Below are 72,089 nucleotides of genomic sequence, written 5' to 3'. Positions count from 1 at the left end.
AGGAGTGAAGTTGCTTGGGTCATGCGAATAGAAATCTTCTTCAATGATTTTCCAAAGATTAGTATTCACATGATTTAAATGACGCTTAAAGCGATAAACCCAAGAATCAAAGTCCTCATTTTTCACAATCTTAGGGGAGGACCGGCATGATTCAAATGAGTGGAAGGAATCGGTCCACCATAAACAAGTGGTGGTTCCACATGGGCAAAGATGCCGGTGCCATTTTTACCACTAGAAAAAGGAGCATTTTCACTACTAGCTTCCCCCTTGTCGGAGTTAGCATCCGTCACCTTGTTGATGGGATCACCCACTTTCAACGGTGCGGTGGATAGTTTAAGCCCTTCAATGAATTTAGTAAACATGCTTTCAACCTCGGTCGTAATGGAGGTTTTCAATGTCTCCAAGGCCACATTGAATTCCTCACGAGAGAACGAGGTTCCCCCATCGCCCGTAGACGAGATCAGATTCACACCGGAGTATTCCTCCACACCGTCTACGGTATCAACCATACTCTTCGGACGGTAAAGTCCTTAGTAAAGAGAGGAGGCTCTGATACCAATTGAAAGGATCGATATGGTTGACTAGAGGGGGGCGGTGAATAGGCAACTAACAACTTTTAGCTTTTCTTTACCAAATTAAACTTTGCATCAAATTAGGTTGTCTAGATGTGCAACTAGGTGAGCAACCAATATGATGCAACAACAACGAACACACAAGCAAGCAAGAGAAGTAACGCTAATAAGCTTGCACAAGTAAAGGTGAGAGATAACCAAGAGTGGACCCGGTGAAGATGAGGATGTGTTACCAAAGTTCCTTCCTTTCGAGGGGAAGTACGTCTCCGTTAGAGCGGTGTGGAGGCACAATGCTCCCCAAAAAGCCACTAGGACCACCATATTCTCCTCACGCCCTCACACAATGCGAGATGCCGTGATTCCACTATTGGTGCCCTTGGAGGCGGCGACCGGACCTTTACAAACAAGGTTGGGGCTATCTCCACAACTTAATCGGAGGCTCCCAACAACACCATGAAGCTTCACCACAATGGACTATGGCTCCGTGGTGACCTCAACCGTCTAGGTTGCTCAAACACCCAAGAGTAACAAGATCCGCTAGGGATTGGTGGGGGATTCAAATTTCTCTTGGTGGAAGTGTAGATCGGGGCCTTCTCAACTAATCCCGAGAAAATCAACAAGTTTGATTGGCTAGGGAGAGATATCGGGCAAAAATGGACCTTAGAGCATTAATGGAGCTTAGAGGTGGAAGAGGTAATCAACTAGAGGAAGAAGACACCCCTTATATAGTATAAGAACAAATCCAACCGTTATCCACCAACTCAGCCTGCGCAGTGCGGTACTACCATACCGGAGGCGCAGTACTACCGCAGGGGCACGCGGAACTACCACAGGGCCCCGCGGTACTACCGCCCATGCAGCAGAGACCAGACCAGCCCAAAATGCACTACGGCAGAGGGTGGCAGTACTGCTGGCGCGGTACTACCGCGCCCCCTTGCGGTACTACTGCAAGGCAGGAACTGTCTAGATATGGGAAGGCACAGATATAATAAATTACATCCGTGGCTACTTCTGCTGAGTTGGAGTCGATGCAAAAACCCGAAACGGTAGTACCATAAGTCAGCAGCGGTACTATCGCGCTAGGCGCGGATGAAAAAAATTTCATCCGCCCCTTAGTGCCGCATACTTGCGGAACTAAGCCAGATACCACGGTACTACCGTGCCCAGTTCGCGGTACTACCATGATGGGTGTCACCCACTAGGGAGAGGGTGACAATTCCTGGACTCCGGCCACAGTACTACCGCTTGCCAGGAAGCGGTACTACCGTGGGCACTTGCGATACTACCGCACCGGTGGATAGTACTACCGCAAGGGCCTGCGGTACTACCTCTCAAAGGAGCAGTACTACCACACGCCCTAGTTCAGCAAGCACGAGCAATATTTGCAAAGACAAGGAAAACATTGGAAGCTCCAAAGGCTAGAAGAAAAGGAGGTACAAAGGAAGATGTGTACGTGATGAATCCACCCACCCTTTCCAACGCGGACCCCCTCTTAATAGTACATCTTCCCTACGACTCAATATCACCGAAAAGAAACAAAGAGAAACGCCGTCTTCCATAGCCTTCGAGGGGAACCAAATCATCTTGTGCCTTAGTCAATATATATCTGAAATATTCGATGCACATAATTAGTCCGCGAAAGTATTGTCATCAATCACCAAAACCAACTATGGGATAAAATGCCCTTACAGGTATCTAAGAGTACCTGAAGGTTATAGTGATGCAAATTGGATATCTGATGCTGATGAGCTTAAAGCGACAAGTGGTTATGTGTTTACACTTGGTGGTGTTGCTGTTTCCTAGAAGTCTTGCAAACAATCCATCTTAACAAGGTGAGCAATGGAAGCAGAACTCCCAGCATTAGACACAACAACAATTGAAGAGAATGGCTTCAATAACTTCTGATGGACTTCCCGATGGTTGAAAAACCAATACCAGCTATTCTAATGAACTATGATAATCAAAATGTGATCGTCAAGGTAAACAGTTCTAAGGATAATAAGATGTCATCAAGACATGCTAGAAGGAGACTGAAATTTGTCAGGTTCATGAGAAACTCCGGAGTTATAGTGTTGGACTATATAAACACACCAAAGAATCTGGCGGATCCCTTCACAGAGGGTTTATCACAAAATGTGATAGACAATGCATCGAAGGAAATGGGATTGAGACCCACTATATAAGTTGTTCATGGTGGTCCCATTCTTTGTGATCGGAGATCCCATGAATTAGAATTGGCGAGACAAGCTTTTGGATAACTAAGAGGAGAATATTAATTTTATAAAGATCTACTCCATTATGACGCAATTCTCTCCTAATATGTATGCTAGGCTGATATTTATCTTAATGTGTTTTGAATGGCTTGGGTAGGCAAATATGTTGTCCTACAGAACATCTAGAAAGAACACACCTATATGAGTTAGGTTATTAAACATCACAGTCTTTGAGAGTTGGGTGCCACTTGTGCGCGTCAGTCCTAAACAAACGGTTTTAACCCCTTTCCGCGACGGCATTTGGAACCGTCGCCAAGTGAGTGTGTGCGATAGGGTGTCCTTCCCACACAACCCAGAAATAGTCGGGGATAGGCCCTCTTGGGACCCTGTCGGCGTTCTGGGAACGGGGGTCCCCAGACTTGCCTGCCTGCGGCCCGCGGCGTGGCTCCGTCAGCGGCCCTGTACGGCCCATCTTCACCAACAAACACTCAAGACCCTCGCGAGGGGCCATGCCTCGTGAGGCGGACGATGCAAGACCTCCTCAGGGGCGGCCTCACCAGGCTGGCTCGCGAGGAGCAGAGAGGTCAAGGCAAGGGATACCTCGCGAGGTTTGTGTGACGCAAGCCATGACGACTGGAGCCAGGCGGGTGCCAGCGTGCGCAATGCCCTTGTTTCCTCTTTGGCTCTAAAGGGGGAAGCACATGCGAGGAGTCCCGAGGCATCAGGCATGTAACATCCCAAATTTGCAATTTGGAATGTTATACACTAGATCATCATGCATATCATATTTTCTTGCATTTTGGTTGATCCTAGAAATTTCACGCAACTCAAGGACCTTCGGAGAGAGTTGGAGATTTCGTTATTTTCATATTTGAGAGTTTTCTCGAATTTGAAAAGAGGATCATTTGATTTAATTATTTCATCTTCAATAATTTTTCCGTTATCAAAAATATAAGAGAGGGAATAATATGACTTTCCCAAAATTGAGGAAAAATGAAGATTAAATAAATAGATCAATTTTTGTTTGCCGGAGTTTTGGTTGCATTTTATTTGGATAGGGAAAAATGCGCGTTTTTGAAAATTGCATTTTAGGCCCGGATAAAAGTTCATTTTGTTCGACACATTTTTAGGAGTCGGGGAAAATTTACTTTTAGAATTTTGGAGTCCGTTTAGTTTAGTTTTCTTTTGTTTTTTTTCTGCGCGCGAAATCAGTTAAAAAAAACTGGGCCAAGGCCCAGGCCAGGCCGCTGCGCCCCAGCCTCGCGCGCGCCAGGAGCCAGCGAAGGGAGCCGCCGCCGCCTCTTGCTCCTGTACCGAATCCTAAAAGGATTCTAGGGCGCCCCTTGCCCCTTTTTCCTTATTTCGTTATTCCTATTCCTAGTCTAATTCTTGTCCCCTACCCCAAGTAAACCCCCCCTCCCCAATATAAATACCCCAACACCCCCCCTCTAAATCATCAAATCAAACCCCAAACCCCAAGCCCCAAGCACCACCCCGCGCCCTACACCCGCGCCGCCGCCGCCCTTTAGCCGCACCTAGCCGCCGCCGCCCTACGCCGCCGCCGGAGCCCCGTTCGCCGAGGTTTCCCCGCGTCACTTTTTCTTCGGATCGTTTTCTTCTAATCGTTCCGATTCTTTTCTTCTCTTCCGATTCTTTTCTAGATCGGTTTTTCGTTTCGGTTTTCTTCTTCGAAACCCTAGATCGGATTCGTTTTCTTTTCTGGTTTAGTTGCCTTGGACCGTTCGCCGGACCATTCGTCCTAATGAACGTGATCACCGAATTCTTCTAGGTTAACGAACGTCCGTTCGTTTAACCGTTCTTCCTTTTTCTTCTCGTCGGATTTATTCCGCGATCGTGATCTCAGATCCGATCTTCGTTCTAGTTTATCTTCTCGCTCGTTTATCGGAATCAGGTGATTCAAGCGCCTGGAGTTTCGTTTAGAAACCGCCGTTCCGTCTAATTAACTTAAACAAGTTTTTGCCCCGGTAAAATTTGACCTAGTTTCAACTTGCTAGAACCGAATTGTTTTCTTCCGCCGTTTGTTTTCCGTTTCTTTGTTCGGTTCGTTCTTTCTTTGCAATCGGAGTTCTTAATTTGAACTACCTGGTTCGTTCTTTTGTTCGAGTTTTACCTGTGCATTAGATGAGTACTTATTGTGTGCTTGTTGTTTGTCTGCGATAGATCACCCGGATTGCGCCGCCTGTTACTTCAAAACCCTAGGTCTCGCGGATCATCAGCAAGGCAAGTAACCCTTTGATCATACCTTTTCTATGACCCATGTTTTATTGCATTAGATCAATCCTCTCACACTGCATGATTAGGATCTAATTAAATTGTGGGATGGGAAGTAGATGAGGTAGTACCTATTACCTGTATTATTATGAAACCTTTGGGAGTTACTTCTACGTTTGCTTATTATGCCATGCTATGCTAGTAGACGTGGATTGGGTGAGTGATATCCATGACAGATGTGAGTTGATAATTTTTTAATGGTTTATCTAAGGTGGCAACTTAAACACACATCTGGGTGGATTGAGGCACCTGATGTCTATCAGGACTTGCCTGTTTTTTTGGACCACCACCCAGGCTCAAAGGGATCATAAGATCTTTCATGCTAGAAACTTCCGTGTGCAGCCACAAGCCATTATGGGCTCTGGCATAGTTGACTAAGTCGTGCGAACTCTTATAGGGGTAGACTAGCAGATGTAGGGGTTGTAGGTGGTACGATCTACTCCATCGTAAGGTGCTAGCGGTTCTGAAAGACTATGTCTCGGTCATCCGTCTTCTCAAACACCATGTAGTGCGAGAAACCAAACGGAGGCGATCGAGTCTTGTGGAGAAAAGTGCGCAAACCTCTGCAGAGTGTACAAACTAATCATGATTAGCCGTGTCCCCGGTTATGGACAACTTGAGTATCTAGTACTTGAATATCATGTGAATCTCAACATGTTACTTCTAATTAATGTTGTTGGGTTTTAATTATTTTTAATTGGGATTGAGAATGCTGTCAACCATTCTCAATGTTTCACAACCACCATGATAGTTAAATAAATTTATTCCTTTGCAGTAGGGAAAAACTGGCTTTACGCAAAAATGTAACCATAGAGCTTTCCACCAGCCAAATATGCATATAGTATAGTTGCTGCATTCCATTACTCTCTATGTGTTACCTTGCCAGCATATTCCATGTGCTGACCCATTTTTGGGCTGCAACTTCTCATGTTGCAGACTTTTCAGACGACGATTGAGGTGTTTTAGGTCGTGGTTCTATACTCAGTGATGCCGCTGGAGTTGATGGACCCATTTATCTTCCAAGTCTTCCGCTGTTATCGACCTTAGATGACCTTAAGCCATTTTTATTGTAATAAGTTCTCTTCGGAGACAACGCTGTAATAAGTGTGTGCTTGCCACTCTGCTATAAATCCTTCGATGTACTATGTGGTGTCAGCATTACTGATCCAGGGATGACACCTGAGCATAGAGCGCTTGATCCATTCGGGTCGGGTTGCCACAGAGAATGGTATCAGAGCACACGCTGACTGTAGGACACGACCACTAAGTTAAAGCCATAGATCACTATTCTCTTCTCACTTTCTAACTCCTCATCTTTTCCACTCTTTTAGGATGACGAACGCGAAGATTAAGTACGCTCAACCGGATGAAGGCACACCATTTGGATTTCACTTGAAGGCAGTCACCAAGTACCTGAACATTGGATTACCAAGCTTCACGGGAACCTTCAACGCCACTCTGCCTGAAGAGGAGCGCTGGAAGATTCAAGCTCACGTTCCGGGAAGGACATTCGCGCCAATCACGAAGCCTATAGATAGTGTTTTCAATGCACCAACCCGGAGTCTGGGAAAGAGCATGGCAGCTCATATCACCATAGGACGCATTGGAGAAGTTTATCAAGAAGACCTCAAGGACACTATCTACCAGATTTGCGGACGCCGAGATGAACAATGGGAGTTTGTCAGCACCAAGAAGGATAGATCCATTGCATCTTTCATCCAGGAGTTAAACCAGCACATTCGACGCCACGAGAACCAGATGTGCAATGATATGATAGAGTTGAAGAATGCAAAGGCAAGGATCATCGAGCTAGAAGGAGAACTGAAGTCTACACGCAAGGACTACATAGACGAGATCGTAGCTCTAGCAAGACACAATTGCGATCTTAAGCAGGAGATTGAAGAACTCAAGGGGAAGTTAGCATCCCAGGAGAACGACGAGTACGTCGCATGTCCGGACAACTACATCATCATCGACGACACCGATTCGGATCCAAGTGAACCCAACTTTGAAGACGAAGCTGGAGCAGATATCATGGAGTCTTCCATCGGTTCAAATTTCTAGATGACCACCAGATAGTAGTAGTATTCCCCCATGTAAACATTATAGTCGAGCACTTTTGCGATAGTTAGACCGTTTGTAAGCCCTTGTTTGATTGATTGAAGTGATTTTGTGTGCATTTGCTCATGTGCATTGGGGTAGTGTTTTCCCTTTAGACCTCACTCTATTCTCAATTCTCGTCTTTTCTAAAACCCTCAGATGCCTCCGAGAGGTGACAATGGATTTCCACCGGAGCTCACTCAGTTGATCCAGCAGCAGAATCAATTGATGCAGATGTTAGTCCAGAACCAGCAGAACAACAACAACAACCCACCGCCACCACCACCACCTGTTGACCACTTAGCCCGTTTTCTTAGGCTGAATCCGCCGGTGTTTTCTAGTAGCACCGAGCCGATAGTAGCAGACGATTGGCTCCGCAAGATAGGAAGGGAGTTGACCACTACAGGATGCACGGATGGTGAGAAAGTGAAGTTTGCCGCACATCAGCTTGATGGACCCGCGGCAGCATGGTGGGAGAATTTCACAGCCACTTACCCAGTTGATACTGTCACATGGGATCAGTTTCAGCAAGCTTTCCGCACTGCCCATGTTTCAGCAGGAGCTATGGCCATAAAGAAGCGTGAGTTTCGCAACTTACGCCAAGGAGGAAGGACAGTTGGCCAGTACGTTGACGATTTTAGCAAGTTAGCACGTTATGCCCCAGATGACGTTGCTACGGATGCAGCTAAGCAGGAGAAGTTTCTGGAAGGATTGAATGATGAGCTAAGCATGCAGTTGATGGTAGCAAGTTTCAACAACTACCAGGAGTTGGTAGATCGTGCCATCATGATTGAAGGGAAGCAACAGCAGATTGAGAACCGTAAGAGGAAGTATGGACAGGGGAAGTATAACTCTGGAGCCCAGCAGAAGCCCCGTTTTGCCCCTAAACCGGGATTTCAGTTTCAGCATACCCATGGAGGAGGTAGCTCGCACAACCATAATGGCCACAAAAATGGTAATGGGAATGGAGGAAGCAACGGCCAGAACCGGACCACCCCATCCACCCCAGCCAAGAAGGATTTGAGCCACGTCACTTGTTATAAGTGTTCCAAGACCGGACATTATGCCAATGAATGTCCCGAAGGCCAGAATGGAAATGGCAATGGAAGCTCTGGGAAGAAGCCGAACCTTTTCAATAGGGGACAGGTGAACCACATTAATGTGGAGGAGGTTGAAGATCAGCTCGATGCAGTAATCGGTAAGTTTTTGGTTAAGTCATTTACTGCACTCGTTCTTTTCGACACTGGTGCATCGCATTCATACATATCAAGGGGATTTGTGGATAAATATAACTTGCCAACCCAAGCCCTTAGGTCACCCATGTTAGTAAGCTCACCAGGAGCAGAGTTTATGGCTAGACGATGGTGTGATCGGTTACCATTAAGGATTGGTAACTATGTTTTTCCCTCAGACCTAATAGTATTGGAATCTCAAGGATTGGATGTGATATTAGGCATGGATTGGTTATCAAAGTATGAAGGGAATATTGAGTGTGCTAGTAAGTCAATTTTGCTTACCACACCAGAAGGAAGAAGGATCAAGTATGTATCCCGGCATGTGCCAAACAGGACACAAGTAAATTCCTTATCAGGAGTTGTGCAGGAGGAAGTACCAGTGGTAAAGGATTTTCCTGATGTATTTCCTGAGGAATTGCCAGGCATGCCACCAGATAGAGACATTGAGTTTTTGATTGAGTTATTGCCAGGCACTGGGCCAATATCGAACCGACCGTACCGGATGCCAGCAAAGGATTTGGTGGAAATTAAGAATCAGATTAAGGAGTTATTGGAGAAAGGTTACATTTGCCCAAGTTCTTCACCTTGGGGATCACCCGTACTTCTAGTGGAAAAGAAGGATGGATCATTAAGGATGGTTGTAGATTATCGGGGATTGAATGAAGTAACCATCAAGAACAAGTACCCACTGCCAATAATCAACGATCTGTTTGATCGGTTGCAAGGAGCTAAAGTGTTTTCCAAGATCGATTTGCGATCAGGGTACCATCAATTGAAGATTCGAGAGCAGGACATACCTAAGACAGCATTCACCACGAGATATGGACTGTATGAGTATACCGTTATGTCATTTGGATTGACTAACGCACCTGCCTATTTTATGAACCTGATGAACAAAGTGTTTATGGAGTTTTTGGATAAGTTCGTCGTAGTGTTCATTGATGACATCCTGGTTTATTCAAAGAATGAAGAGGAGCATAAGGAACATTTGCGTTTGGTTTTGGAGAAACTAAGGGAACATCAGTTATATGCCAAATTCAGCAAATGTGAGTTTTGGTTGAAGGAAGTTGGATTCCTCGGACACGTTATATCCGAAGAAGGTATAGCAGTTGACCCCACTAAGGTTGAGACCGTAACCGAATGGGAAGCACCAACGACTGTTGGAGAGATCCGGAGTTTTCTGGGACTCGCAGGATACTACCGAAGATTCATTGAGAACTTTTCAAAGATTGCAAAGCCCATGACTGAATTGTTGAAGAAGGATACTAAGTTCAAATGGACTAAGGAGTGTGAGGCTAGTTTCCAGGAATTGAAGAAACGCTTGGTTACCTCACCAGTATTGATTTTGCCAGATCAGACCAAGGATTATGAGGTGTATTGCGACGCTTCACGTCAAGGACTTGGAGCAGTGCTTATGCAGGAAGGAAGAGTAGTTTCATATGCCTCACGACAACTGAAGCCTCATGAGTTGAATTATGCCACGCATGATTTGGAGTTAGCAGCCGTAGTGCATGCATTGAAAACATGGAGACATTTCCTCATTGGAAATCATTGTGAGGTGTACACGGATCACAAGAGTTTGAAGTACATTTTCACGCAGAAGGAGTTGAACCTCAGACAGAGGAGATGGTTGGAGCTCATCAAGGATTATGACATGAGATTGCATTACCATCCCGGAAAAGCTAATGTAGTAGCTGACACATTGAGCCGTAAGAGCCATGTCAACACCCTAATGACGGGAGAAGTACCCAAGGAGTTAGCAGAAAACCTTCGTGAGCTATGTTTGGAAATAGTTCCGAGAGGCTATGTAGCAGCATTGGAGATTCAGTCGACATTGATGGATAAGATCAGAGAAGCTCAGAAATCTGACAAGGAGATTGCTGCTATAAAAGAGAAACTGAGCGAAGGAAAAGCAAAGGGATTTCGTGAGGATGAACACGATACCCTATGGTTTGAGGACCGTGTTTATGTGCCAAATGACCCGGAGATCAGGAAGTTGATTTTGCAGGAGGCACATGATTCACCGTATTCGATTCACCCAGGGAATACCAAGATGTATTTGGATTTGAAGGAAACATTCTGGTGGACCGGAATGAAGAAGGATATTGTAGCATATGTAGCAGTTTGTGACGTATGTCAGAGAGTAAAGGCAGAACATCAGAAGCCAGCAGGATTTTTACAACATTGCCGATACCCGAGTGGAAGTGTGATAAGATAGGCATGGATTTTATCACAGGACTACCCAGGACAAAATCAGGTTATGACTCGATATGGGTAGTAGTTGATCGTTTGACGAAGGTAGCACATTTCATTCCAGTTAAGACCACTTACACCAGTGCTAAGTTGGAGAAGATATACATGACTAGGATCATTTGTTTGCATGGAGTTCCGAGGAGTATCGTATCAGATAGAGGAACCCAGTTTACCTCAAAGTTTTGGAATCAATTACATGAAACTTTAGGAACCAGACTAGAGTTCAGCACAGCTTTTCACCCGCAGACAGATGGACAGACCGAGAGAGTCAATCAGATTTTGGAAGATATGCTGAGAGCTTGTGCACTAGACTATGGATCTAGTTGGGACGATAACCTGCCGTATGCGGAGTTTTCCTACAACAATAGCTATCAAACCAGTTTGAAGATGGCACCTTTCGAAGCTTTATACGGAAGGAGGTGCAGGACACCATTGTCATGGGACGAAGTTGGAGACCGTCAATTCTTTGGACCAGATTTTATTAAGGAGTCTGAACGGAAAGTTAAGTTGATTCGCGATAGGCTCAAGGTAGCCCAGTCCAGGCAGAAGAGCTACGCAGATTCTAAACGCAAGGAGACAGTTTACGAAATCGGAGACAGAGTTTACCTCCGAGTATCCCCACTTCGAGGAGTTAAGCGCTTTGGAGTTAAGGGAAAGTTAGCACCGCGTTTTGTTGGACCATATAAGATCTTGCAACGTATGGGAGAAGTCACTTATAAGTTGGAATTACCAGAGGGACTGTCAGGAGTTCATGATGTATTCCATGTGTCTCAGCTGAAGAAATGTCATGCCGAGATGGCGGAGGTACCACTAAGAGATACCGTGCCACTCGAAGCGATTCAGTTAAAGGATGACCTAACATATGAGGAGAAGCCAGTCAAGATTCTCGAGTTTGCTAGCATAGTTACTCGCAGCAAGGTTATCAAGTTTTGCAAAGTTCAGTGGAACCACCATTCAGAGGATGAAGCCACCTGGGAGAGAGAAGAAGATTTGCTCAAGGACCACCCTCACCTATTTTCTAGCCAACCCGAATCTCGAGGGCGAGATTCATCTTAAGGGGGGTAGGTTTGTAACATCCCAAATTTGCAATTTGGAATGTTATACACTAGTTCATCATGCATATCATATTTTCTTGCATTTTGGTTGATCCTAGAAATTTCACGCAACTCAAGGACCTTCAGAGAGAGTTGGAGATTTCGTTATTTTCATATTTGAGAGTTTTCTCGAATTTGAAAAGAGGATCATTTGATTTAATTATTTCATCTTCAATAATTTTTCCGTTATCAAAAATATAAGAGAGTGAATAATATGACTTTCCCAAAATTGAGGAAAAATGAAGATTAAATAAATAGATCAATTTTTGTTTGCCGGAGTTTTGGTTGCATTTTATTTGGATAGGGAAAAATGCGCGTTTTCGAAAATTGCATTTTAGGCCCGGATAAAAGTTCATTTTGTTCGGCTCATTTTTAGGAGTCGGGGAAAATTTACTTTTAGAATTTTGGAGTCCGTTTAGTTTAGTTTTCTTTTGTTTTTTTTCTGCGCACGAAATCAGTTAAAAAAACAACTGGGCCAAGGCCCAGGCCAGGCCGCTGTGCCCCAGCCTCGCGCGTGCCAGGAGCCAGCGAAGGGAGCCGCCGCCGCCTCTTGCTCCTGTACCGAATCCTAAAAGGATTCTAGGGCGCCCCTTGCCCCCTTTTCCTTATTTCGTTATTCCTATTCCTAGTCTAATTCTTGTCCCCTACCCCAAGTAAACCCCCCTCCCCAATATAAATACCCCAACACCCCCCCTCTAAATCATCAAATCAAACCCCAAACCCCAAGCCCCAAGCACCACCCCGCGCCCTACACCCACGCCGCCCCCGCCGCCGCCCTTTAGCCGCACCTAGCCGCCGCCGCCCTACGCCGCCGCCGGAGCCCCGTTCGCCGAGGTTGCCCCGCGTCACTTTTTCTTCGGATCGTTTTCTTCTAATCGTTCCGATTCTTTTCTTCTCTTCCGATTCTTTTCTAGATCGGTTTTTCGTTTCGGTTTTCTTCTCCAAAACCCTAGATCGGATTCGTTTTCTTTTCCGGTTTAGTTGCCTTGGACCATTCGCCGGACCATTCGTCCTAATGAACGTGATCACCAGATTCTTGTAGGTTAACGAACGTACGTTCGTTTAACCGTTCTTCCTTTTTCTTCTCGTCGGATTTATTCCGCGATCGTGATCTCAGATCCGATCTTCTTTCTAGTTTATCTTCTTGCTCGTTTATCGGAATCAGGTGATTCAAGCGCCTGGAGTTTCGTTTCGAAACTGCCGTTCCGTGTAATTAACTTAAACAAGTTTTTTCCCCGGTAAAATTTGACCTAGTTTCAACTTGCTAGAACCGAGTGTTTTCTTCCGCCGTTTGTTTTCCGTTTCTTTGTTCGGTTCGTTCTTTCTTTGCAACCGGAGTTCTTAATTTGAACTACCTGGTTCGTTCTTTTTTTTGAGTTTTACCTGTGCATTAGATGAGTACTTATTGTGTGCTTGTTGTTTGTCTGCGATAGATCACTCGGATTGCGCCGCATGTTACTTCGAAACCCTAGGTCTCGCGGATCATCAACAAGGCAAGTAACACTTTGATCATACCTTTTCTACGACCCATGTTTTATTGCATTAGATCAATCCTCTCACACTGCATGATTAGGATCTAATTAAATTGTGGGATGGGAAGTAGATGAGGTAGTACCTATTACCTGTATTATTATGAAACCTTTGGGAGTTACTTCTACGTTTGCTTATTATGCCATGCTATGCTAGTAGACGTGGATTGGGTGAGTGATATCCATGACAGATGTGAGTTGATAATTTTTTTAATGGTTTATCTAAGGTGGCAACTTAAACACACATCTGGGTGGATTGAGGCACCTGATGTCTATCAGGACTTGCCTGTTTTTTTTCGGACCGCCACCCAGGCTCAAAGGGATCATAAGATCTTTCATGCTAGAAACTTCCATGTGCAGCCACAAGCCATTATGGGCTCTGGCATAGTTGACTAAGTCGTGAGAACTCTTATAGGGGTAGACTAGCAGATGTAGGGGTTGTAGGTGGTACGGTCTACTCCATCGTAGGGTGCTAGCGCTTCTGAAAGACTATGTCTCGGTCATCCGTCTTCTCAAACACCATGTAGTGCGAGAAACCAAACGGAGGCGATCGAGTCTTGTGGGGAAAAGTGCGCAAACCTCTGCAGAGTGTACAAACTAATCATGATTAGCCGTGTCCCCGGTTATGGACAACTTGAGTATCTAGTACTTGAATATCATGTGAATCTCAACATGTTACTTCTAATTAATGTTGTTGGGTTTTAATTATTTTTAATTGGGATTGAGAATGCTGTCAACCATTCTCAATGTTTCACAACCACCATGATAGTTAAATAAATTTATTCCTTTGCAGTAGGGAAAAATTGGCTTTACGCAAAACTGTAACCATAGAGCTTTCCACCAGCCAAATATGCATATAGTATAGTTGCTGCATTCCATTACTCTCTATGTGTTACCTTGCCAGCATATTCCATGTGCTGACCCGTTTTCGGGCTGCAACTTCTCATGTTGCAGACTTTTCAGACAACGATTGAGGTGTTTTAGGTCGTGGTTCTATACTCAGTGATGCCGCTGGAGTTGATGGACCCATTTATCTTCCAAGTCTTCCGCTGTTATCGACCTTAGATGGCCTTAAGCCATTTTTATTGTAATAAGTTCTCTTCGGAGACAACGCTGTAATAAGTGTGTGATTGCCACTCTGCTATAAATCCTTCAGTGTACTGTGTGGTGTCAGCATTACTGATCCAGGGATGACACCTGAGCACAGAGCGCTTGATCCATTCGGGTCGGGTCGCCACAAGGCAAAGATTTCCATATCGGTGCAACAAGACCAAGACCAGCAGGACAGCAAGACGGAGGTCACCGTGTAGCCCAAGGCGGCGTCACCGCCAGAGCCTTTGGCAGGCGAAGACTACTTTTCTCAGGATAGCTTGTACTAGCTGTCCCTGAGGGAGTCCTGGATTAGGGGGTCTCCGGACAGCCGGACTGTTGGACTATGAAGATACAAGATTGAAGACTTCGTCCCGTGCCCGGATGGGACTCTATTTGGCGTGGAAGGCAAGCTAGGCAATATGGATATGTATATCTCCTCCTTTGTAACCGACCTTGTGTAACCCTAGCCCCTCCGGTGTCTATATAAACCAGAGGGTTTTAGTCCGTAGGACAACATACAATCATACCATAGGCTAGCTTCTAGGGTTTAGCCTCTCCGATCTCGTGGTAGATCAACTCTTGTACTACTCATATTATCAAGAATAATCAAGCAGGACGTAGGGTTTTACCTCCATCAAGAGGGCCCGAACCTGGGTAAAACATCGTGTCCCCAGCCTCCTGTTACCATCCGCCTTAGACGCACAGTTCGGGACCCCCTACCCGAGATCCGCCGGTTTTGACACCGACATTGGTGCTTTCATTGAGAGTTCCTCTGTGTCGTCGCCGTTAGGCTTGATGGCTCCTTCGATCATTGATAGCGATGCAGTCCAGGGTGAGACTTTTCTCCCCGGACAGATCTTTATATTCGGCGGCTTCGCACTGCAGGCCAACTCGCTTGGCCATCTAGAGCAGATCGAGAGTTACGCCCCTGGCCATCAGGTCAGGTTTGGAAGCTTAAACTACACGGTCGATATCCGCGGAGACTTGATCTTCGACGGATTCGAGCCCCTGCCTAGTGCACCACACGGCCACGATGAGCATGATCTAGCTCTGCCATCGGACAATGTTCAGGAGATCGCGCCGGCAATCGCTCCGACCCTCAATTCGGAGCCAGCTTTGCCTTCCATGGGCAGGTGGATAGACCCCGCCACGGAGGCCGCACTCTCATCGGCGATCGAGCCGAGTATTGACCTTACCCTTCATGAGAGCCGTGACGCCGAACTACCAGATTCCTCACCGGCCACGGACTCCCAACCGCCTGCACCCATCGAATCCGATTGGGCGCCGATCATGGAGTTTACCTCCGTGGATATCTTTCAGCACTCGCCCTTCGGCGACATACTGAACTCATTAAGGTCTCTCTCCTTGTAAGGAGAGTCCTGTCTGAACTATGTCCGGCAGGAATGGGATGCGGATGACGAAGAAATTCGCCGCCCACCCACAACCCACTTAGTAGCCACTGTCGACGACTTAACCGACATGCTCGACTTCGACTCCGAAGACATCGATGGCATGGACGACGATGCGGGAGGCAAAGAGGAACCACTGCCCACCGGGCACTGGACAGCCACCTCATCATATGATATATACATGGTGGACACACCCAAAGAAGGCAATGACGATGAGACAGTGGAGGATGACCCCTCCAAAAAGCAACCCAAGCGCCGGCGTCAGCGGTGCCGCTCTAAGTCTCGCCAAAGCAAAAGTGGTGACCCCAGGACAGGAGATAATAGCACTCCAGACAGTGCCGAAGACAACAACAATCCCCTCCAACAAGATTTAGGGCAGGAGGATGGAGAAGCCAGCCCTCTAGAGAGAGCGGCAGATGGAGAGGCGAAGGATGATAATTACATGCCTCCCTCCGAACACGAGGCAAGCCTCGACGATGACGAATTCGTCGTGCCTGAGGATCCCGTCGAACAAGAGCGCTTCAAGCGCCGTCTTATAGCCACGACAAATAGCCTTAAGAAAAAGCAACAACAGCTTCAAGCTGATCAAGATTTTCTAGCTGACAGATGGACTGAAGTTCTTGCGGCCGAGGAATATAAACTCGAACGCCCCTCCAAGAGTTACCCAAAGCGTAGGTTGCTACCCCGACTAGAGGAGGAAGCACTCAGACCTACATCTCCAGCATATGATGCGGCTGACCGGCCACCTCGTGGCTGCAATAGAGAGGCATTTCAGCCAAAAACCCAGCCCGCACCCCGACGCCACTTAAATAAAAATGACAAGACACGGGGAAACATGCTAGATCTACGAGACATATTGGAGGACAAAGCAAAACATGCAAGATCGATCTACGGATCATGAGGGCGCACCACTATGCGAAACGATAACTTTCACGCGGATACAGTAAAAGTAAATCCGGCTGGGCCGAACACAGCGGGCAAGACTCATTTGAGATGCGTCGCGATATAGCCCAGTACAGAGGCGCCGCACACCCCCTATGCTTCACAGACGAAGTAATGGATCACCAAATCCCAGAGGGTTTCAAACCCGTAAATATCGAATCATATGACGGCACAACAGATCCTGCGGTATGGATCGAGGATTTCCTCCTGCACATCCACATGGCCCGCGGTGATGATCTACACGCCATCAAATACCTCCCACTCAAGCTCAAAGGACCAGCTCGGCATTGGCTCAACAGCTTGCCAGAGAGTCCAGTGGCTGTTGGGAAGATCTGGAAGCCGCATTCCTCGACAACTTCTAGGGCACTTAAGTGCGACCGCCGAATGCCGATGACTTGAGCCACATAATTCAGCAGCCAGAGGAGTCGGCCAGGCAATTCTAGACACGGTTCCTAACAAAGAAGAATCAAATCGTCGACTGTCCGGAGGCAGAAGCCCTAGCAGCTTTTAAACATAACATCCGCGACGAGTGGCTCGCCCGGCACCTTGGCCAGGAAAAGCCGAAATCTATGGCAGCCCTCACGACACTCATGACCCGCTTTTGTGCAGGAGAAGACAGCTAGCTGGCTCGCAGCAATAACATATCAAAGAACCATGGTACTTCGGATACCAAGGATGGCAATGGCAGGTCACGTCGCAACAAACATAAGAGCTGCATTAACAATGACAATACCGAGGATACGACAGTCAATGCCGGATTCAAAGGCTCTAAAACCGGTCAGCGGAAAAAGCCATTCAAAAGAAGCACTCCGGGTCCATCCAGTTTGGACCATATACTCGACCTCTCGTGTCAAATACACGGCAATCCCGACAAGCCAGCCAACCACACCAATAGGGATTGTTGGGTGTTCAAGCAGGCCGGCAAGTTAAATGCCAAAACAGAAGATAAGGGGTCACATGGCGATGATGATGAGGAGCCCCGGCAGCCGAACACCGGAGGACAGAAGAGGTTCCCCCCACAAGTGCGGACGGTGAACATGATATACACAACCCACATCCCCAAGAGGGAGCGGAAGCATGCACTAAGGGATGTATATGCGTTGGAGCCAGTCGCCCCAAAGTTCAACCCATAGTCCTCTTGTCTGATCACCTTTGATCGCAGGGACCACCCCACTAGTATCCATCATGGCGGATTCGCCGCACTGGTCCTAGACCCAATCATTGACGGATTTCACCTCACTCGAGTCCTTATGGATGGCGGCAGCAGCTTGAACCTGCTTTACCAGGACAAAGTGCGCAAAATGGGTATAGACCCCTCAAGGATCAAACCCACAAAAACGACCTTCAAAGGCGTCATACCAGGTGTAGAGGCCCATTGCACAGGCTCAGTCACACTGGAAGTGGTCTTCAGATCCTCGGAAAACTTCTGAAGCGAAGAGTTAATCTTCGATATAGTCCCGTTCCACAGTGGCTATCATGCACTTCTCGGGCGAACCGCATTTGCGAGATTCAATGCGGTACCACATTGTGCATACCTCAAGCTCAAGATGCCAGGACCTCGGGGGGTCTTCACAGTTAATGGAAACACAAAGCGCTCTCTCTGCATGGAGGATCACACTGCGGCCCTCGCAGCAGAAGTGCAAAGCAGCCTCTTAAGGCAATCCACTAGTTCGGCGATTAAGGACCCGGACACCTTCAAGCGCGCCCGGAGTAATCGGCAACAAGACCGCCTGCCACGTTCCGAGCTCGCATAGCAATGCGGCCCCCACCCGGTCCCAGCCAAACGGTGAAATCCATGCCACGCATACATAATTACGCATTAAAAATACCATGGGCATAGGTGGGGAGGGGGGCACGACTACGGCACCCCCCAATACGTGGCTCAACCGCTCTAGGGGCTTCCCGCTCTGTTATTTTTCTCTTTCAAGACTTTAATCTCTGGAAATCCTGTCCAGCAGTATGATTGCCGGACACATGATGCAGCAACCAAGGAGGCAGAAAGCTACGTCGCACCGTGGAACTCCCAGGTGGATTACGATAACGAGTGAAATACTTGCTTTAATACCATTCCTCAGCTTGCCCTTGGAAGGGACATGTCAAATAGTCCTACTTTTTGCTTATCGCACTACTTGTATCATTCAGCTTTAACGCACCTTTTTGAATAAACAATGCATAGCACTAAGACTATTATTGAATTCTTCTTCTTCTTCTTATATATATATATATGTTCATTCATGACATCCAGCACCCGTACACTCTGGTACGGCCAATACACCAGGGGCTTAATCATACCCCATAATACGGCGTGAGAAGTCCGAACACTTTCGATAGTGCGGCACCCCGAACTTATAGCACTATATGCATCAGCTCTGAATCATGTCTTGGGTCAATAGTTGGGTTTGCCCGGCTCCCATGTTTTGGTACCTTACGTTCCGCTATATCGGCTAAGGTAGCACTGGGAGAACTACTGCGATTGTGCCCCGGTTCTGCTGGGCTAACCACCTCAGTAGAGAAAGCTAAAACTGACTGTCATGATAAGGCGAGAGACTGGTCGCTGTTCGAGAGGTTTCGAGTCCCTAAAGACTTATGCTTCTTAGAGTGAGGAGTCGGCTTTGTCCGGCTTAAGGTGTGTATAGCGCCCTGAATTCGGCCTTCTGAATACTAGGGGCTTCGCCAAAATTTAAAATTATAGAATTCTATGGCTAAGTGAGAGTGATAAAGCATTATAGTCCGGTTGCCTTGTTCGTTGTGCTGAGCACCTTCCTCGAAGGACCCAAAAATGGGAGCAAGAGTGCTCGGGTTTATCCCGAACACCCCAGCACTCGTGGCATGGGGGCAGAAGCCGACGACTAGCCATCTCTCAGATTTGATAAATAGTCGAACAGAAGGTAATATTTTAAATTCAAACAAGCGTTGCATAGCGCATATGAACAAGTTTTCATAATACAGGATCACACAAGCAAGTTCATTCAAATATTACATCTTTTGCACACTCGTCCGCTACAAGACGGGCACCCTTTAGGACACCCTCATAATACATCTCGGGGTGGCGATGCTCCTTGCCCTGCGGCGGCACCTCCTTCACCAGCTTCACGGCATCCATCTTGGCCCAATGCACCTTCGCACGGGCGAAAGCCCGGCGTGCACCTTCGATGCAGACGGACCGCTTGATGACTTCAAGCCATGGGCACGCATCCACAAGCCGCCTCACCATGCCGAAGTAGCTGTTGGGAAGGGCGTCGCCAGGCCACATCTGGACTATAAATCCCTTCATGGCCTATTCGACCGCCTTGTGCAGCTCGACCAGTTGCTTCAGCTAGTCGCTCATAGGCATCCTGTGTTCGATTCCAGTATACTGAGACCAGAACAGCTTCTTCGTCGAGCATCCCTCCTCGGCCTGGTAAAACTTTGCGGCATCCGATATGCTGCGGGGCAAATCTGCGAATGCTCCTGGAGAGCTCCGGACTCGGGTAAGTAACAAGTAATTTACTTTCACATGCTTGCTTTGCATATTGAATGCCTTACCCACCGCTATCTTCCTCATCGCCTCAATCTCCTGGAGGGCCTTGTGGGCTTCAGCCTTGGCATTCTTTGCGCTCTCAAGGGCCGCGGCAAGCTCAGACTCTCGCGTCTTCGAGTCAAGCTCCAATGCCTCGTGCTTCGTCACGAGAGCTTGGAGCTCTTGCTGCACCTCGCCCATCTGTGCCTCTTGCTTTTCCCGCTCGGTGCGCTCCTGGGACGCTTTGTTTTCGGCCTCGGACAGCGCTTGCTTCAGGGTCGCCACTTTGGTCGTGGCCCCTGGCAAATTCATGATGATCCTGTCATTTTGCAATCGCATCTTTTTATATATATATCTATAGACTAGGTATTACTTACCTTTGTTCTCCTCGAGCTGCCTCTTAGCAAGGTCGAGCTCTTTCTCGGACCCCTCGAGGTCCTGCTTCAGAGCGGCGACCTCCGCAGTGAGTGCGGTAGAGGTCAGCAGCGAAGCCTGCATATGCATATAGACATACTTATGTTAGACTCCTGCAGATATTATTTGATCCTCTATTCGGCTTTTCTTTGTGAACACCAAATAGAGCATCAGGGGCTACTGTCTATGCGGTAATATTTTTCCTATATTTTAAAATACTTACCTCAAAGCCTGTTAGAAGGCTGGCACAGGCTTCAGTCAGTCTGCTCTTGGCGGGCTGAACCTTCTTGATCACCGCACTCATAATAGTGCGGTGCTCTTCATCTATGGAAGCGCCGCGAAGCGCTCCCAGCAGGTTGTCCGGTGCCTCTGGATGGATAGAGGTCACCGGCACGAGCGTCTTACCCCTTCTAGAAGGGGGTCGCCAGCCCGATTCCGGAACCATTGGAGGTTCCGGCGCGGTGTTCGGCTGAGAGCCGAGCTTGGAGCCCCCGGGAGCCTTGCTCCCTTTGCTCTTGGAGTCCGGAAGGTCGCCTTGAGGCACCTCCGGGACTGTCTCCCCCCGGCTCGGTGGCCCTTGAGACAACACCTCGGCATTGTCCATAGGGAAATGGGAGGAGGCGGTCGAAAGTGGATCGCTATCCATATCCGACGAATCCAAGGAGCCGTCCGACGAGGATACGTCGATACGGGCTTGGGCGGTCTGCATAATCATATTCGACATTAGGAGAAGCAGTGCGACAAAGGAATGCTATGAGTTACTCTGGTATCCAAATACTTACGACTTCGCTAGGGGCTTGGCCCTGAGCAGCCACTCGTCTTCGCCTTTGGCGGCGGTGGTGGAGCAGTCCGGAAGGAGAGTCCTTCCTTTCTTGGCCCCTTCGGCCTCCCCGGTTGGGGCGGCCTTCCTTTTCTTGTCTCCCCCGGCTGGAGGGGGAGCATCTTCATCTTCCTCCTCCTCATCTTCATGGGAGGAGTGCGTCGTGGAGTTATCGGACGATGAGTCCGATACCACATGGCGCCGGGAACTCTTTCGGGTTGCCTTGGCCTTCTTCTTGGTCTTCTTCGGCACCTTATAAGCAGTCGGAGTCAGCATCTCCGTCAGGAGAGCGCCCGCAGTGTCTTCGGGCAGAGGGGCTGGACAGTCGATCTGCTCCGATGCCTCCACCCAGTCCTGTTAAAGGCATGAGAGATCAGACCCCGCACAGGGTTAAGCTATGGGAAATAAATATCATGCCAAATGTATAGAACTTACCGGATTCGCAGGGTGCTTCGCGCTTAGCCCGCGGTCCTCGGTGAGAGAGGGAGGGACCTTGGCGCCCTTGAACAGCACCCTCCAGATGTCTTTGTGCGTCGTGTCGAAGAGCTCGCTTAGAGTATGGTGCCGGGCCGGGTCAAACTCCCATAAGTTGAAATCCCGTTGCTGACACGGGAGGATCCGGCGGAAGAGCATGACTTGGACTATGTTGACAAGCTTAAGTTTCTTGCTTGTCATGTTCTGAATACATTTCTGGAGTCCGTCCAGCTCCACCGATGAACCCTAGGACAGGCCCTTCACCTTCCAGGAAGTGAGCCGCGTGGGGATTCCGGATCGAAACTTGGGGGCCGCCGCCCAGTTGGTGTCACGCGGCTCGGTGATGTAGAACCACCCTGACTGCCACCCCTTTATGGTCTCCACGAAGGAGCCCTCGAGCCATGTAACGTTGGGCATCTTGCCCACCATGGCTTCGCTGCATTCCGCCTGTTGGCCACCCATCACCTTCGGCTTGATATTGAAGGTCTTCAGCCATAGGCCGAAGTGGGGCCGGATGCGGAGGAAGGCCTCGCACACGACGATGAACGCCGAGATGTTGAGGATGAAGTTCGGGGCCAGATCATGAAAGTCCAGCCCATAGTAGAACATGAGGCCGCGGACAAATGGATGGAGGGGAAACCCCAGTCCGCGGACGAAGTGGTGGAGGAAGACCACCCTCTCGTGGGGTTCTGGGGTAGGGATGACCTGCCCTGCGGCTGGAAGCCGGTGCGCGATATCCGCGGCTAAGTATCCGGCTCCGCGTAACTTTTTGATGTGCCCCTCTGTGACGGAGGAGGCCATCCACTTGCCTCCCGCTCGGGACATGTTTGGAGAGAGTTGAGGAGGAGGATGCGGACTTGGGCGCTGGAGCTCGAGTGCGCGAGAATGGATGAGCAAGGAGGAAGAAGGCGTGGGTAGAAAAAGGTGAGATCTTATCCCTTTATAAGGGCGGACTAAACTATGCGCCTCCACTAGCCTGGTAAAACTCGCTTGTCCACCAAGCGCCGTAATTGATGGTGCCGTTGGGTTACCCACGTCTGTATTGATGAGAATCCCGTAATAAGGGGAACACGATCTCCGCTTTGACAAGACGTGTCAAGAAACCGCCTCGCGTTATGTGCGGGGCTGGTTAAAGAAAACCGGTTCAAATAATTACCAGGCCGTGGCGTGATGTCATGCTGCCAAAACGTGTCAGCAGATTAGATTTGTGGAAATATTATTCTCTCTACGGTGGTATGTGGAACTTATTTTGCAGGGTCGGACACTATCCTTGTATTCAAACTCTTCTGTGGTGTATTCGGAGGAGGAACCCGCCTTGCAATGCCGAAGACAACACTGTGCGCCGGACTCATCGTCATTGAAGCCTGGTTCAGGGGCTACTGAGGGAGTCCTGGATTAGGGGGTCTCCGAACAGCCGGACTATATCCTTTGGACAGACTGTTGGACTATGAAGATACAAGATTGAAGACTTCGTCCCGTGTCCGGATGGGACTCTACTTGGCGTGGAAGGCAAGCTAGGCAATACAGATATGTATATCTCCTCCTTTGTAACCGACCTTGTGTAAACCTAGCCCCCTCCAGTGTCTATATAAACCAGAGGGTTTTAGTCCGTAGGACAACATACAATCATACCATAGGCTAGCTTCTAGGATTTAGCCTCTCCGATCTCGTGGTAGATCAACTCTTGTACTACTCATATTATCAAGAATAATCAAGCATCATGTAGGGTTTTACCTCCATTAAGAGGGCCCGAACCTGGTAAAACATCGTTCCCAGCCTCCTGTTACCATCCGCCTTAGACGCATAGTTCGGGACCCCCTACCCAAGATCCGCCGGTTTTGACACCGATAGTCCCCCTTCAAATTGGCCGTTGTGGGATCCCTTCCCGCCTAATATTTGGGAAGAGGACCCAGGCCTCTATAAATAGGACTAGCCACCACCGTAGGGAGGTAGATTCTGATATGATCCTGGACCGCATCAACTCGCCAAGCACAAGAACACCTTCCCTCAGGAGGCTGTTCTCCCCTTGTAAATGTTCATCCTCAGCCCGAGAGGCAATCCACCACACCACACTTGAGTAGGGTATTACACCACATCGGTGGCCCGAACCAGTATAAACTTTTGTGTCTCGTGTTCTTTGGGTTCGTCGAGCTGGGCCGTGAGATCATGATGTGTGCGAGCTAGAGAGGGGGAGATCTTTGTGCGCACCCCAGTGTTTGAACCTCAAGGGTTTTGCCGGAACACAAAATTCGACATTTGGCACGCCAGGTAGGGGTGCGCTTAAGCTTTCCCCTTTGTCAATCCGCGCTTCGCCACTCCACCAAGTGAAGGAAATATGCCCTAGAGGCAATAATAAAGTTATTATTTATTTCGTTATATCATGATAAATGTTTATTATTCATGCTAGAATTGTATTAACCGGAAACATAATACATGTGTGAATACATAGACAAACAGAGTGTCACTAGTATGCCTCTACTTGACTAGCTCGTTGATCAAAGATGGTTAAGTTTCCTAGCCATTGACATGAGTTGTCATTTGATTAACGGGATCACATCGTTAGGAGAATGATTTGATTGACCTGACCCATTCCGTTAGCTTAGCACCCGATCGTTTAGTATGTTGCTATTGCTTTCTTCATGACTTATACATGTTCCTATAACTATGAGGTTATGCAACTCCCGTTTACCGGAGGAACACTTTGTGTGCTACCAAACGTCACAATGTAACTGGGTGATTATAAAGGTGCTGTACAGGTGTCTCCGAAGGTAATTGTTGGGTTGGCGTATTTCGAGATTAGGATTTGTCACTCCAATTGTCGGAGAGGTATCTCTGGGCCCTCTCGGTTATGCACATCACTTAAGCCTTGCAAGCATTGCAACTAATGAGTTATTTGCGGGATGATGTATTACGGAACGAGATTGAACTAGGTATTGAGGTACTTACGGTCGAATCTCGGGCTAGTAACATACCGATGACAAAGGGAACAACGTATGTAGTTATGCGTCTGACCGATAAAGATCTTCGTAGAATATGTGGGAGCCAATATGAGCATCCAGGTTCCGCTATTGGTTATTAACCGGAGACGTGTCTCGGTCATGTCTACATAGTTCTCGAACCCGTAGGGTCCGCATGCTTAATGTTTCGATGGCAGTTATATTATGAGTTTATATGTTTTGATGTATCGAAGGTTGTTCGGAGTCCCGGATGTGGTCACGGACATGATGAGGAGTCTCGAAATGGTCGAGACATGAAGATTGATATATTGGAATCCTATGTTTGGATATCAGAAGTGTTCCGGGTGAAATCGGGATTTTACCGGAGTACCGGGAGGTTACCGGAACCCCCCAGGAGGTTAATGGGCCTTAGTGGGCCTTTACGGAGAAGAGGAGAGGTGGCCAGGGCTGGGCCGCGCGCCTCTCCCCCTAGTCCGAATAGGACAAGGACAGGGGGCGGCGCCCCCCTTCCTTCCTCTCTCCCTCCTCTTTCCCCCTCCCAAGTCCTAATCCAACTAGGAAAGGGGGGGAGTCCTACTCCCGATGGGAGTAGGACTCCTCCTGGCGCGCCCTCTCTCCTGGTCGGCCACACCCCACTTGCTCCTTTCATACGAGGGCAGGGGGCACCCTAGAGACACAACAATTGATCAGTTGATCTTTTAGCCGTGTGTGGTGCCCCCCTCCACCATAGTCCACCTCGATAATACTGTAGCGGTGCTTAGGCGAAGCCCTGCGTCGGTATAACATCATCATTGTCACCACGCCGTCGTGCTGACGAAACTCTCCCTCAACACTCGGCTGGATCGGAGTTCGAGGGACGTCATCGGGCTGAATGTGTGCTGAACTCGGAGGTGTCGTGCGTTCGGTACTTGATCGGTCAGATTGTGAAGACATACGACTACATCAACCGCGTTGTGCTAATGCTTCCCCTTTCGGTCTATGAGGGTATGTGGAAAACACTCTCCCCTTTCATTGCTATGCATCACCATGATCTTGCATGTGCGTAGGAATTTTTTTGAAATTACTACGTTCCCCAAACAGTGGTATCAGAGTCAGGTTTTATGCGTAGATGTCATATGCACGAGTAGAACACAAGTGATTTGTGGGTGATATAAGTCATACTGCTTACCAACATGTCATACTTTGGTTCGGTGGTATTGTTGGATGAAGCGGTCTGGACCGACATTACACGTACGCTTACGCGAGACTGGTTCTACCGACGTGCTTTGCACACAAGTGGCTGGCGGGCGTCAGTTTCTCCAACTTTAGTTGAACCGAGTGTGGCTACGCCCGTTCCTTGTGAAGGTTAAAACAGCACCAACTTGACAAACTATCATTGTGGTTTTGATGCGTAGGTAAGAACGGTTCTTGCTAAGCCAGTGGAAGCCACGTAAAATTTGCAACAACAAAGTAGAGGACGTCTAACTTGTTTTTGCAGGGCATGTTGTGATGTGATATGGTCAAGACATGATGCTAAATTTTATTGTATGAGATGATCATGTTTTGTAACCGAGTTATCGGCAACTGGCAGGAGCCATATGGTTGTCGCTTTATTGCATGCAATGCAATCGCCCTGTAAATGCTTTAGTTTATCACTAAGCGGTAGCGATAGTCGTAGAAGCATAAGATTGGCGAAACGACAATGATACTACAATGGAGATCAAGGTGTCGCGCCGGTGACGATGGTGATCATGACAGGTGCTTCGGAGATGGAGATCACAAGCACAAGATGATGATGGCCATATCATATCACTTATATTGATTGCATGTGATGTTTATCTTTTATGCATCTTATCTTGCTTTGATTGACGGTAGCATTATAAGATGATCCCTCACTAAATTATCAAAGTATACGTGTTCTCCCTGGGTATGCACCGTTGCGAAAGTTCTTCGTGCTGAGACACCACGTGATGATCGGGTGTGATAGGCTCCACGTTCAAATACAACGGGTGCAAAACAGTTGCACACGCGGAATATTCAGGTTAAACTTGACGAGCCTAGCATATAACAGATATGGCCTCGGAACACGGAGACCAAAAGGTCGAGCGTGAATCATATAGTAGATATGATCAACATAGTGATGTTCACCGTTGAAACTACTCCATCTAACGTGATGATCGAACATGGTTTAGTTGATATGGATCACGTGATCACTTAGAGGATTAGAGGGATGTCTATCTAAGTGGGAGTTGTTAAGTAATATGATTAATTAAACTTAAATTTATCATGAACTTAGTACCTGATAGTATCTTGCTTGTCTATGTTGATTGTAGATAGATGGCCCGTGCTGTTGGTCCGTTGAATTTTAATGCGTTCCTTGAGAAAGCAAAGTTGAAAGATGATGGTAGCAATTACATGGACTGGGTCCATAACTTGAGGATTATCCTCAGTACTGCACAGAAAAATTACGTCCTGGAAGCATCGCTAGGTATACCACCTGCACCAGCAACTGCAGACATTGTGAATGCCTGGCAGTCACGTGTTGATGACTACTCGATAGTTCAGTGTGCCATGCTTTCCGGCTTAGAACCAGGACTTCAACGATGTTTTGAACGCCATGGAGCATATGAGATGTTCTAGGAGTTGAAGTTGACATTTCAAAAGAATGCCCGGATTGAGAAATATGAAGTCTCCAATAAGTTCTACAACTATAAGATGGAGGAGAATAGTTCTGTCAGTGAGCATATACTCAAGATGTCTGGGTACTGCAATCACTTCATTCAACTGGTAGTTAATCTTCCGGATGATAGCGTCATTGACAAAATTCTCCAATCACTGCCACCAAGCTACAAGAGCTTCGTGATGAACTCTAATATGCAAGGGATGGATAAGACAATTCCTGAGCTCTTCGCAATGTGAAAGGCTACGGAGGTAGAAATCAAGAAGGAGCATCAAGTGTTGATGGTCAATAAGACGACTAGTTTCAAGAAAAAGGGCAAAGGGAAGAAGAAGGGGAACTTCAAGAAGAACAACAAGCAAGTTGCTGCTCAGGAGAACAAACCCAAGTCTAGACCTAAGCCTAAAACTGAGTGCTTCTACTGCAAGCAGACTGGCCACTGGAAGCGGAACTGCCCCAAGTATTTGGCGGATAAGAAGGATGGCAAGGTGAACAAAGGTATATGTGATATACATGTTATTGATGTGTACCTTACTAATGCTTGCAGTAGCACCTGGGTATTTGATACTGGTTCTGTTGCTAATATTTGCAACTCGAAACAGGGGCCACAGATTAAGCGAAGATTGGCTAAGGACGAGGTAACGATGCGCGTGGGAAATGGTTCCAAAGTCAATGTAATCGCAGTCGGCACACTACCTCTACATCTACCTTCGGGATTAATATTAGACCTAAATAATTGTTATTTGGTGCCAGCGTTGAGCATGAACATTATATCTGGATCTTGTTTGATGCGAGACGGTTATTCATTGAAATCAGAGAATAATGGTTGTTCTATTTATATGAGTAATATCTTTTAAGGTCATGCACCCTTTACGAGGGGTCTATTTTTGTTGAATCTCGATAGTAGTGATACACATATTCATAATATTGAGGCCAAAAGATGCAGAGTTGATAATGATAGTGCAACTTATTTGTGGCACTGCCATTTAGGTCATATCGGTGTAAACCGCATGAAGAAACTCCATACTGATGGACTTTTGGAACCACTTGATTATGAATCACTTGGTACTTGCGAACCGTGCCTCATGGGCAAGATGACTAAAACGCCGTTCTCCGGTACTATGGAGAGAGCAACAGATTTGTTGGAGATCATACATACAGATGTATGTGGTCCGATGAATGTTGAGGCTCGTGGCGGATATCGTTATTTTCTCACCTTCATATATAATTTAAGTAGATATGGGTATATCTACTTAATGAAACATAAGTCTGAAACGTTTGAAAAGTTCAAAGAATTTCAAAGTGAAGTTGAAAATCATCGTAACAAGAAAAATAAAGTTTCTACGATCTGATCATGGAGGAGAATATTTGAGTTATAAGTTTGGTCTTCATTTGAAACAATGCGGAATAGTTTCGCAACTCACGCCACCCGGAACACCACAGTGTAATGGTGTGTCCGAACGTCGTAATCGTACTTTACTAGATATGGTGCGATCTATGATGTCTCTTACTGATTTACCACTATCATTTTGTGGTTATTCTTTAGAGACGGCCGCATTCACGTTAAATAGGGCACCATCGAAATCCGTTGAGACAACACCTTATGAACTATGGTTTGGCAAGAAACCAAAGTTGTCGTTTCTGAAAGTTTGGGGCTGCGATGCTTATGTGAAAAAAACTTCAACCTGATAAGCTCGAACCCAAATTGGAGAAATGTGTCTTCATAGGATACCCAAAGGAGATTGCTGGGTACACCTTCTATCACAGATCCGAAGGCAAGACTTCTGTTGCTAAATTCGGAGATTTTCTAGAGAAGGAGTTTCTCTCGAAAGAAGTGAGTGGGAGGAAAGTAGAACTTGATGAGGTAATTGTACCTTCTCCCTTATTGGAAAGTAGTTCATCACAGAAACCGGTTTCTGCGACACCTACACCAATTAGTGAGGAATTTAATGATGATGATCATGAAACTTCAGATCAAGTTTTTGCTAAACCTCGTAGGTCAACCAGAGTTAGATCCGCACTAGAGTGGTACGGTAATCCTGTTCTGGAAGTTATGTTACTAGACCATGACGAACCTACGAACTATGAAGAAGCGATGGTGAGCCCAGATTCCGCGAAATGGCTTGAGGCCATGAAATCTGAGATGGGATCCATGTATGAGAACAAAGTGTGGACTTTGGTTGACTTGCCCGTTGATCGGCAAGCAATTGAGAATAAATGGATCTTCAAGAAGAAGACTGATGCTGACGGTAATGTTACTGTCTATAAAGATTGACTTGTTGCGAAAGGTTTTCGACAAGTTCAAGGGATTGACCACGATGAGACCTTCTCACCCGTAGCGATGCTTAAGTCTGTCCGAATCATGTTAGCAATTGCCGCATTTTATGATTATGAAATTTGGCAAATGGATGTCAAAACTGCATTCCTGAATGGATTTCTGGAAGAAGAGTTGTATATGATGTATGATGCAACCGGAAGGTTTTGTCGATCCAAAGGGAGCTAGTAAAGTGTGCAAGCTCTGGCGATCCATTTATGGACTGGTGCAAGCCTCTTGGAGTTGGAATAAACGCTTTGATAGTGTGATCAAAGCATTTGGTTTTGTACAGACTTTTGGAGAAGCCTGTATTTACAAGAAAGTGAGTGCGAGCTCTGTAGCATTTCTAATATTATATGTGGATGACATATTGTTGATTGGAAATGATATAGAATTTCTGGATAGCATAAAGGGATACTTGAATAAGAGTTTTTCAATGAAAGACCTCGGTGAAGCTGCTTATATATTGGGCATCAAGATCGCTAGAGATAGATCAAGACGCTTAATTGGACTTTCACAAAGCACATACCTTGACAAAGTTTTGAAGAAGTTCAAAATGGATCAAGCAAAGAAAGGGTTCTTGCCTGTGTTACAAGGTGTGAAGTTGAGTAAGACTCAATGCCCGACCACTACAGAAGATAGAGAGAAAATGAAAGATGTTCCCTATGCTTCAGCCATAGGCTCTATCATGTATGCAATGCTGTGTACCAGACCTGATGTGTGCCTTGCTATAAGTCTAGCAGGGAGGTACCAAAGTAATCCAGGAGTGGATCACTGGACAGTGGTCAAGAACATCCTGAAATACCTGAAAAGGACTAAGGATATGTTTCTCGTTTATGGAGGTGACAAAGAGCTCATCGTAAATGGTTACGTTGATGCAAGCTTTGACACTGATCCGAACGATTCTAAATCGCAAACCGGATACGTGTTTACATTGAACGGTGGAGCTATCAGTTGGTGCAGTTCTAAACAAAGCGTCGTGGCGGGATCTACGTGTGAAGAAGAGTACATAGCTGCTTTAGAAGTAGCAAATGAAGGAGTCTGGATGAAGGAGTTCATATCCGATCTAGGTGTCATACCTAGTGCATCGGGTTCAATGAAAATCTTTTGTGACAATACTGGTGCAATTGCTTTGGCGAAGGAATCCAGATTTCACAAGAGAACCAAGCACATCAAGAGACGCTTCAATTCCATCCGGGATTTAGTCCAGGTGGGAGACATAGAAATTTGCAAGATACATACGGATCTGAATGTTGCAGACCCATTGACTAAGCCTCTTCCACGAGCAAAACATGATCAGCACCAAGGCTCCATGGGTGTTAGAATCATTACTGTGTAATCTAGATTATTGACTCTAGTGCAAGTGGGAGACTGAAGGAAATATTCCCTAGAGGCAATAATGAAATTATTATTTATTTCCTTATATCATGATAAATGTTTATTATTCATGCTAGAATTGTATTAACCGGAAACATAATACATGTGTGAATACATAGACAAACAGAGTGTCACTTGTATGCCTCTACTTGACTAGCTCGTTGATCAAAGATGGTTAAGTTTCCTTGCCATTGACATGAGTTATCATTTGATTAACGGGATCACATCATTAGGAGAATGATGTGATTGACCTGACCCATTCCGTTAGCTTAGCAGCCGATCGTTTAGTATGTTGCTATTGCTTTCTTCATGACTTATACATGTTCCTATGACTATGAGATTATGCAACTCCCGTTTACCGAAGGAACACTTTGTGTGCTACCAAATGTCACAACGTAACTGGGTGATTATAAAGGTGCTCTATAGGTGTCTCCGAAGGTACTTGTTGGGTTGGCGTATTTCGAGATTAGGATTTGTCACTCCGATTGTTGGAGAGGTATCTCTGGGCCCTCTCGGTAATGCACAACACTTAAGCCTTGCAAGCATTGCAACTAATGAGTTAGTTGCGGGATGATGTATTACAGAATGAGTAAAGAGACTTGCCGGTAACGAGATTGAACTATGTATTGAGATACCGACGATCGAATCTCAGGCAAGTAACATACCGATGACAAAGGGAACAACGTATGTAGTTATGCGGTCTGACCGATAAAGATCTTCGTAGAATATGTGGGAGCCAATATGAGCATCCAGGTTCCGCTATTGGTTATTGACCAGGGACTTGTCTCGGTCATGTCTACATAGTTCGCAAACCCGTAGGGTCCGCAAGCTTAATGTTTCGATGACAGTTATATTATGAGTTTATATGTTTTGATGTATTGAAGGTTGTTCGGAGTCCCGGATGTGATCACGGACATGACGAGGAGTCTCGAAATGGTCGAGACATGAAGATTGATATATTGGAAGCCTATGTTTGGATATCAGAAGTGTTCTGGGTGAAATCGGGATTTTACCGGAGTACCGGGAGGTTACCGGAACCCCCCGGGAGGTTAATGGGCCTTAGTGGGCCTTTACGGAGAAGAGGAGAGGCGGCCAGGTCTGGGCCGCGCACCCCTCCCCCCTAGCCTGAATAGGACAAGGAGAGGGGGGCGGCGCCCCCCTTCCTTCCTCTCTCCCTCCTCTTTCCCCCTCCCAAGTCCTAATCCAACTAGGAAAGGAGGGGAGTTCTACTCCCGGTGGGCGTAGGACTCCTCCTGGGGCGCCCTCTCTCCTGGCCGGCCGCACCCCTCTTGATCCTTTATATACGGGGGCAGGGGGCGCCCTAGAGACACAACAATTGATCAGTTGATCCTTTAGCCGTGTGCGGTGCCCCCTCCACCATAGTCCACCTCGATAATACTGTAGCGGTGCTTAGGCGAAGCCCTGCGTCGGTAGAACATCATCATCGTCACCACGCCGTTGTGCTGACGAAACTCTCCCTCAACACTCGGCTGGATCGGAGTTCGAGGGACGTTATCGGGCTGAACATGTGCTGAACTCGGAGGTGCCGTGCATTCGGTACTTGATCGGCCGGATCGTGAAGACGTACGACTACATCAACCGCTTTGTGCTAAAGCTTCCGCTTTCGGTCTACGAGGGTACGTGGACAACACTCTCCCCTCTCGTTGCTATGCATCACCATGATCTTGCATGTGCGTAGGAATTTTTTTGAAATTACTACGTTCCCCAAACACCAAGCTCATGGCCGACGCTCGTCGGGCCCGCGTTGAGCGACGGGCCGCTCTCGCCACCCGCGTCGCTCAGACAGCCCCTGTCGGTGGACCTCCCCATCGTTCTCCGTCACCCGCCGCCAACGCCGCCACCGGCCCGGTGGCAAACGAGTAGCAAGCTTCCTCACTGCACCCCTCTGTGCGGCGAGACGGCCGCACCACCACCCCATCGCTGACTCTGACCGACTCATCATCTCACGCTCGCCGCGCACCCACAGACGGGTAGGCCGTGCTGCTCATGGCACGTGAGATACTGTGCTACCGTCTGGTCGACAACCTCAATGAGGACTGGTTGGACTGCATGGCCGAGCTCGTTAGCACCGCGGGGGGCTCTCCTGCACCATCCCTCTCGCTGCCTCGCCCGCCCCCGGCTGCGGGCGATGTGGCTCACGGAGCGCCTCCGCCCCCTCCACACCAAGATGGCGCCCTTGCGCCGAGACGTACGACTCATGGAGCGCCTCCGCCTCATCCGCGTCAAGACGACATCCTCGCTCCAAGAAGTGCAGTCCCGCGGCGTGATCCACCGCGCCGTGTGCTCGCGCACGAAGAAAGAAGTTGCCAAGAGATCCCCTGTCTGCAAGAAAACGCTCCACCGCTCCCAGCACCGCCACGTCAGAATCGCTTGCCGCGGCAGGGCCATGCGCCATTTGCCGTGGCAGCGCAGGGACACCAAGATCAAGCTCCACCTCCCCGACGGGTCCCGGTGGCCACGGCAGGCTGCCGCGCCTTCACTCCTGAGCTGCGTAGCGTCGTCTGGCCGAGCAAGTTCAAGCCGGATCTGCCTCCTCGCTATGATGGCACGCCCGACCCTGCGCAGTTCTTGTAGCTCTACAAGCTGAGCATCGAGGCAGACAACGACGACGAAAAGGTCATGGAGAACTGGTTTCCCATGGCTCTCAAGGACGGTGCCCGCTCATGGCTCCTGAACCTGCCCCAGGCTCGATCTCCTCCTGGGATCAGATGCGCGATAGCTTCATCGCCAACTTCCAGGGCACTCGCGACCGCCCCCGGCCGCGGGTGACCTGCGCTGCATCAAGCAACAGCCGGGAGAGACCCTCCAGAAGTACATCCAACGCTTCAACAACATGCGCCTCAAGATCCCCAAGGTGACGGACGAGGCCATCATCTCAGCGTTTTCCGATGGCGTCCGCGACATCAAGATGAAGGAGGAGCTCGCCATCCATGAGGATCTGTGCATGACTTTGGAGCTGTTCAACATAGCAACCAAAGTGTGCAAGGGCTGAGGAGGGGCGTCTCTCCCTCCTCGTGCTCCCTGCTGCAGACCCAGAGGAGAAGAAGGCTAAGGTCAAGGACGTGAAGCGCAAAGGGGTGACCGTACTCGTGGCAGAGCCAGATACCAAGCGCGCCCGAGACCTCCCCGAGTCGTCCAAGGGCAGCCGTATGTTCTGCGCCTTCCACAACGTGCGCAGCCACAACACCAACGATTGTCAGGAGCTCAGGGCCATTCAAGATGGACGCTTTGGTCGACGCCCCGAGCGCAACGACCGGGGCTATGGCCGAGGAGGTGGACAAGGTGGAGGACGTTGGGATGACCACAGCCCTCGCCAGGAGTGGCGCGACCAGCCTCGCGAGGACCACTGGCAGGACCAGCCTCGTGAGGGCGCCTGGAGGGACCAGCCTCGCGAGGATCGTCCTCAGGGCACCCCTGGTCTCCCTCCACTGCCGCCACCACCAAGGAGGAATGACGACCACCAGCAGGACAAAGGGGTTGGGGGCATCCAGGAGCCGCGAGCCATCGCCTGCATCTTGGGTGGCGCTCAGGCACCAGCTTCCTAGCGTATCTTCAAGCAGTTCTCTCGCGAGGTGAATGCAGCCCTCCCTAAGCTCGAGGCTACGCGCCCGCTCAGATGGTCCAAGTACGCCATCACCTTTAGCTCGGCGGACCAGCTCAAATGCGCGGCAACCACCGGCGTCCTCCGGATGCTCTGTTCGCCCATCATCAGCAATGTTCAAGTCACCAAGACCCTCATCGATGGTGGCGCAGGGCTCAGTGTCCTGTCCGCCGAGACGTTCGACAGCCTTCAAGTGCCATACGATCAGCTCCAGCCCACCAAGCCTTTCTCAGGAGTGACTGACGGCTCCACCACCCCGATAGGGCAAGTTCGTCTCGCTGTCACCTTTGGCACACACGACAACTACCGCACTGAGCTCATCGACGTCGACGTTGCCGACATCCGCCTGCCGTATAATGCCATCCTCGGGTTGTTGGCGAACATAGTAAATTCAAAAAAATTCCTACGCACACGCAGGATCATGGTGATGCATAGCAACAAGAGGGGAGAGTGTTGTCCACGAACCCTCGTAGACCGTTAAGCGAAGCGTTATGACAATGCGGTTGATGTAGTCGTACGTCTTCACGATCGACCGATCCTCAGTACCGAACGTACGGCACCTCCGCATTCAGCACATGTTCAGCTCGGTGACATCCCACGAACTCACGATCCAGTAGAGCTCGGGGAAGAGTTTCGTCAGCATGATGGCTTGATGACGAAGTTGATGAAGCTACCATGACAGGGCTTCGCCTAAGCACCGCAACAGTATGATCGAGGTGGATTATGGTGGAGGGGGCACCGCACACGGCTGGGAGAGATCTTTGTGATCAACCTGTGTGTCTAGAGGTGCCCCCCTGGCCCTGTATATAAAGGAGCAAGGGGGAGGCCGGCCGGCCCTTGTTGGTGCGCCAGGAGGAGGAATCCTCCTCCTAGTAGGAGTAGGATTCCCCTCTTTCCTACTCCTACTAGGAGGGGGAAAGGAAGGGAGAGAAAGAGAAGGAAAGGGGGGCGTCTCCCCCTCTCCTAGTCCAATTCGGAAAGAGGGGAGGAGGCGCGCTGCCTGCCCTAGGTCGGCCCCTCTCTCTTTCCCTTAAGGCCCAACAATGCCCATTAGCCCTCGGGGGGTTCCGGTAACCCCTCCGGTACTCTGGTAAAATCCCAATTTTACCCGAAACTCTTCCGATGTCCAAATGTAGGCTTCCAATATATCAATCTTCATGTCTCGACCATTTCGAGACTCCTCGTCATGTCCGTGATCATTGATACGTCCCTTTTGCATCATGATTTTATATCGATATTTATTGCATTATGGGTTGTTATTACACATTATGTCACAATACTTATGCCTATTCTCTCGTATTTTACAAGGTTTAATTAAAGAGGGAGAATGCCGGCAGCTGGGATTCTGGGACCTATTCTGCACAACTCCAAAAGTCCTGAAACTTCACGGAAGACGTTTTCAGAATATATAAAAAATACTGAGCGCAAGAAGTTCACCAGGGGGGCCACACCCTGCCCACGAGGGTGGGGGCGCGCCCTACCCCCCTGGGCACACCCCCTACCTCGTGGGCCCCCTGGTGGCCCTTCGATGGCCATCTTCTGCTATATGGAGTCTTTTGATGAGGAAAAAAAATCATAAGCCATCTCCTCGGACGAAACTCCGCCGCCACGGGGAAGAATCTTGGCGGATCCAATCTAGGGCTCCGGCAGAGCTGTTCTGCCGGGGAAATCATCGCCATCGTCATCACCAACGCTCCTCTCATCGGGAGAGGGTAATCTCCATCAACATCTTCACCAGCACCATCTCCTCTCAAAACCCTACTTCATCTATTGTATCCAGTTCTTGTCTCCAAGTCCGGGATTGGTACTAGTAGGTTGCTAGTAGTGTTAATTACTCCTTGTAGTTGATGCTAGTTGGTTTATTTGGTGGAAGATCATATGTTCAGATCCTATATGCATATTAATACCCCTCTGATTATGAACATGAATATGCTTTGTGAGTAGTTACATTTGTTCCTGAGGACATGGGAGAAGTCTTTCTATTAGTAGTCATGTGAATTTGGTATTCGTTCGATATTTTGATGAGATGTATGTTGTCTCTCCTCTAGTGGTGTTATGTGAACGTCGACTACATGACACTTCACCATTATTTGGGCCTAGAGGAAGGCATTGGGAAGTAATAAGTAGATGATGGGTTGCTAGAGTGACAGAAGCTTAAACCCTAGTTTATGCGTTGCTTCGTAAGGGGCTGATTTGGATCCATATGTTTCATGATATGGTTAGGTTTACCTTAATACTTTTGTTGTAGTTGCGGATGCTTGCAATAGAGGTTAATCATAAGTGGGATGCTTGTCCAAGTAAGGACAGTACCCAAGCACCGGTCCACCCACATACCAAATTATCAAAGTACCGAACGCGAATCATATGAACGTGATGAAAACTAGCTTGACGATATTACCATGTGTCCTCGGGAGCGCTTTTCTTTATATAAGAGTTTTTCCAGGCTTGTACTTTGCTACAAAAAGGATTGGGCCACCTTGCTGCACTTTATTTACTTTTGTTACTTGTTGCTCGTTACAAATTATCCTATCACCAAACTATCTGTTACCACTTATTTCAGTACTTGCAGAGAATACCTTGCTGTAAACCGCTTATCATTTCCTTCTGCTCCTCGTTGGGTTCGATACTCTTACTTATCGAAAGGACTACGATAGATCCCCTATACTTGTGGGTCATCAAGACTCTTTTCTGGTGCCGTTGTCGGGGAGTGAAGCGCCTCTGGTAGGTGGAATTTGGTAAGGAAAAATTTATATAGTGTGCTGAAATTTACTGTCACTTGGTACTATGGAAAGTAATCCTCTGAGGGGCTTGTTCAGGGTATCTTCACCCCGACCAGTAGAGCAAAGAGTTTCTCCTCAACCTACTGAAAAAGAAAATGTCTACTTTGAAATTCTTCGGGTATGATAGAAAAACTGTTAGCTAATCCTTTTGTAGGAGATGGAACATTACATCCTGATGAGCACCTAATATATGTGGATGAAGCTTGTGGATTATTTAAGTTTGCAGGTGTACCCAGAGATGTTGTTAAGAAGAAGGTCTTCCCTTTATCTTTGAAGGAAGATGCATTGACATGGTATAGGCTATGTGATGATACGGGGTCATGGAACTACAAATGATTGAAATTGGAATTTCATCAGAAGTTTTATCCTATGCATCTTGTTCATCGTGATCACAATTATATATATAATTTCTAGTCTCGCAAAGGAGAAAGCATCGCTCAAAATTGGGGAGGCTTAAACCAATGTTATATTCATGCCCCAATCACTAGCTCTCAAGAGAAATGATTATTCAAAAATTTTATGCTCGGCTTTCTGATAGCAATCGCACCATGCTCGATACTTCTTGCGTTGGCTCTTTTATGATGAAGACTATTGAATTCAGATGGGATTTATTGGAAAGAATTAAACACAACTCTGAAGATTGGGACCTCGACGAAGGCAAGGAGTCAGGTATGACACCTAAGTTTGATTGTGTTAAATCTTTTATGGATATCGATGTTTTCCGTAAATTTAGCACTAAATATGGACTTGACTCTGAAATAGTAGCTTCTTTCTATGAATCTTTTGCTACTCATGTTGATCTCCCTAGGGAGAAGTGGTTTAAATATCATCCTCCCATAGAAGTAAAAGTAGCTGCACCAATTAAAGTTGAAGAAAAGACTGTCACTTATAATGATCCTATTGTTCCTACCGCTTATGTTGAGAAACCACCTTTTCCGGTTAGGATAAAGGATCATGCTAAAGCTTCATCTGTGGTTCGTAAAAGCAATATTAAAATTTATACACCTCCTAAGAAAATTAAAGTTGAACCTAATATTGCTATTGTTAAAGATCTCTTGTCTGATAATATTGATGGGCATGTTATTCATTTCCTTGATGAGACTGCTAGAATTGCTAAACCTTGTGCAAAAGATAAAAACAGACCTATGGTAGGCATGCCTGTTATTTCTATTAAAATAGGAGATCATTGTTATCATGACTTATGTGATATGGGTGCTAGTGCTAGTGCAATACCTTATGACTTATACAAAGAAATTATGCATGATATTGCACCTGCTGAGATAGAAGATATTGATGTCACAATTAAACTTGCCAATAGAGATACTATTTCATCAATGGGAATTGTTAGAGATGTTGAAGTCTTGTGTGGGAAAACTAAATATCATGCTGATTTTCTTGTTCTTGGTTCCCCACAAGATAGCTTTTGTCCCATTATATTTGGCAAACCATTCTTAAACACGGTTAATGCTAGGATAGATTGCAAAAAGGATGTTGTTACTATCGTTTAGATGATATGTCTCATGAATTTTATTTCTCTAAATTTAGTAGACAACACCGTGAAGAAGAATTACCTAGTAAGGATGAAATTATTGGTCTTGCTTCTATTGCCGTCCCTCCTAGTGATACTTTAGAACAATATTTGCTAGACCATGAAAATGATATGTTTATGAATGAAAGAAGGGAAATAGAGAAGTATTCTTTAAACATGAACCTATTCTGAAACACAATTTGCCTGTTGAAATCCTAGGGGATCCTCCTCCACCCAAGGGTGATCCCGTGTTTGAGCTTAAACTGTTGCCTGATAGTCTTAAATATGCTTATGTTGATGAGAAAAAAGATATATCCTGTTATTATTAGTGCTAACCTTTCAGAGCATGGGGAAGAGAGATTATTGAAAACTCTGAAGAAGCACCGTGCCGCTATTGGGTATACTCTTGATGATCTTAAGGGCATTAGTCCCACTCTATGTCAACATAAAATAAATTTGGAAGAAGATGCTAAACCAGTTCGTGATCATCAACGACGGCTGAATCCTAAAATGAAAGAAGTGGTAAGAAAGGAAATACTAAAGCTCCTAGAGGCAGGTATAATCTATCCCATTGCTGATAGTCAGTGGGTAAGTCCTGTCCATTGTGTCCCTAAGAAGGGAGGTATTACTATCGTTCCTAATGATAAAGATGAATTGATTCCTCAAAGAATTATTACAGGTTATAGGATGGTAATTGATTTCCACAAATTAAATAAGGCCACTAAAAAGGATCATTACCCCTCACCTTTTATTGATCAAATGCTAGAAAGATTATCCAAACATACACATTTTTGCTTTCTAGATGGTTATTCTGGTTTCTCTCAAATACCTGTGTCAGCCAAGGATCAATCAAAGACTACTTTTACTTGCCCTTTTGGTACTTTTGCTTATAGACGTATGCCTTTTGGTTTATGTAATGCACCAGCTACCTTTCAAACATGCATGATGGCTATATTCTCTGACTTTTGTGAAAAGATTTGTGAGGTTTTCATGGATGATTTCTCCGTCTATGGATCTTCTTTTGATGATTGCTTGAGCAACCTTGATCGAGTTTTGCAGAGATGTGAAGAAAATAATCTTGTCTTGAATTGGGAAAAGTGCCACTTTATGGTTAATGAAGGTATTGTCTTGGGGCATAAAGTTTTTGAAAGAGGTATTGAAGTTGATAAAGCCAAGGTTGATGCTATTGAAAAGATGCCATGCCCCAAGGGCATCAAAGGTATAAGAAGTTTCCTTGGTCACATTGGATTTTATAGGAGGTTCATTAAGGACTTCTCAAAAATTTCTCGGCCTCTGACTAATTTATTACAAAAAGATATACCATTTGTCTTTGATGATGATTGTGTAGAAGCATTTGAAATACTTAAGAAAGCATTGATCTCTGCACCTATTGTTCAACCACCTGATTGGAATTTACCCTTTGAAATTATGTGTGATGCTAGTGATTATGCTGTAGGTGCTGTTCTAGGGCAAAGAGTTGATAAGAAATTAAACGTTATTCAATATGCTAGTAAAACCCTAGACAATGCTCAAAGAAATTATGCTACTACTAAAAAAGAATTCTTAGCAGTTGTATTTTCTTGTGATAAGTTCAGACCTTATATTGTTGATTCTAAAGTAACTATTCACAATGATCATGCTGCTATTAAATATATTATGTAAAAGAAAGATGCTAAACCTAGACTTATTAGATGGGTTCTCTTGCTACAAGAATTTGACTTACATATTGTTGATAGAAAGGGAGCTGAGAACCCCATTGCAGACAACTTGTCTAGGTTAGAAAATGTGCTTGACGACCCACTACCTATTGATGATAGCTTTCCTGATGAGCAATTAAATGTCATAAATGCTTCTCATAATGCTCCATGGTATGCTGATTATGCTAATTACATTGTTGCCAAATTCATACCACCTAGTTTCACATACCAGCAAAAGAAAAAGTTCTTCTATGATTTGAGGCATTACTTTTGGGATGACCCACATCTTTATAAAGGAGTAGATGGTGTTATTAGATGTTGTGTACCTGAGCATGAACAGGAACAGATCCTACACAAGTGTCACACCGAAGCTTATGGAGGACACCATGCTGGAGCTAGAACTGCACATAATGTATTGCAATCTGGTTTTTATTGGCCTACTCTCTTCAAGGATGCCCATAAGTTTGTCTTATCTTGTGATGAATGCCAAAGAATTGGTAATATTAGTAGACATCAAGAAATGCCTATGAACTATTCACTCGTTATTGAACCATTTGATGTTTGGGGCTTTGACTATATGGGACCTTTTCCTGCCTCTAATGGATATACACATATTTTAGTTGTTATTGATTACGTTACTAAGTGGGTAGAAGCTATTCCAACTAGTAGTGCTGATCATAACACTTCTATTAAAATGCTTAAATAAGTTATTTTTCCAAGATTTGGAGTCCCTAGATATTTGATGACTGATGGTGGTTCACATTTTATTCATGGTGCTTTCCGTAAAATGCTTGCTAAGTATGATGTTAATCATAGAATTGCATCCCCTTATCACCCCCAGTCTAGTGGTCAAGTAGAATTGAGTAATAGAGAGCTCAAATTAATTTTGCAAAAGACTGTCAATAGGTCTAGAAAGAATTGGTCCAAGAAACTTGATGATGCATTATGGGCCTATAGAACTGCATATAAAAATCCTATGGGTATGTCTCCGTATAAAATGGTTTATGAAAAAGCATGTCACTTACCTCTCGAACTAGAACACAAAGAATATTGGGCTATTAAAGAGCTTAATTATGATTTTATACTTGCCGGTGAGAAGAGGTTATTTGATATTAGCTCACTCGATGAATGGAGAACCCAAGCCTATGAAAATGCCAAGTTGTTCAAAGAAAAGGTTAAAAGATGGCATGATAAAAGGATACAAAAGCGTGAGTTTAATGTAGGTGATTATGGTGGAGGGGGGCGCCGCACACAGCTGGGAGAGATCTTTGTGATCAACTTGTGTGTCTAGAGGTGCCCCCTGCCCCTGTATATAAAGGAGCAAGGGGGAGGCTGGCCGGCCCTTGTTGGTGTGCCAGGAGGAGGAATCCTCCTCCTAGTAGGAGTAGGATTCCCCTCTTTCCTACTCCTACTAGGAGGGGAAAGGAAGGGAGGGAAAGAGAAGGAAAGAGGGGTGCCACCCACTCTCCTAGTCCAATTTGTACAGAGGGGAGGAGGCGCGCTGCCTGCCCTAGGCCGGCCCCTCTCTCTTTCCCTTATGGCCCAACAAGGCCCATTAGCCCCTGGGGGGTTCCGGTGACCCCTCCGGTACTCCGGTAAAATCCTGATTTTACCCGGAACTCTTCTGATGTTCAAATGTAGGCTTCCAATATATCAATCTTCATGTCTTGACCATTTCGAGACTCCTCGTCATGTCCGTGATCATATGCGGGACTCCGAACTACCTTCGGTACATCAAAACATATAAACTCATAAAACCGATCATCACAGAACTTTAAGCGTGCAGACCCTATGGGTTCGAGAACTATGTAGACATGACCGAGACATGTCTCCGGTCAATAACCAATAGCGGAACCTGGATGATCATATTGGTTCCTACATATTCTACGAAGATCTTTATTGGTCAAACCGCATAACACTATACGTTGTTCTCTTTGTCATCGGTATGTTACTTGCCCGAGATTCGATCATTGGTATCCCAATACCTAGTTCAATATTGTTACCGGCAAGTCTCTTTACTCATTTCGTAATGCACTATCTCGCAACTAACTCATTAGTTGCATTGCTTGCAAGGCTTATAGTGATGTGCATTACCGAGAGGGCCCAGATATACCTCTCCGATAATAGGAGTGACAAATCCTAATCTTGATCTATGCCAACTCAACAAGTACCATCGGAGACACCTGTAGAGCACCTTTATATTCACCCAGTTATGTTTTGATGTTTGGTAGCACACAAAGTGTTCCTCCGGTATTCGGAAGTTGCATAATCTCAGACTCATAAGAACATGTATAAGTCATGAAGAAAGCAATAGCAGTAAACAAAAACGATCAAGTGCTAAGCTAACTGAATGGGTCAAGTCAATCGCATCATTCTCCTAATGATGTGATCCCATTGATAAAATAACAAATCATGTCTATGATTTGGAAACTTAACCATCTTTTATCAATGAGCTAGTCAAGTAGAGGCATACTAGTGACATTATGTTTGTCTATGTATTCACACATGTATTATGTTTCCGGTTAATACAATTCTAGCATGAATAATAAACATTTATCATGAAATAAGGAAATAAATAACAACTTTATTATTGCCTCTAGGGCATATTTCCTTCACGGGTACCCAGTGCTAGCCAAATTCATCGCAGTCAACCACCATGGCTACAATGTCCTCAAGATGTTGGGAAGCGGCGGAATCATCACAGTCCGCTATGAAGAAAGAGACACGGTGTGCTCCCTCGAGCGCGCCTTCTAAGCTGCAGCAGTCGAAGACCCTGTCAGCGCATATATGCAGCACCCTCCTGAGGCCAGCCCCAAGAAGAAGAAGAAGCAGCTACTCCGCACTGGGCCTTAGGGGAGCGGCGCCTCCAGTGGCGCCGCCTCAGGATCAGTGCCCGCGCCTGGCGCGCCTCCCTCCCTTGCATAGGGAGGCACGCCCGGCGCCCTCCTCCGGCAGGGCTCGGGGGGTCTCTTCTGGAGGGCCTCAGACCTGGCAAACATCATGAGGGAGGCGCTCGGGCACCACGTGGAGGCGTGCTTCGCGGCACGTCTCCCTCAGGAGGACACCAGGCGAGGAGCGCCCGGCCCTCAAGATTTCATCACCAAGACCACTTAGGAGCTTCAGGAAGCAAGAGCAATATGCGGTGTCCGCCGCCCACTTGGCGTTGCTCCCCATCCAGGCGAGGGTGGTTAGCTGCATGTCTGCATCGACATCCCAGGGCTCAACAGGGCCGCGTCTCAGGAGCCCTTCTGGCCTTCGCGTGCTGGACGGTGTGAGGGTCCACCTCACAGCTACAGTCACATGACGTTTGGCCTTCCAAGCGTGGGAGCTGCCTTCCAGCGCAACCTGCGGAGCATCCTGGCAGGTCAGGAGGCCAAGCATCACGCAGTCCTAGCGGAAATGGAGACGGTCCTCAGGAGGCCACCTAAGCCTCCAAAGCCTCCCGAGGCTCTGGGTCTCGATGGCTCGTGAGGAGGGACTTCTTCGACACGTGTCTTTAGCTACCCCAACACTCCTCCAACAACCAAACCAGGTGACATTTTCAAAGTTTATTTAGCTGGGAGCGCCCCTGGGCTGCATCATTCTCAGGCCACGTGGGTCTGTTCCTGCGGCATGTATCTACTTGCATCTTTAGTTCACCCTGCCGGGGGCGCCCCTCAAGCTGCATCATCCCCAGGTCGCTCAGGTCCGACCCAGTGGCATGTATCGTTCTTGCATTTACCTAAGCTAGTTCGCTTTTCATGCATAATCTATCTATGGTTATCACCTGCTTGATTGTCACCCACCATGGGAGCCACGCGCCGATCGTCTTTCTTTAGGATCCTTCGCATAAAAAGGCTAGGCACAACGTCTATGCTCGGGCCCGTACCTACAGCGTCGATAAATCCAATGGCTGAGCACTGTCTGGCGGGCCGGCCCCGTTCATGTCACCTCCTAGGGTCGTTGGTGCTCGGCCTTCTCGTGCGATAACCTCAGGAAATCTGTTCGGCGCAGGTTGTCCAACCATCTCGCAGGAATGCCACAGCCATGAAGAACCAAGACTAGGCGCAGCCCGCCTTGAGGTAGGGCCTCGCGAGTCCCGCTCTGGCTCACGAGTGCCCAGACACACCTCGTCTGTCCCTACCATGCAAGCCACGTGTCAGGGCGGGGCTGTACACGCCCCGGGGGCTCTCCGCAGTAGGGAGTCCCCTCCCACATGCTAGTGGAAGTACCATGCTCCGCGCTAGTAGTCGACACTGCTGAGGAGCGGCTATGCCCGTGCAAGTGCGGAAGCACCATGCTGAGGATGGCTTCACTGAGAGATTCAAGTTTGACTCCACACCTCCTCGAAGAGCTGTGCTGCTGGGGACTCCATCTCTTGAAGACTCTGAGTTTTCTTCCTCTGCTGCCACAGTCACTGCCAGAATCATTGAGGAAGAAGACGATGCTACCTCACCGCCACCTGCTTCAGCACCTCCAAGCTCTTCTGCACCGCCGAACAACGCCAACAACCCTGCTACTTCATCTACTCCTCATAGGAACGAGTAGAGACTCTATGTCTTCAAACCTTTTTGGTCATTACTGACAAAAGGGGGAGAAGCATATGAGATTGATAGTCTTCAAGCGGGTTCATATGGGCGGGTGCCTTATATTTTGCTTCGTGCTTACAACTCTCGTTTTTGCTACATTTGGTTCTTATGAGTTGTAACACTTAAACCAGATGGTCGTCTGCTACTTGTTTGCCACCCTGCTTTGCGAAGATAAATTCCGCATGTGCCACGATAAATTCCACACTTATCTCATTCTGCAGACGTCCATTTTTCATTATGCATGACATTATCTTCATATACTTTCACATGCATAGTGGATTGTCATCATAAGCTGAAGTGGATCTCCACAAGTACAACCTTCCATGTGCATTTGCATTCCAAAAGCAAATTAACTTATATGCACATCTTCAGGGGGAGCCCTTGCAACTTATGAAGACAATTCCTTATCCTTTACAATTTCACAGACTATATTCCCCGTTGAAAACTTCAACTAGTTTGTCATCAATCACCAAAAAGGGGGAGATTGTAAGTGCATCTAGTGCCACCCCTAGTTGGTTTTGGAGTATTGACGACAAACCTAGTTGAGGGACTAATGTGTTTGTGAGAATTTCAGGATAACACAGGTAGAAGTCCCTCATTGATTCGGTTTTACTACCAGAGATGACCCCTAAACATGTATGAAGACATTGAAGTCAAAGGTGGTATATGAAGATATTCACATTGAAGACTATGACAAAAGAAGACACGTTATGAAGCCTATGGAGCTCGAAGACTTAGATCTTTCGTAGTTCTTTTGTGTTGAGTCATAGGAACCACCGTACTGTTAAGTGGGGTCCAGGAGAACCAGTCAGAATGACTGAAGTGATGCCTAAACCAAAAACCTATGTCTTCGAGTGAAGACAATGAGAGCGAATCTTGTCTAGAGCAGGACAAGTCAGCTTTGCTTGTAGCCCAAGTAAAGTTGCCATGAGAGTTTGAAATCTGACCGTTGAGACACGTGTCAGTTCCTTAGTGAACCAAGGTCATTTCGGACAAATCAGGTCGGGTTGCCAAGTGGCTATAAATATCCCACCCCCTACAACCATAAACGGTTGGCTGCTCAGATTTCAGTGCACGGCTTTTGTCGTTTGAGAGCAACCCACCTCGAAGCCTTTGAGAGAGAGAATTCCTTGCGAGGATAAAGCCCTAACCACCCAGAGCCAGAGAACATTGGGCATCACTTAAGTCTTCTTGTCTGTGTGATCTGAAGACTTATTACACTTGAGGACTGTGCATCCCCAGACGGTTAGGCGTCGCGTTCAGAGCATCCAAGAGACATTGTGGATTGCCAGTGAACGAAGTCTGTGAAGGTTTGGGAGTCTACCTTGAAGACTTACCAGAGTGATTCGGCGAGGACTATGTGACCTTAGCTCAAGGAGAATACGGTGAGGACATGGTGTCCTGAGCTGCGTGTTCAGGACTAGGTGTCCGGGACTGTGTGTCCTAAGGTTTAAATACCTAGCCGCTCCAACCAGACGTACAGTTGTCACAGCAACTGGAACTGGTCCAACACATCATTGTCTTCAACGAGTCACTGGTTTCATCTTCACTTCCTTTTACTTACTGATCACTCATTGTGAAGTAATTGCGTGTCTGTTCTATCTTTTGTCTTCACAACGCGAGTGTATGATCTGTTTGGCTTCATAGTATCTTCCTACCAGATCCTAATTACACTACAGCTATTTGCCACTATGCTTTCACTCTGTTGATACTTGACCATGGCTTGCCTAGTGTAGTCTAACTTCCGCTGCATAGTAATAGGCATATCTCTACTGTTTGTCTTCATAACTTCCACGTTTTGAAGACTTCAATAAAAATCGCCTATTCACCCCCCTCTAGTCGATATAACGCACTTTCAGGCCCTGCCGACGTAGAACACTAGGCCTACTCCCAGATCTCCTTTCTATAGGCTGTTTGCGCGTCAAGGGGGACTCCTGAGCATCGCGACTCAGGAGCCTAACTGATGACGTAGCCCCTCACTCCTTGGTCCGTCCTGGTGATCCGGACGGCCCAACGGAGGCTGAGGTATGTGCGGGGTCAGGCTCTGCTGACTGATACGTCTCCAACGTATCTATAAGTTTTGATTGCTCCATGCTATATTATCTACTGTTTTGGACTATATTGGGCTTTATTTTCCACTTTTATATTATTTTTGGGACTAACCTATTAACTGGAGGCCCAGCCCAGAATTGCTATTTTTTGCCTATTTCAGTGTTTCGAAGAAACGGAATATCAAACGGAGTCCAAACGAAATGAAACCTTCGGGAACATGATTTTCTCACCGAACGTGATCCAGGAGACTAGGACCCTATGCCAAGGCATCAGAGAGGCGGTCACGAGGGTGGGGGGCGCCCCCCCTAGGGCGCGCCCCCTGCCTCGTGGGCCTCTTGGAGCTCCACCGACATACTTCTTCCTCCTATATATGCCTACGTACCCCCAAACGAACAGGGACGGAGCCAAAAACCTAATTCCACCGCCGCAACTTTCTGTATCCATGAGATCCCATCTTGGGGCCTGTTCCGGAGCTCCGCCGGAGAGGGCCGTCATCACGGAGGGCTTCTACATCATCATAGCCTCTCCGATGAAGTGTGAGTAGTTTACCTCAGACCTTCGGGTCCATATTTAGTAGCTAGATGGCTTCTTCTCTCTTTTTGGATCTCAATACAAAGTTCTCCCCCTCTCTTGTGGAGATCTATTCAATGTAATCTTCTTTTTGCGGTGTGTTTGTTGAGACCGATGAATTGTGGGTTTATGATCAAGTCTATCTATGAATAATATTTGAATCTTCTCTGAATTCTTTTATGTATGATTGGTTATCTTTGCAAGTCTCTTCGAATTATCCGTTTGGTTTGGCCAACTAGATTGGTAGTTCTTGCCATGGGAGAAGTGCTTAGCTTTGGGTTCGATCTTGCGGTGTCCTTTCCCAGTGACAGAAGGGGCAGCAAGGCACGTATTGCATCATTGCCATCGAGGATAACAACATGGGGTTTATTTCATATTGCATGAATTTATCTCTCTACATCATGTCATCTTGCTTAAAGCGTAACTCTGTTTTAACTTAATACTCTAGATGCATGCTGGATAGCGGTCGATGAGTGGAGTAATAGTAGTAGATGCAGAATCGTTTCGGTCTACTTGTCACGGGCGTGATGCCTATATGCATGATCATGCCTAGATATTCTCATAACTATGTTCAATTCTGTCAATTGCTCAACAGTAATTTGTTCACCCACCGTAGAATACTTATGCTCTTGAGAGAAGCCACTAGTGAAACCTATGGCCCCCGGGTCTATTCTCATCATATCAATCTCCATCACTTTAATCTTGTTTTGCTTTTACTTTACTTTTTACTTTTTACTTTGCATCTTTATACCAAAAATACCAAAAATATTATATCTATCAGATCTCACTCTCGTAAGTGACCGTGAAGGGATTGACAACCCCTAATCGCGTTGGTTGTGAGTAGCTATCGTTTTGTGCAGGTACGAGGGACTTGAGCGTGGCCTCCTACTGGATTGATACCTTGCTTCTCAAAAACTGAGGGAAATACTTACGCTACTCTGCTGCATCATCCCTTCCTCTTCGGGGAAATCCAACGCAAGCTCAAGAGCTAGCAAGAAGAATTTCTGACGCCGTTGCCGGGGAGTCTACGCAACATACCAAGTACCCATCACAATCCCTATCTCTCGCATTACATTATTTGCCATTTGCCTCTCGTTTTCCTCTCCCGCACTTCACCCTTGCCGTTTTATTCGCCCTCTCGTTTCTCCTTCACATAAATCAACGAAGCTATTCAGATGAGTTGCGGCATCTTCACTAGGAAGGCCGGCGAATTGATCTTTCATAACAAGATTCAACAAAGCAGTATTGATTTCACAAGATTCAGTATTAGCAAGAGGAGCAATCGGAGTGCTAAGGAAATCATTATTATTTGTATTGGTGAAGTCACACAATTTGGTAGTATCTTGTGCCATCGCGACAAACAAGCAATCCAACACACGGGCAAACAAAAAGTTCGTGAGCAAGCAAGTTGGATGCACACCCACTTAGTTTCTTTTGTTGAGCTTTCATACATTTATAGCTCTAGTGCATCCGTTGCATGGCAATCCCTACTCCTTGCATTAACATCAATCGATGGGCATCTCCATAGCCCATTGATTAGCCTCGTTGATGTGAGACTTTCTCATTTTTGTCTTCTCCACATAACCCCCATCACTATATTCTATTCCACCCATAGTGCTATATCCATGGCTCACGCTCATGTATTGCGTGAAAGTTTATGAGTTTGAAATTATTAAGGTATGAAACAATTGCTTGGCTTGTCATCGGGGTTGTGCATGATGAGAGCATTCTTGTGTGACGAAAATGGAGCATGACTAAACTATATGATTTTGTAGGGACGAACTTTCTTTGGCCATGTTACTTTAAGAAAACATAATTGCTTTGTTGGTTTGCTTGAAGTATTATTATTCTCTATGTCAATATGAACTTTTGTCTTGAATCTTCCTAATCTGAATATTCATACCACAATTAAGAAGATTTGCATTGAAATTATACCAAGTAGCACTCCGCATCAAAAAATTCTCTTTTTTATCATTTACCTACTCGAGGACGAGCAGCAATTAAGCTTGGGGATGCCTGATACGTCTCCAACGTATCTATAATTTTTGATTGCTCCATGCTATATTATCTACTATTTTGGACTATATTGGGCTTTATTTTCCACTTCTATATTATTTTTGGGACTAACCTATTAACCGGGGGCCCAGCCCAGAATTGCTGTTTTTTTGCCTATTTCAGTGTTTCGAAGAAACGGAATATCAAACGGAGTGCAAACAGAATGAAACCTTCGGGAACGTGATTTTCTCACCGAACGTGATCCAGAAACTTGGACCCTACGCCAAGGCATCAAAGAGGCGTTCACGAGGGTGGGGGCCGCGCCCCCCCTAGGGCGTGCCCCCTTGCCTCCGTGGGCCTCTCGGAGCTCCACCGACATACTTCTTCCTCCTATATATACCTACGTACCCCCAAACGAACAGGGACAGAACCAAAAACCTAATTCCACCGCCGCAACTTTCTGTATCCATGAGATCCCATCTTGGGGCCTGTTCCGGAGCTCCGCCGGAGAGGGCCGTCATCACGGAGGGCTTCTACATCATCATAGCCTCTCCGATGAAGTGTGAGTAGTTTACCTCAGACCTTCGGGTCCATAGTTAGTAGCTAGATGGCTTCTTCTCTCTTTTTGGATCTCAATACAAAGTTCTCCCCCTCTCTTGTGGAGATCTATTCGATGTAATCTTCTTTTTGCGGTGTGTTTGTTGAGACCGATGAATTGTGGGTTTATGATCAAGTCTATCTATGAATAATATTTGAATCTTCTCTGAATTCTTTTATGTATGATTGGTTATCTTTGCAAGTCTCTTCGAATTATCCGTTTGGTTTGGCCAACTAGATTGGTAGTTCTTGCCATGGGAGAAGTGCTTAGCTTTGGGTTCGATCTTGCGGTGTCCTTTCCCAGTGACAGAAGGGGCAGCAAGGCACGTATTGCATCGTTGCCATTGAGGATAACAAGATGGGGTTTATTTCATATTGCATGAATTTATCTCTCTACATCATGTCATCTTGCTTAAGCGTTACTCTATTTTTAACTTAATACTCTAGATGCATGCTGGATAGCGGTCGATGAGTGGAGTAATAGTAGTAGATGCATAATTGTTTCAGTCTACTTGTCATGGACGTGATGCCTATATACATGATCATGCTTAGATATTCTCATAACTATGCTCAATTCTGTCAATTGCTCAACAGTAATTTGTTCACCCACCGTAGAATACTTATGCTCTTGAGAGAAGCCACTAGTGAAACCTATGGCCCCCGGGTCTATTCTCATCATATCAATCTCCATCACTTTAATCTTGTTTTGCTTTTACTTTGCTTTTTACTTTTTACTTTGCATCTTTATACCAAAAATACCAAAAATATTATATCTATCAGATCTCAATCTCGTAAGTGACCGTGAAGGGATTCACAACCCCTAATCGCGTTGGTTGCGAGTAGTTATCGTTTTGTGCAGGTACGAGGGACTTGAGCGTGGCCTCCTACTTGATTGATACCTTGGTTCTCAAAAACTGAGGGAAATACTTACGCTACTCTGCTGCATCATCCCTTCCTCTTCGGGGAAATCCAATGCAAGCACAAGTGGTAGCACCGACGTATAACGTAAAGCAAATGGAAAGGAAATTGTAGAATTTCAAAGCAAATAGTACAAGACATATTGTTCTCCTAAAACCGAACACGAGTTTAACGCGTCCACAAGGCATGGTGCATATTGCAGAAACTAAAACAGGAAAGAGCCGCCAGCAAGTTGTCCCGTCATCCCTGGACACCGCTGTGAGGGATGCTTCTTCTTCAACCGTGTCGCCTTCACCTGTACCACCAGCCGGAGTTGCAGGATCAGTAGCATCGCCGGCTGGGGACATGGGAGAAAAGGCACGGAACCTCTGCAGCAGGGCCTCCACCTGAACCTTCGCAGCTGCAGCAGCGGCCTCGCAATGCTCATCTTGCACAGGCTCCAATAGCTCATCAAGGTGGGCGGCAGGATCATGGAGATGGAGGTGTTTGAAGACGAGCATCAGCGCGGCTGAGAAAAGAACGCGGGCTTCTTCCTCCGCCATGGGGCCGATGCCGCTCACAACGTCCTCCAGCGCACCGACCAGATAAGGAAGCAGCTGGGTGGGGCCCTCGTCTTCGGCGGCCAGCGGCTCCTCCAAGCCCTTCTCGTAGAGTGACTGCAGCGCCGTCCGAGACCTCTCCTCAAGGAGCTTGAAGGCCGCGCGGTCCTCAGCCAGGACCTTTACCTTGGCATCAAGCTCGGCCTTCTCCGCCTTCAGCTTCTGCTCCAGCTCCTCCAGCCCGCTGCGCTCCGCGGCCTGTGCCTTCGCCAACTGCTCCAGTTCGGCGTCGTGATCCTTGACGGTGTCCTCTCAGGCCTTCATCCTCTCCTCCTCCACCCTGCGGCCTCGGGCTTCTTTCGCGCGCTCCCTCCGCATGGTCTCTAGCTCGACCTCCAGCGACCGGAAGTGGTCCTGGGTGGCCCCCGCATCCTTCAGCGCCACTTCACGAGCAGCCGCACCTTGGGCAACGACCTCCCCGTCCTTCTCGGAGTCGGCAGCAGCCCAGCTCAGCGTCGCCTGGACGGACACATCGGAGTGAAGCCATCCAGAGACCAGCTCCAGGCGCCCGACAACCAGGAGACGGTCGGGGCCTTGAAGATCTTCTCGCAACAGGGTCATCGCAGAAAGAGCGCACTCTAGGACATCAGGAGAGGCAGAAGAACCTGGAGACAGCAATGCGGCAGGAGGAGGAGGAGGCGTCATCGTCACCATGGCCCGGGAGGCCAGAGGCTCCTGAGCCTCAAGGACCCCAGCGCCCGAACCGGACGTTGGCACCTCCGGAGCCAGCGGGGCCACGGGGGCTGACTCCTCACAAGGATTCTCCACCCAGCCTTGCAAGGATGATCGGGCTGGAGAAGCATGAGTGCCGTCACTACCCTTATCCATGGAGAGGGGTGCGGCCGCAGGAGGCGATCTGGGATCAAGCTGTACCACCTCGTCCCCCTTCCTCTTCTTCGCCGCGCGCGTCAGCCTAGTTGCACAACGGAGAAGAGTCAAGGACGAGCAGCAGAAGCAAGAACAAGGCAGTACAAGAACACTTACTGGTCCACCGCGGCGTAGTCCCTCCACTTCGTAAGATTGAAGCTGGAGAGCTTCACAGCCCGAGGCGCAGGCGCGCGGGCTCCAGGAGCATAAGGAGGGGCATCAGATGGACCGGAAGCAGCTCCAGGCGGTGTCGAGGCAGGAGCGTCGTCCCGGGAGATCTGCGCCGACCTGCCCTTCGTCGGAACCACGGGCGGCTCCTCCCTCTCCGGGAGGACGTCGACTTCGTCGTCGTCATCAGGCAAGGTGCGGAGGATGTAGGCCTTGTGCAAGGGAGAGATCTCCCCCATCCCCTCGAGGGTCGCCTCCGAGTCGCGCTCCTCTTCCTCCTCCTCTACCCCATCCTTGCGAGAATTGCCAGAAGACACGTCCACCATCACCGTCGCCACCGGGACCCCAGGGGGCACCGGCGGCACCAGGCCGCGCCCGTCAGAGGTGGGCATGGCGGCCGCGACCAGCACCTCGTCCTTCCGAAGGAACAAGGGAGCGTGGACACTTGACAGATACTCTTGGTCATCCCCGACCAAGAGGCGGAGAACCACGGCCAGCTCCCCTTCGGACAAGGCCTCCGGGCTCAGGCGAAGCTTGTCCTCTCCGTCCCCGAGTGTCCACAAGGGGCGCGAGTGCGCTTGGAGAGGAGCCACCCGCAGCATCAGGAACTCCCTCAGGATCATGGCCTCCGTCAACTTCGCCACCTTCGCATTGCCCGGCCTTAGGTCGGCGGTCCTCTTCTCTAGCACCGCCTTCGCCCAGTCGTCAGTAAGCTTCGCGTGGGACCACCCCTCGTCAGACTGGGGCATCTCCATCGGCAACTTCAACTATGGGTGGATGCACTTGGCGTCCATCATGACCCACTTGCTCCTGAAGCCGTCGGCCTTCTTTCTGGCCTTCGAGATCGCGTTGGCCTTGCCGGCTGCGACGAAGTTGGCGCACCCCGAGGTGTGGCTGTCATTGATTCGGAGAAAGAAGAAGTGGCGCAGCAGTGCCACAGATGGCATCACCCCGACATACGCCTCACAGTAGAAGGCAAAGATCGACAAAAGAAGAACGGAGTTGGGATGGAGATGGAGGGCCTGCAACCTGTAACGTTGGAGGACTGCATAGAAGAAGTCGGAGAAGGGGGGAACCAGGTCGGCGATGACGCTGCTCATAAAGAAGGGGTAGAAGGAGCTCTTCAAAGTCTCCGGCACGGCGGAGCCAGCCCAGAGCTTGGTCTTCGCCTTCTCGTTGTTTCCCCCCGCCATCAGCAGGCGCGTGGTGGCGAGGTTCTTCTCCGAGACGTTGGGCGCGTCCAGGGCCGACTCGTACCAGGCAGGCGGCGAAACAGCCTTGGGCTTTTGAGGCGCCATTGGTTGAAAGCTTGGAAGGGGATTGAAGTAGATCTAGAGATTTCAGAAGCAAGGAGCAATAGAGGGGATCTGGAGCAAGGCGAAGGAAAGCAATGAAGGAAAACGTTGACCGCACCGGCCTTTTTGTCAGACGGGTAGTTGCCAAGGCAGCGTCGGGAAGCGGAGACGCCCACGTCCAATCAGTCGCCACACGCCAACCGTGGCCGCTGGCTGTTGGGGCCCGCAGCGCTCCGCACTTGCCCTGTGGCTCTGCCTCGAAGCCAAGCCCGAGCGCACCTTGGGCCCGGGGGCTACTGTCGGCGTTCTGGGAACGGGGGTCCCCAGACTTGCCTGCCTGCGGCCCGTGGCGTGGCTCCGTCAGCGGCCCTGTACATGCCATCTTCACCAACAAACACTCAAGACCCTCGCGAGGGGCCAAGCCTCGTGAGGCGGAAGACGTGAGACCTTCTTAGGGGCGGCCTCACCAGGCTGGCTCGTGAGGGGTGGAGAGATCAAGGAAAGGGATACCTCGCGAGGTTTGTGTGACGCAAGCCATGACGACTGGAGCCAGGCGGGCGCCAGGAGGGCACCAGCGCACGTAGTGTCCTCGTTTCCTCTTTGGTGCTAAAGGGGCAAGCACAAGCGAGGAGTCTCGAGGCATCAGGCAAAGGTTTCCATATCGGTGCAACAAGACCAAGACCAGCAGGACAGCAAGATGGAGGTCACCGTGGAGCCCAAGGCGGCGTCACCGCCCTAGCCTTTGGCAGGCGAAGACAACTTTTGTCAGGATAGCTTATACTAGCTTCCCCCTCCAAATTGGCCGTTGTGGGATCCCTTCCCACCTAATATTTGGGAAGAGGACCCGGGCCTCTATAAATAGGACTAGCCACCACCGTCAGGAGGCAGATTCTGATCTGATCCTGTACCGCATCAACTCGCCAAGCACAAGAACACCTCCCCTTAAGAGGCTGTTCTCCCCTTGTAACTATTCATCCTCAGCCCGAGAGGCAATCCACCACACCACACTGGAGTAGGGTATTACACCACACCGGTGGCCCGAACCAGTATAAACTTTTGTGTCTCGTGTTCTTTGGGTTCGTCGAGCTAGGCCGTGAGATCACGATGTGTGCGAGCTAGAGAGGGGGAGATCTTTGTGCGCACCCCAGTGTTTGAACCACAAGGGTTTTGCCGGAACCCGAAATCCGATAGACCCAGGTTGGGGCCGTGTGCGATCGGGCGAGGCATTGAAACCCAATCATTTCCGTAGGTATGACATCCCACACGGTAATCCGAGAAAATCATTTCCATAGGTATGTACATCCCACACGGTAATCCGAGAAAATCATTTCCGTAGGTATGTACATCTCACACGATGAATCCCAGAAAAACATTTCCGTTCGTATGTATATCACACACAGTTAATCCAAGGAATACGTTTCTATTCTTATGTACATCCCACACAGTCAATCCAGGGAAAACGTTTCCGTTCGGACGTACATCCCACACAGTTTTATGTGTAGGCTCGTGTCTGAAGGTGTAACTATCACACACGGTCTTCCTTGATTAATCATTTACTTTTATCAACTATATCGTACATGATTTGATGAAGAAAACTGTGTGGCATTGGGCTATCCATCGCAAGCGCTTTTACTGCTAGAACCGTTTGCAAAGATCCATGACACATTTAGCAGGTTTATTAGTTTACAATTAATAATTCCAGTATTACGCAAATTCACATTTCATATCGAACAGCTGTTTGCCAATTTCATATCAGGCACATAAATATATTATAACATCACAGTACAGTAGCTACATGAAAACAGCATAGTACAACATATAGCTAGTTCAACTTCATAAGAACAATATATTCATTTCCCTAATCGAGATCATCCAGGATCGTCTTATCCACCTCTGCTTTTAGTTCAGTAAGAACCGTTTTGCACGGGCCAACTGGGAAAGTGCCTCCTCCTTCACCAATACCATCTTAGCAAAGTCTGATTAAAAAAATCTAAGCTCATTCTCCACCTTCAACTTTTTATCCCGCATCTTGAAATATGCTTCAACGTTGACAAGACTTTCTCTAAGCCTACGTGTGTTCTCTTCCTCATACATGCTCCAGAGCTTCGTTAGGCATATCTTCAAAGACTGTGGCCACTCTTGATTAACCCACTCCAAGTAAGAACACTTCCGTTCATCCTATAATATTTAAAACTAGATCAGTAAAAATTGTAGGGGAAATGGGTTTATGGCAACATAGAAAATCACCAATGCTTATTTTGAAAAACTGAAGAAACATGTTAATTATGACATATCTTCTAAAGATCAATGTGCAAATGAAATAATTGGTAATGAGAAAACAACCAAATTCTGGAACATCAGAAGCTATAATTAACTACAACGACACTGCAAGTTCTTACTCATGTACAATAAATAACAAATTGAACATTTTATGAGGAAGGTAAATATAACTGCAACAGCATAGCGACAGTGTTTGGATGACAGCAAATTGATACTAACAGGTGTGTACATGCACAAATTTAGTAACATAGAACTAATATCACTAAGGCCGTCCACTATGTATGCCAAAACTGGGGTAAAGACAACTGTTCCTACATCTCGCACTGGTGCCCTGCACTGGTGAGCCGATGCAGCGGAAATAAAAATCAGGGACCCGGACTTCGGAGCACGTAGTTGCTCCGATGCCCAGTTCCTTCGTGCCATAAAGATTTATTATTTTACTACTTGGCTGCTCGGATGTCTGGACCAAAGTTGGCTACACAACTACTAAAGCGGTGCCAAATAATTTTCTAATGGCACCACTGATGAGATGGCACCAATTAAGATACTAGGTACAAACTGTGACACTGTCTTAGGATGCGTTTGGTTGAAGGTGTGGTATGAATGGGTTGGGACCGTGACAGTGTCTGAATCACATCTAACAAATGATTTGTAACAACGAAAGAGGGCCTAACCTTCTGTGCACATGCCAGAAACTTCCTCCCACTGTCCACAGAATCAAATGCAACTAGCTTCACGCATGAAGATTGATGGTGACAACGAGCAAATAGATCTTCAGCCACCCTGCTCCATTCGTTGCCATTGATGGTCTTAAGGAGCTACAAGAGGAAGAAATGACTCAAATTGACCTCCGGGTAAAAATCCTTCAGTCCAAGTCATAGCATGAGAGAGAGAAGAGAGACATACCCAGGTGGTGAAGGAGTAGTCGCCGGAGGAGGAACCGCTGGAGATGTCTTTAAAGAAGACCACGGCGACCCCCGGCGGTAGGATGCGAGATGGCGAGAGCGAGGAAGCGGCTATAGCTTAGCAAGCAAGGAAGGAAGGATGAAACAGGAGAAATGTGACTTGTGGTTAGGGAGAAAAGGGGTGGGGAAGGGGGGCGAGGGTGGATATTTTGGCAGTAGGCCAGAATTTTGGATATGTGGAGGGAAACTTTGCGCGTGGTGCCGCCGGACCATTCACTTTGAATGATTGTGTGCATCGCAAATGATTCTTCTACTTTACGCGCATGGGATAAGTTTGATAATTCAAATTTTGGTCTCAAGGCATGGGCACATTCACTTTGAACGCGTGTGGTGCCGCCGGACCATTCACTTTGAACGATTGTGTGCATTGCAAACAATTATTCTGCTTTACGCGCATGGGATGAGTTTGATAATTCAAATTTTGGTGGAAATTTCCCCGGGTACATCATTGCATAATTTAACATCGCTTGCTAATTTGGGCACACAAAAGAGCGTACAGCAGACAGACCGCACTTACTGAATCGAGCAATTTTAGTAATTACACAGAGCCAGTTGACCTAAACATTGCTCTAACAAAAAACCAGCATTATAAACAAAGCCTAAGTACGCATAATTAAAATTCCACCGTCGCGCCAGCCTATGCATCGCCGGTGTGAGATGAGACATCGATGACTTGTCCTGGCGACATGCCGCCGTTGGTGGACACCGCGTCCCCCCTACTGAAGTCGACCGCGTCCTCATCCTCGTCCTCGGCGCTGCCCTCAAGGTTGTATTACACGTAGTAGTGGCTGCGCCGGAGCTCGCGTTGGTACTCCACCGCCGATTCCTCGACCGACAGACTCTCACTACTAGGGAAAAGCTTATAGGCAGACGCTTACTAGTAGCGAGGGTTTATAACCCTCGCTACTGCTACTTACTAGTAGCGTGGGTTTTTACCCCTTGCTACTACTAAGTTGATAGTAGTAGCGCGGGTTTTTAACCCTTGCTACTACTAAGTGGTCTCTGCCGTGCCCCCCCGGAACATGGCATAGTAGTAGCGAGGGGTATAAACCCGCGTTACTACTAAGACGATAGTAGTAGCGCGGTTTTATAACCCTCGCTACTACTAAGTGGTCTCTACCGTGCCCACCCGTGACATGCCATAGTAGTAGCGAGGGGTATAAACCGGCGCTACTACTATCGACCCACCAAGACATATGTACACATAGCGTGCCGAGGCCCAAATCCAAACCCACACTCTTCTGATTCCCCTTGTCCTCCCACTCGCCATTCCCTTCCTCACCCACCGCCACTGTCGGCCTCGCACCTCGGCGGCACTCACAAATCCTCCATCCTCGGCGGCACTGCAGACCCCTCCCCTCCCCCTCCATGCTCCTTATTCTTCGCTGGTGGAAGGAGACGGAAACCAGCAGAGCGTCATCCATGGCGGCGACCAGATCCTCCATGGATGCAGCCACTTGCACCTCCTCGCCGGGTCAAGGGTCCCACGACAAGCAGCAGCAGGTCACCGAGCTTCATCTAGGGTTTTGGGCGTCGGCTCCAACTCCGGCGGCCACCGGTGAGTTCCTCCTCCTACTTCTCTCTATCTCTCTATTCCTCTTTCTCATAATTTTATGTTCTCTTGTAGCAGAAGAAGACGAGAGGTGCGGGCACAAGTTGGGTGGGGAAGCACCAACACCATGGACAACTTCATCCCCTCCAGGACCAGTAGCAGCCATGGATAGAAAGGACGATGCCCAGCAAAAGCAGCCGCCATGGATGGAATTTATTTTTTTAATTCTCAATTAGTTAGTAGTAGCGCGGGGCCTTGACACACACTACAACTAAGTAGTAGTAGCGTGGGTGGCAACCGCGCTACTACTACTAGAAGTAGCAGTAGCGCGGGTACCACCCGCGCTACTGCTAAAAGTTAGCTGTAGCGCCCTAGCAGTAGCGCAGGCCCCCGCGCTACTTATAACACCCTCGATGTGGCTATATCTCCTACGTGTCAAAGCACGACTTAGAGGCATAACCGCATTGAAAGCAATGTCGCAAGTAAGGTAATCTTCACAACATCCCATGTAAATAGATTATAAAGGGAAAGGTACATAGTGGGCTTACACTCGCCATGTCAAACAAAGTACATAAATAGCATTACATCAACCAATCACTCATGGTCCGACTACGGTACCAAAATAAAAGATCAACCCAACATGCGACACGGTCCCGATCGCCCCAACTGGGCACCACCACTGATCATCAGGGAAAGACACATAGTAACGGCGTGAGTCTTCGTCGAACTCCCACTTGAGCTCAAGCGCATCATCTGGAATGGAGTCATCGGGCCCTGCATTTGGTTTGGAAGTAATCCGTGAGCCACGGGGACTCAGCAATCTCGCACCCTCGCGATCAAGACAATTTAAGCTTATAGGAAAGGCAAGGTAATATGTGGGGCTGCAGCAAGCGACTAGCATAAATGGTGGCTAACCTGTTCGCAAAAGAAAGCGAGAAGAGAAGGCAAAGAACGAACTAAGAACTAGAGAACAACCTACGGCAAACATTACTCCAACACCGTGTTCACTTCCCGGACTCCGTTGAGAAGAGACCATCACGGTAACACACACAGTTGGTTCATTTTAATTAAGTTAAGGTTCAAGTTATCTACAACCGGACATTAACAAATTCCCATCTGCCCATAATCGTGGGCACGGCTTTCGAAATTTCAAATCCCTGCAGGGGAGTCCCAACTTAGCCCATGACAAGCTCTCATGGTCAACGAAGGATATACCTTGTCCCGAGACAATTCCGATCAGACTCGGCATCCCGGTTCTACAAGACAACTTCGACAATGGTAAATCAAAGTCCAGCAATACCACCCGCTGTGCCGACAAATCCTGATAGGAGGTGCACATATCTCGTTCTCAGGGCACACCGGATAAGCTAAGCGTACGGGAGCCAACGTAACCCAAGTTGCCAAGGGACGGCCCCGCACGGTGCTCTGGGTTGGACCAACACTTAGAGAAGCACTGGCCCGGGCGTTTAAAATAAAGATGACCCTTGAGTCCGCAAAACCCAAGGGAAAAAGGCTAGGTGGCAAATGGTAAAACCAAGGTTGGGCATTGCTGGAGGAGTTTTATTCAAGGCGAACTGTCAAGGGGTTCCCATTATCACCCAACCGCATAAGGAACGCAAAATCCGGGAACATAACACCGATGTGACAGAAACTAGGGCGGCAAGAGTGGAACAAAACACTAGGCAAAAAGGCTAAGCCTTCCACACTTTACCAAGTATATAGATGCATTAAGATAACAAGATAAAATATAATGATATCCCAACAATAAACAATGTTCCAACAAGGAACGATCTCCAATCTTCACCTGCAACTAGCAACTCTATAAGAGGGGCTGAGCAAAGCGGTAACATAGCCAATCAATGGTTTGCTAGGACATGGTGGGTTAGAGGTTTGACATGGAAATTTGGGAGGCATGAAAATCAAGTGGTAGGCATTGTAGCATAGGCATAGCAAAAGAGCGAGCATCTAGCAAAGCAAAGATAGAATTGATTTCGAGGGTATGATCATCTTGCCTGCGAAGTTGTCAGAGTTGACTGGATCCTCGAAAGCAAACTCAACGGGCTCCTCGTTAGAGAACTCATCTCCTGCCTCTACCCAAACAAGACAAACAAGCACAAGGAACACAATCAACCACGTGAAAAGCTCAAACAACATGATGCAAACATGGTATGCTATGCGAGATGCGATATGTGATGCATATGCAAGATTTGGCAAGGAATGAATGAACCTGGCCTGAACTTGGAAATCCAAGTGGGCCAATGGAAAGGTGAGGTGATTTCGGTTGAAATCGATATAAAGAACACCGGAATCGGAGACACGGTTTGGAAATGGCAAGCAAAACAAATATGGCATCGGACTGCGATAAACAGCAAGTAGCCATCTAAATGCATCAAGATAATTATGCTACAACACTCAAACATGGCAACAAAATACATGGCAGGGATCCACTCATAATGCTTAACAAAATATGAACAATGATATACGGCCAATTCATCCATTAACAGGTTCAAACAAGCATGGCAAAAGTGCAATTGGTAAACAGGTTTCAGACTTAGTGAAATTAACACAAGCCTGGAATTTCAGATCAGGTAGCACACTGTGGAGCATGAAAACTATAAGCTACAGAACTTATCATGGCAAAGTAAAGCATGGCATGGAGCTACTCAAAGAGCTTAACAAAAGTCACTTAGTGACCTTGAGCCAAAAGGGATCAGAAAATACAATGCAAGCATGTGAACATGGCAAAAACATAATCAAATCTCAGACTTAGTGAAAAACTGGAGCATGCAAATATGATAGCAAGTAGGCATGTTCACGAGCTCGATGCACTCACTACAGAGCAAGGTATAACAATCTAAGCACACACCCATAAAGAATACATGTTATATAAGCTAGACATGGCAAGAACAACAACATAGCATGCACGGATCAACAACAACATCCTCAGCAAAATCGCTAACAAGTAGACAATCTGCCCAGATTCATGAAATAGCAATAGTAGAGCTCGATTGACTCAAGCTAGGGTGCTCCATAATTGCAAACAAAGACATGGATGGATAGAGCACTACAAGATTAACAAATCATCCTTACTTATCATCCTCAAAAGAGGCACGGATCACTAGGAACCAACATGAACATATGGCATATTGATAAAAACAGATCAAGGACTTAGTGAAATCTCTAAGTCCCTGAAAACAACATTAACGAATGCACCACTTTGTAAGCTTGTGCTAGTCACCACACATATCACAAAAATACATGGATAGCACCTCTGTAAAGATGGCAAAGCATATAACAAAACACATGTAGATCTCATGAGCATATCATGCACACATTAATCATGGCAAAAATGACAAATGGCTATTTGGTGCAGCAGATCTGACAATGAACTCAAATAGCTCTCTTCCAACAGCATTTCGGGCATTAAGATGAGCTCAAATGAAAATGATGCAATGAGATGAAATGATGTACTCTCTGAGACGAACATTTTGATATGCTACACGCCCAAAATGGAACAACTGATGCGGAGATATAGCATGATGAAAAACGCAAATTCTTACGGTTTCGGGAGGAAAGTCAACTGGATCTAGATCTGGATCTGAGATCATTGTAGCAGTTATTGTAGCGGTGCATGGACTTCGAGGTTCGCCGGAGGAGGAAGTTCGTCGGAGAGAGAGGTCGTCGGCTTGACGGAGAGGGAGGAGGAGGCCGGAGCCGGGGCCGGCGAGCTCCGGGCGACGCGGCGCCGGCGATGTGGAGCTGCGGCCGGCAAGGGGAGCGGCGTCGCAGTGGTGCAGCCTTGAGGAGGCGGTGGCCGGCGATGTGGAGCTGCGGCGGCGCCGGCCGGTGAGGCAAAGGCGGCGGGGAAGCGGCGTCGCAGTGGCGCGGCCTTGAGGAGGCGGTGGCCGGTGATGTGGAGCTGCGGCGGCGCCGGCCGGCGAGGCAAAGGCGGCGGGGAAGCGGCGTCGGGCGGCGGCGGGGCGCGGCGACTGGGCCGCGGGGGCCTCACCTGGGCCCGGGCGGGCCAGCGCGGCGATGGGCAGCGGCGATGTGGGGCTGAGGCGCGGGGCAACGGGCGGCTGACACGTGGCGGCGGTGGTCGGGTCGGACACGTCCGGCCCGGCGGAAAGATGTCCGGCGGCGCGAGGGGTGGATCTAGGGTTTCGGGGGAAGAAGGAAACGTGAATTTCAGAGGGGGGCTATTTATAGACATAGGAGGAGCTAGGAGAGTCAAAATGAGGTGCGGTTTCCGGCCACGCGATCGTGATCGAACGCTCTAGATGATGGAGGTGGTTTTGGTGGGTTTTGGGCCAAATTGGAGGGGTGTTGGGCTGCAACACACACGAGGCCTTCTCGGTCCCTCGATTAACCGTTGGAGTATCAAACGAAGTCTAAATGGTACGAAACTTGACAGGCGGTCTACCGGTAGTAAACCAAGGCCGCTTGGCAAGTCTCGCTCCAATCCGGAAATGTTTAACCCCCACACATGAAAGAAAGGTAGAAAGGACCACCGGAGGAGATAGGAGCGCCGGAATGCAAAACGGACAACGGGGAAAATGCTCGGATGCATGAGACAAACACGTATGCAAATGCAATGCACATGATGACATGATATGAGATGCATGACAACGACAGCAACACACGGAGACAAAAACCCGAACCCGAGGAAATAAAATAACTTAGCGCCGGAAACGGCAAGAGTTGGAGTACATATTAGGTAAATTACATCCGGAGTGTTACAACACTCCACCACTACGAAAGGATCTCGTTCCAAGATCTAGGACTAGAAGAACGCCGGGTACTTAGAACGGAGGTGATCCTCGTGTTCCCAGGTGGCTTCACGGTTGGAATGGTGTGACCACTTGACTTTGAGGAATTTGATTGACTTATTGCGAGTCTTGCGTTCAGTCTCTTCAAGAATAGCAACGGGGTGCTCACGATAAGAGAGATCTTCTTGGAGATCAATGTCTTCGAAGTTGACGGTGCGGTCAGGAGTCTTGAAGCACTTGCGGAGCTGAGAGACATGGAATATGTCGTGCACATTTGCAAAGTTTGAAGGAAGCTCGAGTTGATAGGCGAGATCGCCTCTCTTGCTGACGATCTTGAAAGGACCCACGTATCTAGGGTCAAGCTTCCCTTTGATACCGAAGCGACGACTACCTTTCATTGGAGAGACGCGGAGGTAAACATGATCTCCGATCTCGAAAGCCAAATCACGGTGCTTACTATCATAGTAGCTCTTCTGGCGTGATTGCACTGCTTTGAGGTTATCACGAATGACTTTACACATTTCCTCTGCCTCTGTGATTAAGTCATTTCCCAGAAGTTGACGTTCACCGGTTTCAGACCAGTTGAGAGGGGTACGGCACTTCCTGCCATACAGAATTTCGAATGGGGCCTTGCCCGAACTTGCTTGAAAACTGTTGTTGTAGGAGAATTCGGTGTATGGAAGGCAATCTTCCCACTTCATGCCGAAGGAGATCGCACAAGCCCTGAGCATATCTTCCAGAATCTGGTTGACACGCTCGACTTGACCGCTAGTTTGGGGATGGAAAGCTATGCTGAAGCGGATGTTGGTGCCCATGGCCTTCTAAAAAGAATCCCAAAACTTGGAGGTAAAGATGCTGCCACGGTCTGAAGAGATCACTTGTGGAATATCGTACAGCGAGACAATCCGAGAGGTATACAGCTCCGCCAATTGAGCTGCAGTGATAGACTCTTTGATAGGCAGAAAGTGAGCCACTAGTGAGTTTGTCGTTGACAACGAATATAGCATCATTTCCACGCATGGACTTTGGAAACCCAGTCACGAAGTCCATCTCAATGTGGTCAAACTTCTATTCTGGAATGGCAAGAGGTTGGAGGAGACCAGCTGGCCTTTGGTGTTCTGCCTTCACTCTTCTGCAGACATCACACTCATTCACGAACTGAGCAATCTCGCGCTTCATTCGAGTCCACCAATAAGCCTGCTTGAGGTCGTGATACATCTTCGTACTCCCAGGGTGGATGGAAAGGAGTGAATTGTGAGCCTCGTTCATGATCACTTTACGAAGTTCACCTTTGGGCACAACAATACGATCCTCGAAGAAGAGAGTATCCTTGTCATCAAGGTGATATCACTTGTACTTGGGTTGACTCTTGGCAATCCCAATCTTCACCTTCTTCACCATAGCATCAAGAAGTTGAGCCTGACGAATATGGTCTTCCAAGGTAGGAGAGACTTGAAGGTTGGCGAGGAAACCTTGAGGAACAACTTGCAGATTGAGTTTGCGGAAAGCTTCACAAAGCTCAGGTTGATAAGGCTTGAGAATCAGACTATTGCAGTAGGCCTTCCTGCTCAAAGCGTCAGCAATCACATTGGCCTTGCCTGGAGTATACTCGATACTTGGATTATACTCTTGAATCATTTCGACCCAACGAGTCTGCCTGAGGTTGAGATTAGGCTGAGTGAAGATGTACTTGAGACTCTTGTGGTCTGTGAAGATGTCCACTTTTCTTCCCAATAAGAGATGTCTCCAAGTCAAAAGAGCATGCACAATTGCCGCCAACTCGAGGTCATGAGTGGGGTAGTTCTTCTCGTTGGGCTTCAACTGGCGAGAGGTATAAGCCACAACTTTCTTCTCTTGCATCAACACTGCACCAAGACCTTGAAGAGAGGCATCGCAGAAGACCTCGAACGGTTTGGATTCATCAGGAGGAGTCAGAACTGGAGCAGTGACCAATTTCTCTTTCAAAGTGTTGAAAGCGATGTCACATTCCGGAGACCAAACGTACTTGACGTGCTTCTGGAGAAGGTTTGAAAGAGGCTTCGCGATCTTTGAAAAGTTCTCAATGAACCTTCGACAGTAGCTTGCGAGACCAAGGAAGCTACGGAGTTGCTTCACGTTCTGAGGTGGTTCCCAATTCACAATTGCAGACACCTTCTCAGGATTCACCGCAATGCCCTTGGCAGAGATGATATGCCCAAGATAAAGAACCTCATCGAGCCAAAACTCGCACTTTGAGAACTTGGCGTAGAACTGATGTTCCCTGAGCTTATCGAGCACGAAACACAAGTGCTTGGCATGATCTTCCTTGTTCTTCGAAAAGACCAGAATGTCGTCGAGATAGACCAAAACGAAGTCATTTGTGTAGGCATTGAAGATGAAGTTCATCATGCGAGAGAAAGTCAGAGGAGCGCTGACGAGGCCAAAAGACATGACAGTGTATTCATATGAACCATAGCTTGTCCTGAAAGTCGTCTTGGGAATATCTTGCTCACGGATTCGAATCTGGTGATAACCCATACGGAGATCAAGCTTGGAGAATACTTGGGCACCTTTGAGTTGTTCGAACAGCTCATTGATGTTGGGAAGTGGGTATTTGTTCTTGATAGTCTTCTTGTTCAATGGACGGTAGTCAACACAAAGTCGGTCCATTCCATCTTCTTCACAAAAAGTACTCCACAACCCCACAGAGAAGAACTAGGTCGGATGAGACCCATTCGTTCTTGAATACCGAGTTGCTTATTCAGCTCCTTCAACTCTTCAGGTCCGAGCTTGTAAGGACGTTTGCAAACCGGTTCCGTGCCAGGCTCAAGATCGATGACGAATTCAACTGGCCGGTGCGCAGGCATTCCTGGAAGCTCTTCTGGAAAGACGTCTTGATATTCGCAAACGACTGGAATTTGAGAGATGGCATCTAGTTCACCCTTCTCATTTAGAGAAAACAGATGGATGGTATTGTCATTAGCGGCAAAGACAATTACATCCTCAGACGAATGAGTCAATTGAATCTGCCTGGCAGCACAATCAAGTTGAGCCTTGTGCTTAGAAAGCCAATCCATCCCGAGAATAAGATCAATATCCGAGTTACCAAGGACCATTGGAGAGGAAAGAAACTTGAAATCACCCATCATGATAGAAACATCCGAAACTATTGAAGTAGCCCTCATAGACTTAGCCGAAGAAACCACTCCCATAGGTTTACCCAACATTTGGGAAACGAAGTCATGCTTGGAAACAAATGATCTTGACATGAAACAATGTGATGCACCAGTGTCAAAAAGAACTTTTGCGGGAATAGAGTTAACTGGAAAGTTACCCATGGTGACATCTGACGAGTCCTCTGCCTAAGCTGCATTCAGCAAGTTGACCTTGGCGTGCTTGGGGTTATGCTTGACCACAACTGTACTTGCCGATCTCACAGGAGGAGGAGGAGGAGGGAGACGCCTCTGATTGAAGCATTTGTTGGCATAGTGACCCTTCTGTTGGCACTTGTTGCACGTGACCTCTGAAAGCGGACGGTGATACGGAGCACTCGATCTTGGAGCTTGAGACGAAGTCTTGTTCTGAAAGCCAGGGTTGGGTGGGTGGGAAGATCCACTGCCACCTTTGCTCTTCTATTGATACGGCTGATGGAATGGAGGAGGTGGAAGCCAATACTTCTGCTGCTTGGCCACTTGAGTTGAGGAAGAAGGAGTAGCATCTCTGACTCTCTTCTTAGAAGCATCACACTTCAGTTGAGCAGCCTCTTGCTTCAATGCCATGTTGTAGAACTCATCGTACCTCAAGGGCTCAAAGAGAACAAGAGTTAGCTGTATTTCCTCTCTGAGACCACCCCTGAACTGGTATATCATGCTCTTCTCGTCAGGGACGTCCTGCTTAGCAAAGCGGGCGAGCTTCTGAAACAACTTGTTCTAGTCATAGACATACATAGAGCCTTGCTTCAGGTTGCGGAATTCCTCACGCTTGCTTTCAACCACGCTCTGAGGAATAAGATGAGCTTTGAAGTCTTGATGGAATTCATCCCAGGTAATCACACGGCCTCCTATGGAATCTTTGTACTGCTGGAACCATTTTGCAGCTTGGTCTTTGAGTTGGAAGGAAGCAAACTTGACAAAGTCCTCAGGCCTGACGTTACTGCACTCGAAATGCTTGCACAAGTCCACAAGCCAATCGTCAGCATCAGTTGCCTCAACACAATTGCTGAAGGTCTTTGGCTGGTTAGCAAGGAACTTGTTGAGTGTAGCAAAGTGATTCTGATTGTTGCCTTGGTTGCCTTGGTTGCCTTGGTTCGCTTGGTTGCGCTCTTGAAGAATTTGCATGATCAACTGCGTGTTGGCATTGGTTGCGGCCATCACAGCTTGCCATGCCTCCGAAGGAGGAGGTGGTGGTGGCGGATCAGGATTCGGAGTCGTGCGCATTGGAGGAGCCATCCTGAAGAGGTTGACATCCATTAGCACCTTGACAGATAAAATATTGAAGCTGAATCCAACGGGTTGAAATTGCAACATATAGTCTTCACATCCGAACAAAATGAACGACTGCATTCCAATTGAAATGGTCACATATCCATAAATTGAGAAGCCACTTAGAATTTAGGTAGAGGAATAAATCAACAAGGTACGAAGCAAGAACGAATACTCGGTAAAGATCACCCAATCTCAACCAAATATCCGTGGAAGAAGAGCTAGAGCTACGAGAATTCCCACCTATGAAACTCCCAAACCTTTCCGGTTATGCAATCAGGTGTTGGGCATACAGGGGAAGCATAATATCTCACCCAAATCTAACAAATCCTACATCCAGCTGTATCCATCCTTCAACACATAACCGAAAAAAAACTTTAGAAATCGTCTACCTCAACCTTCGAAAAGCATCCGTTATACAAGTTATGGCAATACTCCCGAACTCCCACCCCAGTACTGGGTGGCGTCGAGGTTATCTCACCAACAACTGCCTAAAAGAGATTTTCGATGTCGGTGAACTAAACTCAGGTATTCCAGAACTGCAACGATAAAATTGTGACGACAACACCTCGGAGCTCAACTCCCCGAGACACTGCCACAACCCCTAAATGTCAGGAGGCACCAAGAACAATGTTCTCGTCACAAAACCATCGGAACGATTCCAAGATACCCGCATGATCCTAAATTTTTTTTAGTGAAATTTGAAAAGAGAAGAGTCAAAACTCTACATCAGGATGCCTTACCAGAGCGATGAAGGGACTGGGGAGTAAAAAGAATTCCTAAACTCTCCGATATATAATTCCTAAATGACTCAAAACATTTTTTCCTAGACTCAACAATGGCTGATAATTCGATCAAGCAGTGGGGGCTCCTAAGGTCGGGGAAGGCTCTGATACCAACTTATAATGCCCTCGATGCGGCTATATCTCCTATGTGTCGAAGCACGACTTAGAGGCATAACCGCATTGAAAGCAATGTCGCAAGTAAGGTAATCTTCACAACATCCCATGTAAATATATAATAAAGGGAAAGGTACATAGTTGGCTTACACCCGCCACGTCAAACAAAGTACATAAATAGCATTACATCAACCAATCACTCATGGTCCGACTACGGTACCAAAATAAAAGATCAACCCACCATGCGACACGGTCCCGATCGCCCCAACTGGGCACCACTACTGATCATCAGGGAAAGACACATAGTAACGGCGTGAGTCTTCGTCGAACTCCCACTTGAGCTCAAGCGCATCATCTGGAACGGAGTCATCGGGCCCTGCATCTGGTTTGGAAGTAATCTGTGAGCCACGGGGACTCAGCAATCTCGCACCCTCGCGATCAAGACTATTTAAGCTTATAGGAAAGGCAAGGTAATATGTGGGGCTGCAGCAAGCGACTAGCATAAATGGTGGCTAACCTGTTCGCACAAGAGAGCGAGAAGAGAAGGCAAAGCATGAACTAAGAACTAGAGAACAACCTATGGCAAACATTACTCCAACACCATGTTCACTTCCCGGACTCCGCCGAGAAGAGACCATCACGGTAACACACACAGTTGATTCATTTTAATTAAGTTAAGGTTCAAGTTATCTACAACCGGACATTAACAAATTCCCATCTGCCCATAATTGTGGGCACGGCTTTCGAAATTTCAAATCCCTGCAGGGGAGTCCCAACTTAGCCCATGACAAGCTCTCACGGTCAACGAAGGATATACCTTCTCCCGAGACAATTCCGATCAGACTCGGCATCCCGGTTCTACAAGACAACTTCGACAATGGTAAAACAAGTCCAGCAATACCACCCGCTATGCCAACAAATCCCGATAGGAGCTGCACATATCTCGTTCTCAGGACACACCGGATAAGCTAAGCGTACGGGAGCCAACGTAACCCAAGTTGCCAAGGGACGGCCCCGCACGGTGCTCTGGGTTGGACCAACACTTAGAGAAGCACTGGCCCGGGGGTTTAAAATAAAGATGACCGTTGAGTCCGCGAAACCCAATGGAAAAAGGCGAACTGTCAAGGGGTTCCCATTATCACCCAACCGCGTAAGGAACGCAAAATCCGGGAACGTAACACCGATATGACGGAAACTAGGGCGGCAAGAGTTGAACAAAACACTAGGCAAAAAGGCCGAGCCTTCCACCCTTTACCAAGTATATAGATGCATTAAGATAACAAGATAAAATATAATGATATCCCAACAATAAACAATGTTCCAACAAGGAACGATCTCCAATCTTCACCTGCAACTAGCAATGCTATAAGAGGGGCTGAGCAAAGCGGTAACATAGCCAATCAACGGTTTGCTAAGACATGGTGGGTTAGAGGTTTGACATGGAAATTTGGGAGGCATGAAAAGCAAGTGGTAGGCATCGTAGCATAGGCATAGCAAAAGAGCGAGCATCTAGCAAAGCAAAGATAGAAGTGATTTCGAGGGTATGATCATCTTGCCTACAAATTTGTCAGAGTTGACTGGATCCTCGAAAGCAAACTCAACGGGCTCCTCATTAGCGAACTCGTCTCCCGGCTCTACCCAAACAAGACGAACAAGCACAAGGAACACAATCAACCACGTGCAAAGCTCAAACAACATGATGCAAACATGGTATGCTATGCGGGATGCGATATGTGATGCATATGCAAGATTTGGAAAGGAATGAATGAACCTGACCTCAACTTGGAAATCCAAGTGTGCCACTGGAAAGGTGAGGTGATTTCGGTTGAAATCGATATAAAGAACACCGGAATCGGAGACACGGTTTGGAAATGGCAAGCAAAACAAATATGGCATCGGTCTGCGATAAACAGCAAGTAGCCATCTAAATGCATCAAGATAATTATGCTACAGCACTCAAACATGGCAAAAAAATACATGGCATGGATCCACTCATAATGCTTAAAAAAAGATGAACACTGAGCTACGGCCAATTCATCAATTAACAGGTTCAAACAAGCATGGCAAAAGTGCAATTGGTAAATAGGTTTCAGACTTAGTGAAATTAAACACAAGCCTGGAATTTTAGATCAGGTAGCACACTTTGGAGCATGAAAATTATAAGCTACAGGAAGTTAACATGGAAAAGTAAGGCATGGCATGGAGCTACTCAGAGAGCTTAACAAAAGTCCCTTAGTGACCTTGAGGCAAAAGGGATCAGAAAATACAATTGCAAGCATGTGAACGAGGCAAAAACATAATCAGATCTCAGACTTGGTGAAAAACTGGAGCATGCAAATATGATAGCAAGTAGGCATGTTCACGAGCTCGATGCACTCACTACAGAGCAAGGCATGACAATCTAAGCACACACCCATCAAGAATACATGTTATATAAGCTAGACATGGCAATAACAACAACATCCTCGGCAAAATCGCTAACAAGTAGACAATCTGCCCAGATTCACGAAATAGCAAAAGTAGAGCTCTATTGACTCAAGCAGGGTGCTCCATAATTGCAAACAAACACATGGATGGATAGAGCACTACAAGATTAACAAATCATCCTTAATGATCATCCTCAAAAGAGGCACGGATCACTAGGAACCAACATGAACATATGGCAT

The sequence above is a fragment of the Triticum urartu genome, chromosome 4 (genome assembly GCF_003073215.2).
Source record: "Triticum urartu cultivar G1812 chromosome 4, Tu2.1, whole genome shotgun sequence".
Classification (NCBI taxonomy): domain Eukaryota; kingdom Viridiplantae; phylum Streptophyta; class Magnoliopsida; order Poales; family Poaceae; genus Triticum; species Triticum urartu.
Note: the sequence above shows the minus strand (reverse complement) of the source record.